Source organism: Rhinopithecus roxellana, chromosome 9 (genome assembly GCF_007565055.1).
Source record: "Rhinopithecus roxellana isolate Shanxi Qingling chromosome 9, ASM756505v1, whole genome shotgun sequence".
Classification (NCBI taxonomy): Eukaryota; Metazoa; Chordata; class Mammalia; order Primates; family Cercopithecidae; genus Rhinopithecus; species Rhinopithecus roxellana.
In genome coordinates this window covers 110,367,601-110,439,327 of record NC_044557.1, presented here as the reverse complement: position 1 = coordinate 110,439,327, position 71,727 = coordinate 110,367,601, and the positions used below count along the sequence as shown (strand labels likewise).

The window sequence follows — 71,727 nt, the reverse complement described above, 5'->3', positions numbered from 1 at the left end:
TTGGGCCGAACCGCCTTCACCTTTTGGGGAGGCTTTGTTTTCTATAATCTCTCTTTTAGAATGTAAAAACCATTTTGGCATTGATTGCCTATATCTCCTTACACTGCTTTTTTCCTGGTAAATTCAGTCACAGAAGAAATATAAAATGGCCTGCTTTGTCTTTTGCCCACAAATAAGGCAGCAAAAAGGTGTTGGAGAGGTGCTTTCTGTCTCTTTCTTTGGTTCATCCAGCTGGAAGGAAGGTCTCCTTTTGCAAAGTGTACAGTGGAGCACAAGACCAAGGTTATAAAAATAGATGGGTGAGGTGGGAAGGGTGTCAGCACCCTGCATCCTGCCTGGGACCCAGGCTCAGCTGGGTGGGCCTCAGCCCATGACTCTCCCATGAAAATATGTGACTAGGGAGAAGACATCTGCTCTGGGCATCTTACCTCTCCTTCCTCTATGAACTCCAGGAAGCCCTGGGCAGGGAGCAGAGTTGGGAACCAGTCACAGTCCAAGCTCCCTTCCCTTCCCAGCTTAGCCTCTTCTATGGTTTGAGAGCACTGCTGAGCAGTTACCTTACTGTTAGGTAACTTTTCACCTGTACCTGTCTCACCTCTCAAAACTCAGCTGCATCTCTCATGGCTCACCCTGTGGCTCAAGATGAAAAACAACCATTCTTGAATGAATGAATGAATGAATGCATCTATCCTGCTCACTCCACAAGTTCCTTAGGAGCAGCTGGGCCCTTAAGGGATGTTTCCCCAGTCTAATTGAAACTAGCAAAGCTTTTTCGAATGCTGCAGTAGAGTTGGATATGTCTTTCTACTCTACTCTGAATCTTTACACCCTGGATTGGAATATCCCTGCAAAAGGGATTCAGAAACTATCCAGTGGTACAATATGTCTCCCTTCCTTTTTTTTATATTTTAACATTTTAGCATGGAAAATTGCAGCCAAATACAGAAGAAAAGTGAGCCTCCATATATTCACCACTTGGTTCCAACAAACTCAACTCGTGGCTGATTAGGTATCCCTAGTACTTCATTCATTCATTACTGCTCCCCCCAAAAGAATTACTTTGAAGCAAACAAAACAGGTCATGTCATTTTATCCTTAAATCTACAGTGTGCATCTCCAAAAGATAGTAACTTTAGTTTTAAATCCTCCATGCCAGGATCTTTGAGACGAAGACTCGAAGCTGCTGAGCTCCTTTGAGATGACGGTCAGCCCTCTATACGACATCACTCCACAGGAACACCAAAATCTTGCTTCCCGCCTACCCATCCTACGGCTCCACTCCTTCCCTGATTTTCCAGTACCTTGCTCTCAGGGGCACTGGCTACTTAAGAGAGGTGTAAACTCTGAAGCCAGACTGATGTAGACAGAATCTGAGCTCCACCACTTCCTAGCTGTGTGACCTTGGGTAAGATGCTTCACCTCTCTGTGCTTCAGTGCCCTCATCTAAAAGCTAAGTTAATTAGTGCTTACTCATTGGGTTGCCATAGGATTAAAATACATTGAAATCATGTGAAGCAGTGGAACATCCAGACAATGGAAAATTATCTGGTGCCAAAACTAAATGAGCTATCGAGCCACGAAAAGGGATGTAAGAAACTGAAATGCATATAATTAGGTGAAAGAACCCAAACTAAAAAGGCTACATGCTGTATATCCCAACTGTATGACATTCCAAAAAAGGCAAAACTCTGAAGGCAAATGAAAAGATCAGTGGTTGTCAGGGGTTAGGAGGGAGGGAGGGATGAAGAGGTGAATCGGAGGATTTTTAAGGCCACTGAAACTACTCTGTGTGATACGACCATGGTGGGTACATGTTATGCGTTTGTCCAATCCCATTGAACATGCGCACCTCGGGTGAACTCTAATGTAAACCATGGATTCTGGGTAATAATGACGTGTTGATATAGGTTCACTGATTGTAACAAATGCACCATTCTGGAGGGGACTGTTGATAGTTTGGGAGGCTATGCCTGTGCAGGAGTTAGGGGTGAATAGGAACCCTGTGCTTTCTGCTCAATTTTGCTGTGAACCTAAAACTGCTCTAAAAAATCAAGTATATTTAAAATATAATAACATGAGACACGTGGAACAGCACCTGGCACATAGGAAGCACCATGTAAGTGGTTTTTAAAAGTATTATTCTTGCAGGCCGGGCGCGGTGGCTCATACCTGTAATCCCAGCACTTTGGGAGGCCGAGGCGGGTGGATCACGGGGTCAGGAGATCGACACCACCATCCTGGCTAACACGGTGAAACCCCATCTCTACCAAAAATACAAAAACTTAGCTGGGCATGGTGGCAGCCACCTGTAGTCCCAGCTGCTCGGGAGGCTGAAGCAGGAGAATAGCGTGAACCGGGGAGGCAGAGCTTGCAGTGAGCCGAGATCACACCACAGCACTCCAGCCTGGGCAACAGAGCGAGATTCCAACTCAAAAAAAAAAAAATATTATTTTTTGCTTAATATAAACACCATTTCTACCAATACCACTAAGTCTCTGAATTAAGTAACAAACAGTGATAACCCCTCACATGTGCAGAGTATGGTAGGTATTTCTCAAAGCACATTCATGCACAGTGTCAGGGACAGTCTGGTCATAATCTATGCATGCAGCAGCCCCAGGGGATTCAAAAGCAGGACAGGAGAAATGGAAAGATTTAGCTACAATGAGCCCTGTGTATGATGGGGGGAAATGAGAGCCAAACCAAAGGTCTAATGATAGGAGGTTGGTTGAATAAGACATGGCACATCTGTATGTTACTGTCATCATAATTAAGGCAAGAGAAAACTTAATGATATAAAAATTACTTTGGGAGGCCGAGGCAGGTGGATCGCCTGAGGTCAGGAGTTCGAGACCAGCCTGGCCAACATGGTGAAACCCCATCTCTACTGAAAATACAAAAATTAGCCAGGTGTGGTGACACATGCCTGTAATCCCAGCTACTCGGAGGGCTGAGGCAGGAGAATCTCTTTAACCCAGGAGACAGAGGTTGCAGTGAGCTGAGACTGTGCCAGTGCACTCCTGCCAGGGCAACAGAGTAAGACTCCATCTCAAAAAAAAAAAAAAAAAAAAAATTGTTCCTACTGAGTTACATGAAAAAGGAAAGTTACAAAAAAGTAAGTAAAGTATGAATCTACTGAGTTTTTTTCCTTTTGGTATATTATGCTTGTTAAAGAGACCAGAAAGATATGTATCAGAATAATATTCATATTTATTATTTCTCAATGAAGCAGTAAGGAGTCATTTTTCCTTTCTTCTTTGTGTCTGAATTTTCTATGTAATAACACATAATAAATATGTATTATTACTTTTAAAACAAAGAAAGGTTATTGTTTAAAAATGGAACACAATTGTATATGCAATGTGATTCAGTTACATAAAAGATATATAAAACAGGAAAATGTTCAATGGAGAAATGTGAGTGATGTTTTTCTTTATGTTTTTCAGGTTTTTACAAATGTGCTGCCCTGAGATCCATAAGTTGTTTTTATGAAGATGGATCAGATAGGGAAACTGAGGCATGGTAGGTGGACAGGAAGGCTTTTGGCTCCAAACACACACCTCTGCCTGTCCTGCCCTGCAAGAACCTGAGCAGGTGTGGTCGATCATCCCCAGAGATGCCCTGCCTCCAGGTTCATTGCTGACTGTGGCTTAAAGCTCAAGGCGGTGACCAGCACGTAACAACACAATCTGCTTCTGCAGACTGCCAGTCAGCTGCATCTCCTGACTCCAGAGGCCAGCTGTTAGGGAGGAGCCCCAGAGGTAGACGTGTTCTTAAGCGATAGCAGCCCACCCAGGCCAAACCTTTTGGGCCTCCCTGATCTACTTCCCTGACAAGGGTGTCTGGAACAAAATAAAACAGAAGCAAAAACAGAAGTGAGTGAGGAAAGCAAGGGAAACAAGAGAATGAGAGAAAAATATTTTCTAGATAAAGCAGTTGGATTTGATGGGTGAGTCAGGAGACCAGCAGTAGGGAGGGTGGGTGGTCCAATGGGCAGAACTATGGCTAGGAAGTCAAAAGTCAAGAGTCCCTGTTTCACCCACGGACCATGGCTGTAGGATCCAAGGCATGACCCTTTCCCAGAGCAGTGCCCCTTTAAGAGAGGAAAATGTGATCAAAAGGGCAAGAAGGGTCCCTTGCTCCTGAAGGGGGAACTGCTGGCCTGTCTGCCTGATAGCCACTGGAGGGAGGCCGTGGTTAAGCCTTCCCACTGACGCCCACTGGGACGCGATGGCAGGGCAGTTGGCGCTCTTGTCAACTTGCTGCTTCCAGATCTTCAGGTGAGGAAATAGCCCCCGTATCAGCGCCACAGATCAAGGCTTCAGGCTGGACCAGCAGCCCCCATCCTGTCTCTGTGTATGAGAACAGAGCCAGGCTTGGACTTGGGTACAGTTGACTGTGAATAGCTCGATGACCCATGACTGGCCCATCTACAGACCCACACAGCACAGGACAGGTACAGACCTGTGTCCACTGACCTCGGAGCAAAATGGACTTTGGAGATCTTTGTTTTTCCTAGGTGGAATAGAACCAAAAAAAGTATCAGTTGTTTATTGCCATGGAAATTTTACATACAACCCTGGCAGCTCTAAACATTTCCCAAGTTGGTTTGAAGGTCGTTTCTTACCCTTTGGACTCAGGAAATCTCTAGCAGTGATTTCGAGATGAGAATACGGAATGAGAGCAACACTGAAAATTTGGAGAGTAGGAAAGAATAATTCACTCCTATTGCCTATCTTCCTGATTTTGGTAGGTTGCCATTAAAATCCCACCAAACCCTGCCACTGGCATCCGTTGGGCTTTGTGGATTGATTCAGACTTAAGGTGTGCCCCTCTAGGCCTAGCACTGGAGGTGGAGACAGCAGAAGAATAAAAGTTGGTCTTGGAGTCCCCAAATTTAGAGGGAGTAACCAGAAGTGGTAAGGTGACAGATTCTAAACCAAATTATGTGATACAGATCATGAATAGTATGCTTATTCCAAATTAGCAGCAACCCCCCAAAAAACAGGTAAACTGAATCCTAAAATGCACCCCGTCTGTTCACACTGGCCTAGGCTAATAATAAATGTTCTGCAGGAGCGGTCTTCAGTCTAAGAACACAGGAACCATAGGGTGGCCACCCCGTACCATGCCTGGGCATTCTGGGAGTACACTAATGTCAACCTATAGGCAATAGTACCTGGGCCTTTTAAAAATGTATCTGGCAGTATTTACATATGTCTTACACAGAGGATAATACGGAGAAGATATTTACTAGGACCCAAAATTAACTCCAGTGGCATCCAAGCTGCTTCTAGCAGGGTACAACTGCAGGCTGCAGATTAACCCAAGGATCCACCCCTAATTTGCAGAGTGTATTCTCTTAATTGACTTAAGGTTTCTTTCTCACGTTTTCTACTCCCCCATTACTGGTGTCTGCAACTATTCTTCCAATTCCAAGTCAGTGTTACTCAACTAACACTCATTAATAATTTATATTCTACGTTTTATATTTACATTTGTATTTTGCATATGTTGTCGTTCCAGAGGTGTAGCAGCGGATACTTCTTTTTGTTTTTTGAGACAGGGTCTCACTCTGTCACCTACATTAGAGTGCAGTGGCGCAATCATGGCTCACTGCAACCTCCACCTCCCGAACTCAAGTGATTCTCCCACCTCAGCCTCCCAAGTAGCTGAGACTATATGTGCTTGCCACCATACCTAATTTTTTAAAAATCTGTTGTAGAGACAGAGTCTCACTCTGTTGCCCAGGCTGGTCTTGAACTCCTGGACTCAAGTGATCCTCCCGCCTCATCCTCCCAAAGTTCTGGGATTATAGGCATGAGCCACCTCGGCCGGCCAAGATACTTCTTTAAGTCTCAGCATGGTGCCTCAGCAAAGCTCAGTGGTCCTGTCATCAGCAAAAGAAGGGTAAACACCATTCTCAGGACCCACTGATTGTGCTCCACCTTTTAACCAACTGTTAAATGAAGTCTGGCGCAAACTTTCACAGGCATATTGGAAAGCAGATGGATCAATACCTAGTGATAGCCATGACTTGCCCCTGAGCCTGTGTCAATTAGATTTTTGGAATACATTGTTCAAACCCATGTTCATGGGCACAAAGTTTACAATCAAAACAGTCATTATTATGAAGAGTAATTTGTGTAGTCAGTGGTAATTTCAACAAAATAATATGTATAATAAACATTGTCTTCAAGAACAAAAATTACCCAAAAAGCACAAATACATTCGAGAAATATTTTGAGGCTGAAACCCACATGCTAACTCTTTTTGGGAGAAGAATAATGAGAAAAACTTTCTTTTCATCTACACACTAGGTCCCATAGCTAATAGTTGATATGTTTGCCTTGTTACAAAATTTAGAATGATAAGCGATATATATATAATGCATATGAAGTCGATATATTATGTGCCCAAAAGATATATATATTTCTACGTATACATCTCTACTCAAGACAGAAATATATGACTGAATAATTCTTCAACAGAATGGAACTGAACACAAAGGTGATACCAATTAATATATGAATTTTTTCCACTTTGTTAAGAATATTAGTGTTTGTTGCATGCATTAAAGTATATTTCCTTCACTGATACAGTGAATATTAGTAGATGTCTGGTATAGAGATTTTAAATTTCTTACTTTCAAATACTGTACATGAAAAAACTTTTACATCTCCAATAAAAATTAGGCTTGCAGACCAGGCAAGGTGGTTCATGCCTGTAATTCCAGAACTTTGGGAGGCCTGAGGTCACGAGTTCAAGACCAGCTTGGCCAACATGGTGAAACCCCATCTCTACTAAAAATACAAAAAATTGGCCGGGCGTTGGTGCGCACCTGTAGTCCCAGGCACTCGGAAGGCTGAGGCAGGAGAATTGCTTGAACCCAGGAGGCAGAGATTGCAGTGAGCCAAAATCACACCACTGCCCTCCAGCCTGGGTGGCAGAGGGAGATTCTGTCTCAACAAAACAAAACAAAACAAAACAAAACAAAAAAGAAAATTAGTCTTGCAAAGCCTGACCTAATATAGCTTTGGCTTTAATAAGTAAAAAGATACATTTTAATTCAAACACCCAAGTGCCAGCCTAAGAGCAATCATGGCTTCTGCTTACAGTGAATTACTGCAGTTATTTTCATATAAAAGGATACATTTAAGTGCTTTAAATAGTTTAAACCCCTGGGGAGGTAAATAGTACTTATATTGGTTTCTTATGGCTACCCTAACAAATGAGTACAAATTGGGGGTTTAAAATAACAAACTGATTCTCTTACTGGCGTTCTGGAGGCCGGAAGTCTGAAATCAGTTTCACTGAACTGAAATCAACCACCCACATGATTGCTTCCTGGGACTTCAGGGGAGACTGTTTCATTTTCCTCCTAGTTCCTGGAGCCGCCTGGACTCCAGCCCCACCTGCCATCACTGCAACCTCTTACTTTCATTCTCACACCTCTTACTTCCTCCTTCACCTTCTTGCCTCCCTCTTACAAAGACCCTTGTGATTACTTTTAGAACCTACCCAAATAATCCAGGATAGTCCCCCATCTCAAGATTTTTAATTTAGTCACACCTGCAAGTCCTTATTGCCATATAAACTAACAGCCACAGGTTCCAGGGATTAGCATGAGACCATCTTTGGAGGGAGGCATTATTCAGCCTGCCCCAGTGCTCATCTGATCTTATTTGCAGTGTGCACTGACAAAGGCCTTCTCTTAGAGATAGCACAAAGATAAACTTCAGAGTGGGGAGCCCTGGTCGTGAAGAAGGTGCTGGATGGACGGTGAGGAAGCCGGAGTTCGAGTCCTGCTTTTCCATGGCTGCAGGGTGTAGTGGTTAAGAATACATGGACCCGTTTTGAAATCCCCGATCTGACTTATTAACTGAGTGACCTTGGGCAAGTTGCTTTCTTCATCTGTGGAGTAATAAAACCTCCCAGGCGGGGCTGTCCCTGAGATTATAAATGCGTTACTCTATGCAAAATACCTGGCACAGTAAGTGTTTTAAGAAATGACTGCCCTTCCCACCCCACCTCTCAGGTATGAAGTCATGCTTGTCAGCTTTTTTTTTTTCCGAGACGGAGTCTCGCTCTGTCGCCCAGGCTGGAGTGCAGTGGCGGTGCCATCTCAGCTCGCTGTAAGCTCCGCCTCCCAGGTTCATGCCATTCTCCTGCCTCAGCCTCCCGAGTAGCTGGGACTACAGGTGTCCACCACCACACTTGGCTAATTTTTTGTATCTTTAGTAGAGACAGGGTTTCACCATGTTAGCCAGGATGGTCTCAATCTCCTGACCTTGTGATCCTCCCGCTTTGGCCTCCCAAAGTGCTGGGATTACAGGCGTGAGCCACTGTGCCTGGCTGTCAACTTTTTTCTAACTTTCTAAAAGCTGACAGCATTTCACCCATACAAATTTATGCCATTATAAGAGACAAGGTGCATGTAGCCTGCTCTCCTATTGTTTCTGTCCTAAGCTGGGAGGAGAACAGGGTTTTGAGTGTATAAAGCCCTAGGTCTACCAGATCGTTAGCTGGAGTGGAGAGTGAAAGTTCATGTAGAGAATGGCTTTGTGTATAAAGGGATCAAAGAGGGAAAAGAAGATGAAAGAAAAGAGATAATATGGGATCATGGGACTTAGGAAGACAGGAAGGATCATTTGAGTTCACCTCTATCACCTGGGTATCATACTGTGTTGGGAGTTGGTTCCTGCCAGTGGGTTCATGGTCTCACTGACTTCAAGAATGGAGCCACGGACCTTCATGGTGAGTGTTACAGCTTTTAAAGTTGGCACAGACCCAAGAGTGAGCAGTAGCAAGGTTTATTGTGAACAGCAAAAAGAACAAAGCTTCCACAGCGTGGAAGGGGACCTGAGCGAGTTGCCACTGCTGGCTGGGGAGGGGGGGGTAGCCAGCTTTTATTCTATTTGTCCCCTCCCATGTTCCATTTCTGTCCTATCAGAATGCTCTTTTCTCAATCTTCCCCACGAGTGGCTACTTTTAGAATCCCTCTGATTGGTGCATTTTACAATCCTCTTGCTAGCTACAGAGTGCTGATTGGTGCGTTTTACAATCCTCTTGTAAGACAAGTTCTCTAAGTCCCCACTCAACCCCAGAAATCCAGCTGGCTTCACCTCCCAATACCGGACTATATGGATGTCTGTTCCTCAAGTGATAGAGAATGTCTTCACCCATAGAATTTAGGTAAAGATTTTTATCATGAACAGACCTTTTTTAGGGAAAAAAAAATCTTGAATTTCAATGTCCCTATCTGTGAAATGGACATTATGAAGCATATCCCATCTTGCTCCAATTATATACGAGTCGAGGTACTGTTTGTGAAGTGTTGTGGAAGTGGTTTTATGCTCTGCACATTTCAGCTGGCACCATAACTAATCATTGTTATGAGACACGGCAAGGAGGGGCAGTGACATTCACCCAACTTCAAAACACACTCATCCTGGATCAGCAGGCCTGTGTCAGCCTGGAAGAAACAGGCAACACAGCTAAGAACAGGACTTTGCAACAAAGGAATGCAAAAAAACCACTCTAGATCTCCTCTCTGTGTAGCCAATACAAATGCTTCCTTCTTCAGGACACACTGCGAGCTGTGTGTGCATCTGCATCCAGCTGCCTCGAAGGAAAAACAGCCAGACAGATGAAGCCCATCCTCCAACCCCCAACCTCTCGGTGTCTTGTTTCAGTCACTCCTCCAAACCTGAACACAGTTTCCTGTTTCTAAGAAAAATGACTTAGAAATGGCTCATGGGAGCCTGCTCGCTCCCAGGGTACCCCGCAGCACCCTGGCAGTGAAAGGATCAGAATCAACCAATCTGCTTTTCCTTGAGTGCCCAAGAACCAAGGGAAATCCACACCAGGATGACCCCTTCAGGGCTTTGTCAGGCACAAAAGCGTTGAGAAGTCAGTGAGTCTCTTCTGCACTCACAGGGCTCCCAGGTCTTGCTCTTGGGTGTGGAGTCCTATTCTTAGCAACACAACGATTTTCTCCTATGGGTCAAATCTCGGTTTGGTTTTATTTTCTGGCTTTGCTCCAGTTACTTTCTGGGACAGTCTTAATCCAGGGGCCTGTTTCTCCACTTTCCCGTTAAGAGGGGTATGCTGACTTGATCACAGGGAAGTATGATTTGTATACGTAAAATCTTCTAGGACAACCCCCTCATTTTGCAGACAGGGAAACTGAAATCCAGAGAAGGGCAGTGGCATGGCAGCGCTGACACAGGGGATGTGTGCGAAACTAAGTCTCTCACTCCAGCTCCGTAGCCATTAAATGCAAATCAAATCATCTCAGCACCGTCTGGCTTCTTCCCTCACTATTCTATGAGTCTTCGTCTTGTCTCCTCACCCAGCTCCTCAGCTCCTCTTGGGCAGAGGCCATGGCTTGGCCTTCTTTTATGTCCCCCCAAGTGCCCAGGCCCATGGTGGGATTCTGTGGTCACCTGCTGATTGGGAGGGCTGAGTGATGGAATAAAGAACTGGTGGATTTGAGTTGGGAAGATGCCAGAGTGATCCAGACCTTGAAGCAGGCCCACATGGGCAGGTGTGGCTGGGGGCTCTGGCCAGCCGCTTACCAGCTGGGTGGCCTTGGAAAAGTTTCTCAATTTCTCCAAGGCTCAATTTTCCCCAACCATAAAATGGGCATGACAATACCCAATCCACGTGGTTTGACGATTTAATAAGATACTGCATACCTGACGTGCCTCATCAATATTAAATTATTTTTGTTGTAGTTATTTCTGTAATGGGGGGATAGGCTTACTGGGCACCAAGATGGGGCAGGAAAAGAAACAATGCAAACATAACGGAAAGACATAGTAAAGCACAGGGACACCACACCTGAGGCTGGGGAGCACCGTGGGACTGTTGTAGGTCCTGGTGGTTCTGGAGGAGAAGGTGAGGCCGACTGAGGAGGAAGAAAGCAATGCAGAAAGCTTTAAGCTCCTTCACCTGTAATTAGTCTGCGAACTCCACCCTGGCACCAAGGTGAAATGGGTGGGGCCACTACTCCCATTTCCTCACACACCCTTCTGCCGCAGATTACCCCTTCAGGCAACTCCAAGGCAATAGTCAGTGTTTGCCTTGACCTGGCTTTGCTGCATACCTCTAGATTTGACTTGCAGACCACAGACCCCCTCCCAGCAATTGATGATACCCTGGAATTTGGCTCCTCCAGAACGCCCAGACCATAACTCGCTACAGGCTCACCAAGATTCGGCTGGGCCAAGGAGATAAGAAGGCCCATGCGAGTCACTGGTGTGGGCAAGCCACTGTGTTGGGTGGAAACTCGGTGGGCCACCAAGTTGAAGGGATGTTGACAAGCTATGGGGGCAGAGGGATAAAATGGTAGAAAGGTACTTTTAAGAAATCCCCTCCCAGGGGGTCAAGAACCGAGGTGCTAATGCCTAGGTGAGCTCAGAAAACAGCTTCTGGCCACGTGGCTGTGGCTGACAGATGAGGTTTGGCAGGTGTTTCTTCCAACTCCTAAAGCAGGCCCTCTTCCAGGTGTCAATCCTGTGCCTTATACCTGCACTCAGTGAACCTCTGCTTATCCCTGATAATAAGCAGTGAGATAATGATCACACTGGAGGCATCTGACATTTTTAATAGAGACGGAATAAACAGGAAACCAGTAGGAGTGAGGAAATTGGCATTGGGATCCAGAAGGCTTGGTTTTGGGTTCCAGGGACCACTTTTCCGTGGACTTTGCACATGAGACTCTGCAGTAAAGGGGCAGATAATACAATTTATTTCAATAATTTAACACCAAAATGTTCTTCTCTAAAAAATGTGCAGGGCACCAGGCCCAGTGGCTCACATGTATAATCCCAGCAGCACTTTGGGAGGCTGAGGCAGGTGGATCACCTGAGGTCAGGAGTTCAAGACCATCCTGGCCAACATGGTGAAACGCCATCTCCACTAAAAATATATCTATATAAATTAGCCAGGGGTAGTGGCGGATGCCTATAATCCCAGCTACTCAGGAGCCTGAGGCAGGAGAATTGCTTGAACCCAGGTGGTGAAGGTTGCAGTGAACAGAGATTGCGCCAGTGCACTCCAGCCTGGGAAACAGAGCAAGATTCCGTCGAAAAAAGAGAGAAAGAGGGAGGGAGGCAAGGAGGGAGTGAGGGAGGGAAGAAGGTCGGTCCAGGGCATGTTCTAGGCCTTGCTTCTTCCATTCTCAGCCCTCTCCTGGGAGTTTCAGGGAACTCATTTTGGCCAGTTGACTTTGAGTACATCCTATGTGCCTAGCAGTGCCCCTGGTGTTAGGGACAGGACCCGGAATACAATCCATTCCCCACCCTTAAGAAGCTTTCAGTCTAGCAGAAAAGAAAATAATCATACCTATTTCACAGATGAAGAAATTGAAACTTTAAGATTCTGATATCATTGAAATATTCATGTTTTTTCTTTCATTAATTTAGAAAATTTTTATTGAGTCCACGTGATGTGCCAGGCACTCCTTGAGGTGCTGCAGGCTGATGCAGGGAAAAGTTGGGCATCTTCCACCCCCATGAGACACCTATACAGCCAACAGCAAATACATGGAACACATCCCATGTATTTTGTGCACAGAAGCTTTACGACTTTTGTCCATGTCGCTTCAATTTCATCCTTTAAATGCCATTCAGTGGATAATGGAAAGCTATGATTGGAGTGTGTATATGAAATACAGAGGTGTACACACACACTACGCCACTGAAACTGCTGCCCCAGATCTCAGGGAGGTACGGGAAAAGGGTACCTGGAGAATGACGGCTGGAGAATGATGTAAGAAAGTCATGTCCAAGCCAGGCTCAGTGCCTCATGCTGGTAATCCCAGCACTTTAAGAGGCCGAGGCAAGCAGATCACTTGAGGTCAGGGGTTTGAGACCAGCCTGGCCAACATGGCGAAACCCTGTCTCTACTAAAAATAAAAAATTAGGCCTGGCATGGTGCCTCAGGCCTGTAATGTTAAAACTTTGGGAGGCAGAGGCGGGTTGATCACGAGGTTAAGAGATCGGGACCATCCTGGCCAAAATGGTGAAACCCCGTCTCTACTAAAAATACAAAAATCAGCTTGGCGTGGTGGTGCTTGCCTGTAGTTCCAGCTACTTGGGAGGCTGAGGCAGGAGAATTGCTTGAGCCCAGGAGGCAGAGGTTGCAGTGAGCCAAGATCGCACCACTGCACTCCAGCCTGGTGACAGAGTGAGGCTCCACTTCAAAATAAAAACACACAGAAAACAGCCAGACGTGGTGGCACACACCTGTAATCCCAGCTACTCAGGAGACTGAGGCAGGAGAATTGCTTGAACCCGGGAGACAGAGGTTGCAATGACCCGATATCACCATCACACCACTGCATTCCAACCTGGGGGAAAAAAAAACAGTCATGTCCATTTTAAATAGTGGGCTGGTTCCTTCAAGAGGAGAAGACAGCATTACAGGCTAGAGTCCAAGTGGAGCATCCAGCCTACATCAAGACAGGGTTAAGAGCAAAGACTTTAGAGCTAGTCAGTTAGATCTGACAACTGCCAATGTGATCTAGAGGAAATCAATTTATCTCTAAATCTCAGCTTTCTCCTCTGTAAAATGAGGAGAACTGTGTATATCTCATAAGGTGTGTACATACTGAATGTTGTTAAGATTCAAGGGAATGCTCTGTGTAACATGATTGGCCTGTCATAACTGTGTCCGGAATTGGTGAGTTCTTGGTGTTGCTGACTTCAACAATGAAGCCACAGACTGTAGCAGTGAGTGTTAACAGCTCCTAAAGGCTGCGCGTCTGGAATTGTTCACTCCTCCAGGTGGGTTTGTGGTCTCGCTGGCTTCAGGAGTGAAACTGGAGACCTCAGCGGTGAGTGTCACAGCTCACGAGGGCTGCATGGACCCAAAAGGTGAGCAGCAACAAGATTTATTGTAAACAGCAAAAGAACAAATCTCACTACCAGGTGGAAGACAAGGGCACTGTTGTTGCGGAGGCTGGCTCAGGCAGCCTGTATTTATTCCCTTATCTGGCCCCACCCACATCCTGCTGATTGGTCCGTTTTACAGAGAGCTGATTGGTCTGTTTTTGACAACATGCTGATTGGTGTGTTTACAATCCCTGAGCTAGACACAGAGTGCTGATTGGTGCATTTACAATCCTCTAGCTAGACATAAAAGTTCTCCAAGTCCCCACCAGATTAGCTAGATACATAGTGCTGTTTGGTGCATCCACAAACCCGGAGCTAGACACAGATTGGTGCATTTACAATCCTCTAGCTAGATGTAAAAGTTCTCTAAGTCCCCACCAGATTAGCTAGATATAGAGTGCTGATTGGTGCATCCACAAACCCTGAACTAGACACAGAGTGCTGATTGTCACATATACAATCCTCCAGCTAGACACAAAAGTTCTCCAAGTCCCCACCCAACTCAGGAGCCCAGCTGGCTTCCCCTAGTGGAGGCTGCGGGCCCAGCTGCATGTCAGTCCTGGCACCGTGTGCAGGCACTCCCCAGCCCTTGGGCCGCGGGTGGAACCCGGCACGGTGGAGCAGGGGGCGGGGCCTGTCGGGGATGCTTGGGCTGTGGGAGCCCACCTGGGAGTGGGGGGCTTGGGCATAGTAGGCTGCAGGTCTTGAGCCCTGCCCTGTGAGGAGGCGGCTGAGGCCTGGCCATAATTCGAGTGTGGCACAGGCTGGCCAGCAGTGCTGGGGGACCCAGCACACCCTCCGCAGCTGCTGGCCCTGGTGCTAAGCCCCCCACTGCCTGGGGCCAGCAGCGCCAGCCAGTAGCTACCAGTGTGGGGCTGCCGAGCCCGTGCCCACCGGGAACTCGAGCTGGCCCATGAGCCCGTGCAGCCCTGGTTCCCGCCTGCACCTCTCCCTCCACACCTTCCCGAAAGCAGAGGGAGCCGGTTCTGGCCTCAGCCAGCCCAGAGAGGGGCTCCCACAGTGCAACAGCAGGCTGAAGAGCTCCTCAAGCGCTGCCAGAGTGGACCCCGAGGCGGAGGAGGTGCTGAGAGCAAGGGCTGCTAGCACGTTGTCACCTCTCATAAGAACTCGGGAAGCTATTATCACCCATCACCATCATCATTATCAAAAAAACTGCTGATAAAAGCACTCACCAGAAAGGAGTAGGAGAAGGTGGCAATGAACCTGACAGGGGACTTTTGTGGCCGGGGCAGCCTGGGGAAGAAAGTGCTGAGAGAAGGACATTCCCTATCTCCCTGAAGATCTCCAGCAACCCTAGGAGAGACCCACATCCTGAGCTGGGCTTTCAGGGGCCCAGGCTGCATCTGGCTGGAGGGAGTTTGTTTTATGTGACAACTCGGGGCAGGGAGCCCCTACTTTGGGGGTAGGGCCTTAAGGCCCTTGAATATGGACAGCAGTTTATCAGCCCTGTCTCCACCCACCCCCAGGAAGCTCTCAACTCATCAATCTCCCTTCCGTAGAGCAGGTATTTTTTTATTTTAAAATAATTGTGGCGTCTCTGTTGCTGCTGACAGTGCTGTACCCGCACCTTCTGCTGCCGCCCGGGGTCTCTAGGCTGAGGAGTGTGTCGGCCGCTGCCCAGCAGCACCACAAAGCGGGGAGCAAGAGCCATGGAGCCGGCGGGAGGGCTGGCGGACCGGCAGATTAGCCTAACATGGCAGACCAGAGATAGCACTCACTGTCTACCTCTGGGGAATCATTGTACCACGTTCTTGGGCTGGACAAGAACGCAACCTCAGATGACATTAAAAAGTCCTATCAGAAACTTACCTCGAAATACCACCTCGACAAGAACCCTGACAACCCAGAGGCCACAGACAAGTTTAACAAGGCCCATGCCATCCTGACGGACGCCAAAAAAAGGAACATCTACGACAACTACGGCTCGCTGGGGCTCTACCTGGCCAAACAGTTTGGGGAAGAGAACGTGAACACCTATCTCGTGCTGTCCAGGAGGTGGGCCAAGGCCCTGTTTGTCTTCTGCAGCCTCCTCAGGTGCTGCTGCTGCTGCTTCTGTGGTGCTGCTTCAACCGCTGCTGTGCTGTGGGAAGTGTAGGCTCAAGGCGCCTGAGGGCAAGGAGATAGAGTTCTACGTGTCTCCCGAGGCTGCAGTCTGATGAGAGGGAGGCCACAGACACACCGATCGTCCTACAGCTGATGATGCAGCTAGGGGCCGTGTCCTCCTGGCGTCACCGGCATCACCATCATTCCTTGGTGTCTGTGCTGGGCACAGCTGGCTTGGGGTCTGTGGTTTCCTGGGCCTTGTGGCAGGGTTTCTCCCATGGGGGAAGTTGGTATGGAAAGCATAGGAGGCCCCTTCCGACCTTCCGAGGTTGACATCGCGTCCTCCGCACAGTGTTTTGATCCTGGGTCTCCTTGTCACATGGGCTCTGCGACTCCTGTCCTTGGAGGTGTGTCTTTCGCCCGCGTTGGAGTCATTTGTCTGTCTTCCTGCACTTTTCCAGGCTGTGAGCTGGATTGATGGGGCCAGTCTCCTCCTCCTCTAACCTGGGGTCATTCTCCACATTCCTTCCAGCCCACCGGTCCTTTCCGTAGCCCTTTTTGGATATTTACAACCACAGATGGTAGCACCAGCCCAATGAGCACAGTCAGAGAGTAGATTGTCTGTGTGTGAGCACCCAGCTGCTGCAGACAGGGGCTCTTCCAAGACACCTCCTCCCGTGTTTGCCAGAGCTCCCATCTGCCCCACTTGCCTTTGCCCCATCATCGATTATTCAAGCAGAGCCGGATTCGTTAGGTCCCTGGAGGAAGGACTGACTGGACCAGAGGGACCCTCTAGCTCAGGAGGGTTGGGTCCCTGGGAGGCCAGCAACCAGACCGCAGAATCCATCTGTGGACTATTGGAAGTCAGTCTCTTGTCTGTCCTAGACCTTTTGGGTGGCACCCTGGATAGGGGAACAGGTGAAATGAGCCTGATGTGCTTGTGCTGGCTGAGGGCTCAGAGCTGCCCCCACTCTGTGGCTCTGAGCCCTCGATGTACTGGGCCTGCCTTTGGCCCCATGCTGCAGACTCCAGTGGGCCTGGTTTCTGCAGAACGTCCGTGGTGGCCACAGCAGAGCTGCAGAGTTCTCAGTGGAGATGAAGCTGAGGAAGAGGCTGTGTGTGGTGGCTGTGGCTTGGATCAACCAGATGAGCCTCCTGAGGTCCCTTTTCCCTGCCTGCCTGCTGACTCGTGGCCCCAGCTCAGTCATTACCCTCAGTGGCCCACCCAAGGCTGTGCAGAGGGGTAGGTTCAGGTTCACCAGGAAATTGCCAAAAAAGACATGGATGTGAGGACAAATCTGGACATGCTTAGGAGCGGGTTGCTGGTTGAGGGCCCCCAGCTGACCCCTACTGCAGATCCCCATGTGGGTGATGAGCTGGCTGCCAGCACCAGGTCCTGGGGCAGTTTTGTTTGTCCCACTTTTCTTTGGTTTTTCTCCCTAAAACGATCATGAAGACCTTTGATGAGAGGAGAGCTATGCACTGTGATATTAAATCAGAAAGAATTTGTCAAAATCAGACCTCTCCTAAAAGAGTAAGAAATTCATTGTTTGGCCTGTCCTGAAATGCTAGGCAGCGAGACGGTGGGGTGCCTTCATGCCGCTCAACACAGCAGCAAGTTCAGCCTGAGATGCCGGCTGTACTCAGTCTTTGTGATTTTTGTAGATGTAGCTTAGGAAGTGAGTTATTTTTCCCCAGACTGGCAAAGAGCCAGGTTCTAACCTTGGACCTAAACTAGAAAGCCGCCCGTCGGGAGTCCTGGCTCAGCCCCACCAGGCCGTCTGTTGGGCCTGCACACAGCTCTGTGGCTAGAACACTCCAAGGCCTTTTGGTACTCATCAGAGTGGGCCCCTTGGCAGGTGACTTTTCAGTTACAGAGTCCAATGAACCATTTTTTAGAACCATGCAGCTCCCTGCAAAGGGTGGGGTAGAGTGGGAAAGAGGAGCACGTCTGGAGGTTTGTGGAATCCGGTCCCTGCAGAATTTATAAAACCTAAATAAATCATGGCCATGACAATTCTCACATTGTGATTATAAGACCCCCAGGAAGCCCAGACACTCGGGGCCTGGAGTTCCTCCCACTGCCCGACCCAGAAGCAAAACCGTTTCTGGTGTTCTTCCCTATTGGTTTCAAGGCCTTGTCTTAATTCAAGGAAAGAGAACCTCCCAGGTTTTCTCTTTTTCTTGAGTGGACTGTTTCCCTATTAATTAAAAGAGGTGGTGAGTCCCCTGGGGGAGCTTACATGCCTCCCTGTCCACGTGCGAACAGATCAGGATGCCCCCAGCACCCTTGACTGCTGGTGGCAGTGACAGGACCCCAACTCCTCACTCTTGGGCTGCGGACGATGCTGTGAGCAACTGTGGCCATGGGCACAGAACGTCCCACTGGACGCTGCTGCTGGGTGCTGCCAGGGGCCTGCTGGGGTCATTGTGCTTTGAGGCCTGTCTGGTTCACAAGGGGGTCCAGGCAGCACTGACTGCTTCCGACCTGCAGGAGGCGTAGGAGCAGCCCTGGGAGCCCTTTCATGGCAGCTGCTGGTGTGTAGATTTGTCTCCACTCAGTGACGTGGGATTTGTCTTCCTTTTGGCTTTATTTTTAAAATGCTTTAGATACCACTGCTCAGTGTTTCGAACTTTCCCAGTTCTCTGATGTTCAGTTAATGCGGCCAGCACCCAGTGGGGACCTATCAGAAAAAGAAACTGGCATGCACACGTGCCCAGCAGGAAGCTTCAGCTCCGTGTCGGCTGCTGCCCTCCAGGAAAAGCCCTGAAGCCTCACACAGTCGAGGCTGCTCTCGGGTGCTACATGTTGCCCGTGGTGGCAGCCGTTGCCCTGCCGAGACCAGAGCGTCTGTTCCAGGCGAGCCTTGTGCCGCAGGGGCACCAGCATGCAGGCTGCCACTGGAGGGTCCGGGTGCTGCGGGCAGAGTTCGACGTGGGGCTTGTCTGCCCTCCCTTAGCTCTGGCTCAGTGCATCCTGCTGTGGGACATCTCGTGAGGGGACACGAAGTGACTAATCTCACCCTTTGCCAGTATTTGGAGCTGCGAACCCACGTGGCACAGGACTGGCCTGTGTCTGTTATTTAGGTTGTGAATCACACTGTGGAACTGGCAAAAGCTACATTTTTACTGTCCTTACCAGCAACGATTCGCGTCATCACATGCTGTCAGTATGGGCTGTGGTGGGTCTGTGTGTGCACATATGTGTACATATGACACAGCAAGCCTGTCATGTTGATGTCCAGCAGTGAAGCAAACAGTACAATAAAAGGTGGCTCTAAAACAGCCTCTGGTTTCTTGACGAGTCGGGCAGGGACCTTCAGGAGGCTTTCCTGGCAGGTGCACAAAAGGAACGGCTGAGCCTACTGTGTGCAGAGTGTGTGTGCCCAGGGCACTGCCATGGCCCCCAACGGCATTGGCCTCTGGTCTGCAGGGTCAGGTGCCCATCCTGGGGGCTCTGTGTCATGCTCACCTGACCCAGGTATGTGTCCCAGTGTGAAATCTAGGAGGTGACTGGAAACCCTTTCCTCCCCTAAAATATTAAAGATGATTTTCTAAGCAACAGATACAATCAATGGCAAAGCTGCATCTGAAGGGCAGCCCAGAAAGAGGCCCTGTCCTGGCCCTAGAGAAACTGGGCCCAGGGTCCTGCAGGTGGCACCTTTTGGTATATTTTGTTTCCCTGGAAAATGGGGAAAATGTTTCAAGCCAGGTGAGGGGAGGAAGTTAACACTGAAATATGTATTGTTTTTAAAAATTAAACGCAGGCCGGGCACGGTGGCTCAAGCCTGTAATCCCAGCACTTTGGGAGGCCGAGACGGGCGGATCACGAAGTCAGGAGTTTGAGACCATCCTGGCTAACACGGTGAAACCCCGTCTCTACTAAAAAATACAAAAAAAACTAGCCGGGCGAGGTGGCGGGTGCCTGTAGTCCCAGCTACTCGGGAGGCTGAGGCAGGAGAATGGCGTAAACCCGGGAGGCGGAGCTTGCAGTGAGCTGAGATCTGACCACTGCACTCCAGGCTGGGCGACAGAGCGAGACTCCATCTCAAAAAAAAAAAAATAAAATAAATGCAAATGCATGGAGGCTGGTTGTCCATTCTCTGGTTTTGTCACTGGCATCCTGGAATCCAACCGTGTTGGGGTGCAGGTGCTGTCAGACTCTGACTGATCCTGGCTCGAGCACATACATCTAAGGGCCAGACTGGTTTTGCATGGTGATCTCTGTCTTATATGTCTGAATGTTGACCTAAAATAAAGATTACTGTTGTAAAATAAATGTTTTCACTGCAGAAAAACAACAACAATAATAATAATTACACGTTTTTCATGTTTACATAAATAACAAGTAACTATTTATTAGGTTGGTGCAAACATAGAAAAGCCAAGTCATATTTTATAATTACCTGAAGTCTCACCACCCAAAATAATCACCTTTCTTTATTCCAGATTATTTCAATGGATTATTTTTGTTTGTTTTAAATGTCATAGACATCATCAGAATATAATTTTATTGTTTCTCACTTAACATTCCTTCATAAACTTTCTTTGTTATTACAGACTTCATATACACAATTTTAAAAGTCCACCTTTGATTTTAATTAGATGGTGTATCCTTCTCTGAGCATTCCTGCATTATTAGGCTGTTTCCAATTTTACAGTATTACACAGAATGTTACATTAACATCTGTGTATTATAGCATACTCTATAATTTTAATTACTGTCTGATAGTAAATCTCCAAAATGAAATTTTTATAGTTAAAGGGCATAAACATGTATAAGGCATATAATTTTGAATATATAGATCAGGTATCTCAAAATGTTTTTCAGTTTTTTTTTTCTTACAGTATATGTCACACATATTCATTGTAAAAATGTTAAAACACAGAGACAAGTATATGTAATGGAAAAAATGATTAACAACCCTGCCATCCCCAAATAATCACCTTAATATTTTCATATATTCCCTTCCTCCCACATTGTTCTGGGACCACTTTGTATATAAAAAATTGTATTTTTCTCTTATTTTAACTTATTTCTCCACATCAAGAATCCTTCTAAAACATGATTTTTAGCTACCACCAAATGGCCCATTATGTGTGTATATCCAAATTTATCCTTTATTGGTGGTTATTCGTGGTTTTCCCAAATTTTTCAGTATTATAAATGACACTAAAGCAGATGCTAAAATGTCACCACATTTATGATGAGGACCTTAGTGGAAGTCACAGAATTATAGATCTTGAGCACTCGTACACCTCGAGAAATTCACTTACCCAGGACCCTGCAACTAATCTCAAGTGTATCTATATACTTATTTTATAGAGGTAGTATCCTGCACTTAAGAGAATGGGAATGGAGGCCCGGCATGGTGGCTCACACCTGTAACGCGAGCACTTTGGGAGGCCTAGGCGGGTGAATCACCAGAGGTCAGGAGTTCGAGACTAGCCTGGCCAACATGGCAAAACCCTGTCTCTACTAAAAATACAAAAATTGGCAGGGCATGGTAGCACGCACCTGTAATCCCAGCTACTCAGGAAGCTGAGGCGGAAAAACCGCTTGAACCTGGGAGGCAAAGGTTGCAGTGAGCTGAGATTGCACCGCCACACTCCAGCCTGGGTGACAGAGTGAGACTCTGTCTCAAAAAAAAAAAAAAAGAAGAAGAAGAATGGGAGTGGCTTGTGCAAGTTCACAGATCTGGGACGTATCAAAGAAAACAACTGGAAAGCTAATGTGTTGGGTCCAAGGCTCTTTCCCACGTGATTCAATGAGATCTTGTTATTCTGAAACATTTCTGGATCTTGCGTATTGTGAAAGCTAGGAAAGCACGCCATGATGATATGGTAAGGAGAGCCTAGAGAAGATTGATCTTTTATTCAGTATCAGCCTGAGCAAAGGGAAGGTCTCTCGTGGTGTGTCAAAGGTCTCTAGCTTTAACTCTATTCTGTCCAGCACTGGGATGACAATGGATAAAGCTGGCAAGCCTTAGACTTGGACTCTGGCTAAGTTCAACAACAAATCTATTGGAAGAATGAAGAGTAGTTCACATGGTCAAGGAAAAAGCTGAAGGAGCGGAGTTCTCGGTAGCAGGAACTCATGGACGGCAGTCATGGATTGCAGCTGTTGGGATGAAAGAGTTCCATTGCTCTGCATCCTGATTCCAAGGAGAGAGCAACTGATTGGCCAGAGTGAGTCAAAGGACAATAGCCCCCAGACTGTGTTCAGTGGGGTCTGGAGACTTCCTCCAGCAACATCGTGCTGTTATTACTTGCAGAAGAAGGAAAGGGTCTACACAGACAAAATTGGATGACTACAATGCAGTTATTAATTAAAGTGTAATCAGTCACTAGGGTTGTGTGTTTTCTCCAGCAATATTCAGTCTCTCTGGGGCAAGCTCAAAGAAAAGCAAATCAGTGAGACTGAACAAGGTGAGTATTGTGTAATAAGGAACTTACTCTAGCAATTAGAACTTACACAATTGTAGGAGGAGCCAGGGAAGTAAGAATCCAAATATGGAACTGAAGGATCAGAAAAAAGCCACTAACCAGGCCTGCACCAGAGAACGGCTGGGCAGCTGCAGGCTATGTGGAAGCTAGCCACATTTGGTTGCTGAAAGTGGACTGCAAAGGGGGATGGTGTCAAAGTTCATAGAAGAGTGCTGCTGCTCTGTGAGTTCACATCAAAGTACCTGGAGATGGGCCTGAGGTCACTGTTGGTCAGTACAGCCAGCAGTTGGGAAGAGAGTCCCAGCAAGGGAAAAAGGGAGTGCACCCTGGAATCTCTGGCACCCCTGTGTCTACCCCTAACCAATGACAAACACCAGCCTGGGTGTCTACCTCTAATCAATGACAACCTTCAGAATAATGGCTGCTGTTTCACCTTGACTCCCAAATCTTGCACATTTTCACTGTTGGCCAAATCTAACACTCTGAACCTTTCAAAGAAAGGAATCTGAGAAACAGCTCCCAGTGTAAAGAAGTCATCAATAGAAAAATGGCACGGTGAGTATAATGGAAGAAAAGACAGACAAAGGGATTTAGGGTATTTTCAGAGGAGTGAAATTATGACACGGGATCATAAAATCTAGAATACAGGGACCCAGGCCAGGCACGATGGCTCACGCCTGTAATCCCAGCACTTTGAGAGGCCAAGGTGGGCGGAACATGAGGTCAGGAGATCGAGACCATCCTAGCTAACAAAGTGAAACCCCATCTCCACTAAAAAAAAATACAAAAAATTAGCTGGGCGCAGTGGCGGGTGCCTGTAGTCCAGGAGAATGGCGTGAACCTGGGAGGCAGAGCTTGCAGTGAGCCAAGATCGCACTCCAGCCTGGGTGACAGAGCAAGACTCCATCTCAAAAAAAAAAAAAAAAAAAAAAAAGAATACAGGGACCCCATAACATTGGCAGTCTCAAGGTCAAAGACACTGTGGGTGGTAGAGTCAGTGAACTGTAAGCGTAAAAGATAGTCAAAGTGGCATTGTTTGAACTTGAGATTTTGGATATTGTGACGTGGTGACCTGTGATAATGAGGTATAAGGTGGCTAAAGTGATGAAGACCAGGGCATTGGAAGAATCATCCATGTGGATGCTGAAATAGCTGGGTACAGTGGCTAGGATTGGGCAGAGAGAAAGTCAATGAGTCTTGAGCTGAGGTCTTCAGTAAGCATGGGGCAGCTGCCAGTAGACTGTTAGGCACAGTAGCGAGGATGGGTGGCGGCAGCTCAGCCCTCAGGTACATGAAGGTGAGGGGGAAAACTCCACCCTTCTGAGAGGGTTACAGGGGAACCAGTGTCCTGAAGGAAGGAGCCAGATTTAAGGTAACAAAAGCAGGTAGCAGGAAAGAGAGATTACAAGGCCAGGTACGTGACTCACGCCTGTCATCCCAGCACTTTGGGAGGCTGAGGTGGGAGGATCGCTTAGGGCCAGGAGTTCGAGACCAACTTAGGCAACATAGCGAAACCCTTGTCTCTACAAAATATTTAAAAATTAGCCAGGCATGGTGGGTGCACACTTGTTGTCTCAGCTCCTCAGAAGGCTAAAACAAAAGGATTGCTTGAGCCCAGGAGGTCGACACTGCAGTGAGCTGTGATCACACGGCCCCCTGGGCAACAGGGTGAGACCTTGTCTCTTTAAAGAAAAAAAAGAATACCAGAGAATGTGCTGATCACTCCGTAAGTGCTCCAAGGGAGGGTAACAAAATGTACAACCCTCCACCCCAGAGGAGGCGTGGGAGATCGAGTCAGGTTAGGGATTATATTAGGACTCTCCATTTCCAAATGTCAGAAATCCAACTCAAGCTAGATTCAGCAAAAGAGAAGAGAATGTGTTTATCCATATAACTGGAAGTGTAGTGGTGCTGCTTGCTGGCTTCAGTGCTGATCACAGGGACCCAAGCCACGTCCTCGAGGGGCTCTCCTTCGGTCTCCCTGCTGTGCCGTCCTCTGTGTTGGCCACGCTCCCAGGCAGCCTCTCCCCATGCAGCAGCAGATGGTGGCCCAACAACCCTGGGAAGTGTGGACCTCCCTTATGGCACCGGGGAAATTTCAGCCTGAGCCATCCATGGTGGTTAGTGAGGCTGCATCTCTAGTGGCCATTGAGAGGGCAGAACCCACCAGAATCACATGTTGGCAAGTGGGGAAGTGGTCCTTCAAAGGAAAACTGCTTTGCTGACATCAGGAGGAGGGCAGGGCCAGGCATGGTGGCTCACACCTGTAATCCCAACACTTTGGAAGTCCAAGGCAGAGGATCACTTGAGCCCGTGAGTTGAAGTCCAGCCAGGGCAACATAGGGAGACCCTGTCTCTACAAAAAAAAATTTTTTTAATTAGCCGGGCAGGGTGGCACATGCCTGTGGCAGAAGGCTCTCTTGAGCCCGGGAGATCGAGGCTGCAGTGACTGTGCCACTGCACTCCAACCTGGGTGACAGAGTGAGACCCTTTTTCAAAAAGAAAAGAGTGAAGTGTACTGGATAGGCATAACCTCAGATACCCTCCTCAGACAGACACAGAGGTCGGGAACGAGAGTGAAGGTGACACTGAGTCACTCCAGAGGCTGGATTTGGACTTCTAGTGGTCACTGAGGAAGACAGGGATATGAGGCAAGATGACGTAGGCACTGGCTTCTTAGGGGAGCCCTCAAGTCACTCCTGAGTACCTGGAGTGCCCGGGTGGGGCCGTGGTCACAGCGCCATCTAGTGCCATGTCATGATGTAGCCGGGAAGCCGAGGGGCAAGATGCCCCCTTGATGCTCCTTTCGCTCCAAACAGGGTGGTCTACGAGGGGCAAGGAGCTGCTTGACAAATATTTGAAGGCAGGGGGACGTTTGGAGAGAAAAAGTTAGGGAAGATGTAATGGCAGCTCTTGGCTATTTGAAGAACTGACCTCTGGGAGAGGGATGAAACTCACAGAACTAGTACCCTTAAGGGGAGCTACAGGAATTTGGGGTGAATGATGACAACTAGAACTGTCTAATGAAGAAGTGGGCTTTCTTCCGAGGGAATGGATTCCCATCCCTGAAAGTGTTTAAGCTGTGATTTGGATGTCTTTAGTCAATGATATGACATAAAATCTCCTATATTGGGTGCAAGATCAAGCCGCAACACATTTAAGGTAGCTTCCAGATTATAATTACATGAGTTATTCACAACCTGAATGAGGAAGGAATCATCCACCAAATGGTGCAGTAGCTAAATGTTGTCTTCAGTGTCCTTTCACTTCCCTTTTGGGGCTCCTTATTCCTGTCTCCAGGCACCTCTATTTCATACTTGGAAGCTTGAAGCTCTCATGAGGTCTACCTGCTCCCAGGGTTGCCTTCTAGACATAACAATATCCCCGTTGTAAAATTTGTCCTCTTCTTCCCATAAAAACTTCTAGGATCTGACAAACAGCCTGTAATCAACAAATAATCCAGATGTCAACTCACCTCTTGAATGTCAGAATTCAAGAAACTGAGCTCTGTTTGAGGAGCTATAAACTTAATTAGAAACAGCCAATATCATACTTTTTATTTAATTAATTTATTTTTTTGAGACAGAGACTCCCTCTGTTGCCCAGACTGGAGTGCAATGGTACAATCTCGGCTCACTACAACCTCCACCTCCAGGTTCAAGTGATTCTCCAGCCTCAGCCTCCTGAGTAGCTGGGATTACAGGCATGTACCACCACACTCAGCTAATTTTTGTATTTTTAGTAGAGACAGGGTTCCACCATGTTGGTCAGGCTGATCTTGAACTCCTGACCTCAAGTGATCTGCCCGCCTCAGCCTCCCAAAGTGCTGGGATTACAACCATGAGCCACCACACATGGCCGATCATACATTTTTAATTACTTTTCATTTAGTAGCTTCTGTGTTCACTGTTAAATGTGTTTTCATTAATCTTGTCTTCTCCGGTCATTTTGTTAGACCCCGTAGGCAACAGTTTCATAATATAATCTTCTGAATGCTCCACAAAATTTAGTGTTTCAGTAATAGAATACTTGATGAAGATCAATGTTTGCAAATTCCATTTGTGAGTTTGTTCCTCTGCATGGAGGATGTCAGGCGCTGTGATAGACAAGAACGTGTAAAGGTGAATAAATAGAGCTCCAATCCACCTGGAATAGAAGTAATATATAAAGCGCCTACTAAGTGCCAGAAACTGTGCCACACACATGACACAGCATTATTGCGTTTTACTCAGGCAGTTTCATGAGGCAGGAACTTCTAGTTTCATTTTATAAACTAGAAATTTAGGCCCGGAGAGGACTTTGCCTAGAAAATAAGAGCCAAAACTCAAGCCCAAATTAGTATGCCTCTCCTTTTCCTATAAACAAAAATAAATAAATAAATAAATAAATTACAAAACAAATTAGTTTTTACTGGAAAAGGTGCACGTTTCCTTTTGAGAGTCCCCAGAAGCAAAAGGACCACATTTTCCCTAGGATTGGATCCAGGGAATGGAGGAGCAAAAACTTCCTAGTTTAGTCTTGATGGATACTCCAAGGGAATCAGGCAAAACCAGGGGCGGGAGTGGCTGTGTCTGATGGGGTAGAACTCTTGTCACCTCCCTGTCCGTGGCCACTGAGGCACCTCTGGACCGCTTCCTGCCGCCTTCCTGCGCCGCGGTGGAGAGCGCGAGCTCGGACGCCATCTAGTGGTAAGTCCGAGGCTTCACTGGAGGGTTCAAAGAGGATCTGGTGCCAACGTGCGTTGAGGATTCGCGAAGAGCTGAGATTCAGAGTCAAAGGCAGTGGGTCCTGAATCCCAGGTCAGAACACATCATAGCATCCCAAAAGAAAGCCACTTGCTGCCCGTGTTGCGCTCAGTTCCATGTCCCGGAGCTCAGTGGCTTCTCTCCACCCATACCCTCAACTTCCAGGCTTCCGGGAGAGATGCTCTCCTATCCTTCTTTGTATTACACTTCCATTCATGTTAGTCACAAGTGAAAAACAAAAGCCTCAGCTAATCAAGTCTTGCAACTCCAAGACACACACACACACCCACACACACACGCACACACACTAAACTGTGGCAGAGTCATTCATCACGCAGCCTCTCTAGGGGAACTTTTGCTAAACACAAGATCCAGGCGAGAAAAATCCAACAGCCTGGGGAGGCAGATGGATGAGGCCCACCAAGGAGGAAGATGTCCTTGCAAAAGGAAGCTCTGCACACAGAAGCTAGAAACCGGAGACATCCTCAGCAGGTCCACCTTGAGGGCCTCGCTCCTGCTCTCACCCCCTCTCTCTACCTGATGCCATGCCAGGTCATGCCTCTGCCCTAGCCCCACTTTCCCACAATGGCAGGCAGTTGTGCCAAGCTTGAAGAAGGGAGGCAGGCCTGGCCCTGGGGTCACAGGCGATGGACAGCCAGGCTGCGTGGTATCCCAGAGAGCTTTCTCTGAATGCCTCCAGGGGATGAAGAGTTCTCTGAGCTCATTTTTATGCTTCACTCACCCAATTTAGTCACTTGTTATGTAAGTGGATAAATAGTTATATGTTCTATGGATGCATATATATATATATTTAATTTTTTTATTTCCATAGGTTTTGGGGGAACAGGTGGTATTTGGTAAAATGAGTAAGTTCTTTAGTGGTGATTTTTGAAATTTCGGTGCACCCATCTCCCAAGTAGTCTACACTCAGCCCAATTTGTAGTCTTTTATCCCTCACCCCCTTCCTACCCTTTCCCCCTGAGTCCCTGAAGTCTATTATGTCATTCTTAAGATGCATATATTTTTAATTAAAGAAATATATTCCCATTTTAGGTCTTGTAGTAGCCAAAATAATCCCTCTCTCCACCTCTCTCACTCCCACGCATGTCCCTGATCTAATCCTTGGAACCTATAATACATTACCTTACATAACAAAGGGGATTTTACAGATTGATTAAGGACCTTGAAATGGGAGAGTAGCTTGGATTAACCAGGTGAGCCCAATGTAATCACATGAGTCCTTTAACATCAGAGAGACTTTCCAGGCTTTGGGAAGAGAGAGTTGATCACTGCTGACTGTGAAGATGGAGGAAGAGGCCCAAGCAGCAACCAAGGAACGATCTCTGGAATTTGCAAGTGGCAAGGGTGGTCTCTGGAAGTTGGAAGTGGCAAGGAAGCAGATTCCCGCTAGAGCCTCCAGAAAAGTATGCAGCCTTGTGGCTGGTGAGACCCTTGTAGGCCCATGTCAACCTAACTGTAGGGTAATAAACTCGCATTGTTTTTAGCCACTAAGTTTGTGACAGTTCATTAGAGAAGCAATAAAAGCTATTAATAGAGTTCTCACATAGGCTTTATGATCACACAGTTTCATTTAATATCAAAGCAAGACCTGCCTGGAGCTATGCTGCCTCTCAGAGAGTTTGTATTACGGTAGGGCACATTTTTGGATTTTGTTTCAGGACCTAAGAGGAAAGGCATCATTTCTGTTAATAATCCATGCTAATACTCAGAAACCAGAAGATCTACTCTGTTCCACCTAACAGAGATGGCCCCTAGTGCTCCTGGCCTCCAATGAACGTCTTCAGACCCTTCAAAGAGATCTCAGTTAGGGGCTTTTGGAAATGGCCTCTGGGCCTTTCATGATTCACTAGGACATATTTAGAGAGAGATGCATGAATATGTTCTGTAGAAAGGGCAAACCCTTAAGAAATACACCTTGAACCATAAAATTGTCCACACCTCCGAAAGGCAGTAATTCCATTCTTGGGAATTGATTCTAAGGCATTTAATTCCAAAGGTGCTAAAAAATGTGCATGAACATTTTTATGATACTATTATGTACAACAGTAAAAACAACAAAGGAAACAGTCAAAATTCAAACTAAATGAAACCTTTAATAAATTATGATTCTCTGCTGGTATGGAAACATTAAAAATTACAATTGTTTATACTCCAGAAGCATAGGGAAATGTTCCTATTATACTCAATGAAAACAGTGTATTAAAAAAATATCATTCAGGCCACGTGCAGTGGCTCACGCCTACAATCCCAGCACTTTGGGAGGCCAAGGCGGGTAGATCATTTGAGGCCAGGAGTTCAAAACCAGTCCGGCCAACACGGTGAAACCCCATCTCTATTAAAAATACAAAAACTAGCCGGCCAAGGTGGCAAGTGCCTGTAAGCCCAGCTACTCCAGGAGGCCAAGGCATGAGAATTGCTTGAACCCTGGGCAGCAGAGGTTGCAGTGAGCCAAGATCGTGCCACAGCACTCCAGCCTGGGCGACAGAGCGAGACTCTCTCCCAAAAAAAAAACAAGTCTTTATTCAATAATCATTTGTTGGCCACATGCTATGTATCAAGTATTGCACCAAGCACCAAGTAATGAAAGGGTACCAAAATAAATATAGTCACTGCCCTTGTAAATTGAAGTTTGCCACGATGGCAAAAATGTAAAGTGATCCATTCAAGTGGCAGGTGACATACCAAAAAAAAAAAAAAACAAAATAAAAGCAAGTTGTTTTGTTAGAGTATAGTTAATATTCTGATTAACCTTCTTACATTACCTTTTCAGTTATGATAATTATATTAAAGTACAGGGCAGGAAGAAAACATAGACCTCTTGATCCAAGTCCCGATGCAGTGGACTCCTCACCGAGGAAGCCAGCCCTGAAAACATTGTTTAGAAACACAACAAACAACAGCCTCTTCCCCAGCGAGGGAGCAGGAAGCCAGCTGTACACACAGGTCACTCCCGAGGGGTGGTCAGCTTTGGGAGGCCACCTTTGAGCCTGAACTGACACCCTCTGTGCGTGCGTATCTGGGAAACTTTCACAGGACTGACTAAGCATGGCCCTGAAAGACAGTGACTCCTGTCTCTACCTGTCCCCCAGCTGCTGAGAGGAGAACTGTGAAAGCAGATGTGTTGCTTTGCTCATCACTGTTTTTATGCTGCCGTTGGTGTGGGGCAAGTCACATACACTGGCCTCCATCTCCCTTCGTGGACAAGGAGACTCTGAGCCTGTTCATTTCTTTTTTGTTTGTTTGTTTTGTTTTTGAGACAAGAGTCTCACTCTGTCGCCCAGGCTGCAGTGCAGTGGCGTGATCTTGGCTCACTGCAACCTCCGCCTCCCGGGTTCAAGCGATTCTCCCATCTCAGCCTCTCGGTAGCTGGGATTACAGGCAGCCACCATCACGCCTGGCTAACTTTTGTGTTTTTTAGTAGAGACGGAGTTTCACCACGTTGACCAGGCTGGTCTTAAACTCCTGACCTCAGGTGATCCACCAGCCTCAGCCTCTCAAAGTGCTGGGATTATAGGCTGAGCTTGTTCATTTCTAAAGTGCCTTCTGAAACTGCAGCTATGGGAGCTGTCCGGGTCTCTAGGACAAGTAAGAGGAAACCCAGGTAGGCAGAGCCCCTGACCACTGGATTGGAATCTGAAGACACCTTTAGGATGGTGCAGACATGAAGAACATTTGGATCACCAAACAACTACAGAGCAAATGACATGAGTGAAAGAGAGACTCATTAGTAATGTACATTAATTTTCCAACAAGTAGCATAGCTTGATTAGGAAGGGCATTTATAGGCCGGGCGCGGTGGCTGAAGCCTGTAATCCCAGCACTTTGGGAGGCCGAGACGGGCGGATCACGAGGTCAGGAGATCAAGACCATCCTGGCTAACACTGTGAAACCCCGTCTCTACTAAAAAAAAAATACAAAAAACTAGCCGGACGAGGTGGCGGACGCCTGTAGTCCCAGGTACTCGGGAGGCTGAGGCAGGAGAATGGTGTGAACCCGGGAGGCGGAGCTTGCAGTGAGCTGAGATCCGGCCACTGCACTCCAGCCCGGGCAACAGAGCGAGACTCCGTCTCAAAAAAAAAAAGGAAGGGCACTTATAGAGATGTATTCTTCTCCCTTGACTTACCGTCCACTATCAAATTAGGAGGTGCCATTTAATAATGATTCACAGTGGACTTTGTATCAATTATTATTATATGTCAAGCTTTGTACTTAGCACTTCACTTGGATTATTTCATTTAATTCTCACAGCAATCTAAACAGGTGAATAATGTTATCTCCATTTTACCATTGAGAAAATGGGAGCTTAAAAAAGTAATAACGTGGCCAGGCACAGTGGCTCACACCTGTAATCCCAGCACTTTGGGAGGCCAAGGTGGGTGGATCATTTCAGGTCAGGAGTTGGGGACCAGCCTGGCCAATGTGGTGAAACCCTATCTCTACCAAAAATACAAACATTAGCTGAGTGTGGTGGTGCACACCTGTAATCCCAGCTACTTGGGAGGCTGAGGCAGGAGAATTGCTTGAACACGGGAGATAGAGATTGCAGTGAGCCAAGATTGTGCCACTGCACTCCAGCTGGGTGACAGAATGAGACTCTGTCTCAAAAAAAAAAAGTAGTAACTTGCCCAAGGTCTCATAAGTGACTAATGGTTCAGTTCTTGGAAGTCCAGATTGAGGACTTCATGTATTGTCATTACAATTGGAACTTTGTGTGTGGTTATTTCTACTTGTTCTTCCAAATCCAGCACATGAAACTACCTACCCTGCCCTCCCACTGCCCCACCTCCAACCAGTCTCCAGCTTACTGTGATCTGTGTCTCTGTGATCTGTGATTGCTGCCCACGTGATGTCCCTGCTGCCAGCCCCTTGGTCTTGGACCTCCCAGTCTCTAGGACCATGAGATAACACATTCTTTTCTTTCCTTCTTTTTTTTTTTTTTTTTTGAGACAGAGTCTTGCTCTGTCACCCAGGCTGGAGTGCAGTGGTGCGATCTGGCTCACTGCAACTTCCACCTCCTGGGTTCCAGCGATTCTCCTGCCTCACCTCCTGAGTAGCTAGGACTATAGGTGTATGCTGCCACGCCCAGCTAATTTTTATATTTTTAGTAGAGACAGGGTTTCACCATGTTGGCCAGGCTGGTCTTGAACCTCTGACCTCAAGTGATCCACCCGCCTCAACCTCCCAAAGTGCTGACATTGCAGGTATGAGCCACCTCGTCTGGCCATAAATTTGTTTCTTTTAAAATCTAAATTTCATTGTAAATTACCCAGTTTGTGGTATTCTGTTAGAGCAACACAAAATGGACTAAGACATCCCCCATTTCTGGGTATACATCCAAAGGATTAAAAGCAGAGTCCCAAAGACACATTTGTATACCCATGTTCATAGCAGCAGTATTTACAATACCCAAAGGTGGAGGCTACCCACATGTCCATCAACAGATGAATGGATAAATAAAATGCAGTATATCCACACAGTGGAATATTATTTGGTCTTAAAGAGGAAAGACATTCCAACACATGCTGCAACACAGATGAACCTTGAAAACCTTATGCTAATTGAAATAAGCCAGTCACAAAAAGACCAATGCTGTATGGTTCCACATATATGAGGTGTCTACAGTAGTCAAATTTATAGGCAGAAAGCAGACTGGGGGTTGCCAGGGGATGGAAAAGAAAGGAATGGGGAGTTATTTAACAGGTATAGAGTTTCAGTTATGCAAGATGAAAAAGTTCTGGAGATTGGTGGCACAGTAATATGAATACGCTTAACATTACTGAAGTGTACACTTAAAAATGATCAAGATGGGCTGGGTGCAGTGGCTCACGCCTGTAATCCCAGCACTTTGGGAGGTTGAAGCAGGAGGATCTCTTGAGCCCAGGAGTTTGAGGTTACAGTGAGCTACTATTGTACCACTGCACTCCAGGCTGGGTGACAGAGACACTGTCTCTATAAATAAATAAATAAATAAATAAATAAATAAATAAATAAATAAATTTAAGATGGTAAATTTTATGTTATGTGCATTTTACCACAATTTTTTTTTAACAAAAAAGGAATCCTTCCTCCTCTTCACATTTATCGTTCTCCTTGTGTCTTCAATCCCATCTCATGCCACCTCTTCAAGGAGGCTTATTCATTCCTTCTGCATTCTCCACTCTGGGATTTCCACAGACAGTTGGAGCGGCAAGGCTAAGAGGACGCACACATGTTTTAAGATGTTTAAGATGATAAATTCAGATAAACTAGTAAATCAAATGTTACAGCCCCTTTAAGTTTTACTTTTTTGCATTTATTTTTACACACATATATATATATAAAATCTATATATCTTTGTAACAACAACATGGAAAAGTCTGTCATGCTGCGGTTTCTGTACGATTGAAAGTCAGGCAAGTATCAAGGCTCAAGCTCTGCCCTGAAGCCCCACACTCCCCACCCATCCTCCCAGCTGCTCAGGCCAGCCCACAGCCTTGGGCAACAGCAGAGGCTTCCACAGTCAAGGCCACAGGGCTCCACTTTCCTGGGGTAGATACAGAGCTGCTTCTAGGACATGGGATCTGTGCAGTCAGTCACAGATGGCTGGCACTTAGAAAAGCCCTGCTCACTGGGCGGAACATGAGGTCAGGAGTTCGAGACCAGCCTGACCAACATGGTGAAACCCCATCGCTACTAAAAATACAAAAATTAGCCAGGCATAGTAGCACGCGCCTGAAGTCCCAGCTACTCTGGAAGCTGAGTCAGAAGAATCACTTGAACCCGGGAGGCAGAGGTTGCAGTAAGCCAAGATCACGCCACTGCACTCCAAGGGAAGAGAAGGGAAGGGGAGGGGAGGGGAGGGGAGGGGAAGGGAGGGGAGGGGAGGGGAGGGGCACAATTGGAAAACAAGCAAATAGTCCACTAAATATGTTAGAACACAGGGAAAATATATACAGGGAAGTGTCTGGACATTAGGCTTAAAAGTTGACAGCGACTTAACCATGGCCTTGGGGTATCATGCTAAGGAGAATAGTCTGAAGCCATCCTGTCCATGACAGCTGATCACCCCATTGATTTGCGGCTGATTTGCTCAGGAATTTCAACCTTAACCTAAAGATGATGGTGCATTCGGGAAGGATGCTGAGAGGAAGAATGGTATGTTATCTGGTGTGAGGAAGGAACAGAGGTTTAGAGGTTTAAGGGGTCCAATAAAGTACCCACTGCTTCCTGCTTAAGTATGAATAATTTTAGAAATGAAACAAAAACTGTATGAGAACCTGTGAAAGGAAAATGTCTTGGGGCCCCAAAATCACTAAGCCAAAGGGAAAATTCAAGCTGGAAACTGCTCAGAACAAACCTGCCTCCCAGTCTACTCAAAGTCATCCCTCTGCTCACTGACATAGATGCATATTCGGATTGCCTCCTTTAGAAAGGTTTATCAGAAACTCAAAAGAAAGCAACCATTTTCCTCTCACCTACCAGTGATCTGGAAGCTCCCTCCTTGCTTTGAGTTGTCCCCGCCTTTCTGGACAGAACCAAAGTACTTCTTACATATATCGATTGATGTCTCATGACTCCCTAAAATGTATAAAACGAAGCAGCACCCCAGCCACCTTGGGCACATGTCATCAGGCCTTCCTGAGTGTGTGTCACAGGCACACATCCTCAACCTTGGCAAAATAAATTTTCTAAATTAACTGAGACCTGTCTCAGATTTTCTGGGTTTACAAACCAAAGTATCATCTTTATCACAGATGAAGCTGATACTGAAAAATGGGGCTTATATCTGATCAGAACAACATTGACTCATGTGCCAGTCATCATGCTAGGAGACAAAATTACCTTGATTAACCAGGCCAGGGTCATAATTTCTGACCCAAACGGACCAAGTATGACGTAAGTATATTCCTTCAGAAATTTGAGGTACTGTTCCCAAAACTAGAGAGATGGGTCCCGAGCAGTAAAAGCAACCATGTCTGCTGCCTACATGTGCGTGCGTGTGTGTGTGTGTGTTCAGTTACTCGTCTCCCATGTGACTCCTTTATGGTACAGTTTGATCACTCTGCTTTGATAAGAAAAGTTTGGAACCCTAGATTTTGATGTTGCTTTGAACAAGTCACTTTCTCTTTCTCTCCACAACAAAACACCATGAAATAAAAATCCCTTTGCCTTAGGAATGCTGGGCTCATAAATGAGACCATGCCTGTAAAGTGACATGATCTTCTGAAGACAAACGCTGTGTAAATATGTAGGATTATTAGCCAAGCCACTCAAGACTAACCTGTGCGTGAATGTATTGGAAAGCAAACAGGGCCAGGGAAGAGGATTCCTCATTTACAAGGGCCACAGGATTCCTTTGTTTCCTGACATCTAGCGTGGTTACCTCCCCACAACACCCACACACAGCCAGGAGGGACAGGTGAGCCAATTTAGTTTCATTGGAATGATGGATTAAAACATTTGGAGAGCAGAATTTCAAGCAATTGCCATGTTGGAGGGTTTTCTAGACAGATAATTAAAGAGAAATCATAATTGCATTTTAGATATTGATTGTTGTTCATCTGCCCTAATCCACTCATCAACATTCCCGTATACACTGTTACAAAGAAATCTCAAGTTCAACAAAAGAAGGAAAGAGATCTTCTATCTTATGTTTGATTTTTTTTTTTAAGTTTTCTTTGGAGACAGGACCTTGCTCTGTCACCCAGGATGGAGTGCAGTGGTGCAATCACAGCTCACTGCAGCTTCAAACTCCTGGGCTCAAGCAATCCTCCCACTTTCACCTCCCAAAGCCCTGGGATTATAGGCATGAGCCCCTATGCCTGGCCCTTATGTTTTATTTCTTAAGAAGAAAGAGGCCGGGTGCGGTGGCTCATGCATATAATCCTAGCACTTTGCGAGGCCGAGGCAGGTGGATCACGAGGTCAGGAGATCAAGACCATCCTGGTTAACACGGTGAAACCCTGTCTCCACTAAAAACACACACAAAGAAATAGCTGGGAGTGGTGGCAGGCACCTGTAGTCTCAGCTACTTGGGAGGTTGAGGCAGGAGAATGGCATGAACCTGGGAGGCAGAGCTTGCCATGAGCTGAGATGGCGCCACTGCACTTCAGCCTGGGTGACAGAGTGAGACTCCGTCTCAAAAAAAAAAAAAAGAAAGAAAGAAAGAAAGAAAGAAAAAAGGAAAAAAAAAAGAAGAAGAAGAAAGAGAAGGAAGGGAAAGAGGAGGGAGAAGAAAAGACTGTCTTAGTTCATTTGTGCCACTATAACAAAGTACCACAGACTGGATAATTTATAAAGGACAGAAATTTATTTTCTCACAGTTCTGGAGGCTGGGAAGTCCAAAGCACATTTTGTATCTGGTAAAAACCTGTTCCTCAAAGATTGAGCCATCTAGATGTCTTCATCTGACAGAAGGTACAGAAAGACAGAAAGGATTGAGTACTAGGTACTTACAGGGTAGAAGAGCAGAAGAGAGTAAACACATTTCCTCAAGCCCTTTTATAAGGCCTCTAATCCTACTCCTGAGGGCTCCACCCTCATGACTTAATTAATGCTGAGAGGCAGAACCCCCTAACACTAATCACATTGGCCATTACGTTTCAACACATGAAAACTGGGGGGCACATTCAGACCACAGCAGAGAGGGAAAGTAGAAGAGAGAAACGGAAAACCTTACTTCTAGTCTTCTCTTTTGCCTCTCAGAAATCATAGATTTTAGACCTGGAAAGAACCTTAAAGGTCAGCCTAGCCATCTCCAAGAACCCCTTTCCTTTTAAAAATTATACATGGTTGGTGAGGACCAGTGAGGCAAACTAAAGTTTCTAAGCTTACACAGCCTATTGGTAGCATAGCGGGATAAGGATTCAGGTTTCCTGCCTCCCAGTTGGGTACTTTTTACATTAAGTCATCCTGTCTCTCATTCAGTTTTACGACCTTGAGCAAGTTACCCAACCAGTCAACAAATATTTTTAAAGACCTAACAACAAGTAATGGAATATCCAACAAAAAGAAATTTAAACAAATAAAGAGCTTATTTTTCTCTCCTAATAAGAAGTCAGGGGGTAGACATAGTCACTGGTACTAGTTCAGCAGCTTCATGATACCTTCATGGTATCATTTCTATCTTTCAGTTCCATTGCATTTATTGTTGGCTCTTACCAGCATGACTGTTGTCCCATGGTTGCAAAATGGTCACGTATCTCCACATATTTTTTCAATATTTCATTTAACACTTTTTAAGTCCCATGCATGTAATGAGTTACTTTGATTTTACAAGCATGATAGCTGTATTCTTTTGTAGATGCTCCATCAAACTGAGGAAAATCATTCCCTTTATAGTTGATAAAGGCTTCTTTAAAAAATCATGAATGGATGTTGAATTTTGCCAAATTTTTTTTACATTGACTGAGATCATATAAATCATATGAATTTTCTTCTTTATTCTGTTTATGTAGTGAATGACATTGATTGACTTTCAAATGTTGAGCCAACTTTCCATTCCTCAAAAAAAATCCCACCTGGTAATGCTATCTTCCTCTTTTCAGATGTTGCTGGATTTGATTTGCCAATTCTGTTTTTGTTTTTGTTTTTGTTTTTGTTTTTCTGAGATGGAGTCTCGCTCTGTCACCCAGGCTGGGTGCAGTGGCACAATCTCAGCTCACTGCCACCTCCACCTCCCATTTTCAAGCAATTCTCCTGCCTCAGCCTCCTGAGTAGCTGGGATTAAAGGTGCCCACCACCTTGCCTAGCTAACTTTTTTTTTTTTTTTTTTTTTTGAGATGGAGTCTTGCTCTGTCACCCAGGCTGGAGTGCACTGGCACGATCTCCTGCAAGCTCCGCTTCCCGGGTTCACACCATTCTCCTGCCTCAGCCTCCCGTGTAGCTGGGACTACAGGCGCCCGCCACTGGGCCCGGCTAATTTTTTTAAATGTATTTTTAGTACAGACGGGGTTTCACCATGTTAGCCACGATGGTCTCGATCTCCTGACCTCGTGATCCACCTGTCTCGGCCTCCCAAAGTGCTGGGATTACAGGCGTGAGCCACCGCGCCCGGCCACTAATTTTTGTATTTTTAGTAGAGACGGGGTTTCACCATGTTGGCCAGGCTGGTCTCAAACTCCTGACCTCAGGTGACCCACCTGCCTCAGCCTCCCAAAGTGCTGAGATTACAGGCATGAGTCATTACACCCCACCTTGATTTACTGACATTTTGTAAAATGTTTGCACCTATGTAAGAAATATAGGTGTGTGATTTTCTTTCCTTTTTATTTCTTGGTATCAGGATTATTCTGAACTTACAAATTAAAAAGTGTTCTCTCTTCCTTTGTTCTTTCAAACGAGTTTATATAAAATCAATATTACCTTTCTTAAATGATTGATAAACATTTACTAGTGAAACCATCTTGCTCTGGAATTTTCTTTTTAGGACCTTAAAGATATGGGGTGAGTCAAATGTTCTATTTCTTCTTGTGCCAGTTTTGGGAAGTTGTATTTTTCAAAGACTTTTTCCATTGAATGTAAATTATTGAAATCATCAGCATAAAGTTATTCATAATGTTTTCTTATTATATTTTCAATTTCTGTGTATCTGTAGGGATGTTCCTCTTTTATTCTTGATATTTGTTATTAGTGTTTTTCTCTCCTGTTCAGTCTCACCAGGAGTTTAGCAATTTTGTTAATATTTTCAAAGAACCAACTTGTAAGTTGGTTAATGTCTCACATTATTTTTTATTATTTTTTTCCTCCTATTCACTTCGACTTTAATCTGCTTTCTTATTCTAACTTCATAAGGTGGAAACTTAAGACAATTGATTTCAAACCTTTTTTCTTTACTAAAATAAACTTTTAAAGCTATGAATCTCTTTAAGGACTGCTCTGACTGCATTCCACATATTTTAATGTAGTTTCACTATCATTCAGTATGCAGTGTTTTCTAATGTTCTTACAACCATGCCTGGCATCATAAAGTTCTTAATAAGTGTTCCCTCCTGTTAGCTCCAGTTTTGGTTTTTTTTGTTGTTGTTTTTTGTTGTTTTTTTGTTCTGTTTTGTTTTGTTTTTTTGAGACGGAATCTTGCTCTGTGGCCCAGGCTAGAGTGCAGTGGTGCGGTCTCAGCTCACTGCGAGCTCTGCCTCCTGGATTCTCGCCATTCTCCTGCCTCAGCCTCCCGAGTAGCTGAGACTACAGGCACCCACCACCATGCCCGGCTAATTTTTTGTGTTTTTAGTAGAGACGAGGTTTCACCGTGTTAGCCAGATGTTAGTCACGATCTCCTGACCTCGTGATCAGCCCACCTCAGTCTCCCAAAGTGTTGGAATTACAGGCGTGAGCCATTGCGCCTGGCCTAGCTCCAGTTTTTGTTTCTCTTATTAACAAGTGAGAAAGAGCCCCTTCAGAGCCTCTTTGCTGTTTCCACTGACTGAAATACCATTCCTTCATATAGGCCCAGAATTCTAATAAATTCCCATTCATTGTGACCTCAGACATCCTTGCCTCAAAGAAGCTTTCCCTGATGACCCAGACCAGGATGGTCCTCTTATCTACTAAGTTGTATAGTGACCACCCCCAGAAAATTCATGTCCACCCAGAACCCGTGAATGTGACCTTATTTGGAAACAGGGTCTTTGCAAATATAATCAAGTTAATATGAGATCATAAGATCACATTGGATTAGGGTGAGCCTTGAATCTAATATGGCTGGTGTCTTTATGAGAAGAGAGAAACTTGGAGACAGAGACACAGACACACAGAGATAATACCATGTGACAACAGAGGCAGAGACCAAAGTGATGCATCTTCAAGCTGAGGAAGGCCAAGGATGGCCAGTAGCCACCAGAAGCTAGGAAGAGGTAAAGAAGGATCCTCCCCTAGATCTTTAGAGAGAGCACAGCCCTGCTGACACCTTGATTTCAGGCTTCTACCATCTAGAACTGGAAGACAATAAATTCTCTTGCTTTAAGCCACCCAGTTTAGGGCAATTTGTCACTGCAGCTCTAGGATGTAATACCCCAAGTTATATGTTTCCATACTTTACTGTATTTTTCTTACCTAGCTCTTTTCAGACAATTATTACATATAAATTATCAGGAAATATGGATGGCGTGATAATACATACTAGTCTGGCTTTTTTCCCTCTCTCTCTGAGACAGAGTCTCACTCTGTCACCCAGGCTGGAGTGCATTGGCGTAATCTCAGCTCACTGCAACCTCCGCCTCCCGGGTTCAAGCAAGTGTGCTGTCTCAGCCTCCTGAGTAGCTGTGATTACAGGCACAAAAAAGTCACCATGCCCGGCTAGTGTTTCTATTTTTAATAGAAATTTCACCATGTTGGTCAGTTGAACTCCTAATCTCAGGCAGTCCACCTGCCTTGGCCTCCCAAAGTGCTGGGATTATAGGCGTGAGCCACCATGCCCAGCCTAGTCTGGCATTTTAGTAGAGTCCTCCTTAAGAAAGACTAACATAACCCCAACCAGTGTCTCCAATGGTAAGGATTTTGAAAGGCAGATAATTTCAAAGGAGCCTGTCCTTAAAATCACAGTATGTCAGTGGCCACGGTTAGCTTCTCAATGCTGTCCTTGGGTCACAGGGTTTTCTAGTGTATAAATTATCCAAACGAGTAATTTCTTATAGCAACAGGTTGTCAAAAAAAGACACTGATGCGCGAGTCATGTGAGAGTCAGAAACATTGGCTCTGCTCTCCTCTCTGCCTCCAGGGGGTCTTGGCCAAGTCACTCAACCTCTCCGGGTTCCAGGCTCTTAACTGTAAAAGAAGGTGATTGGGGCTAGACAGTAGAGTCCCTTTGGCTCTAATCTTCTGAGGCTTCATGGTTTGTTCCATTAACAGTAGCTGAATCCAGGTGGAGGAGGTGACCCAGGTGGGTGCTGGACCAAGAAGGATTCTGTGTTAAGATGTAGAACTGCGAGTTCTGTCTAAGCTTGTTTTACTTGATAAATGGAATTGAGTAGACGTTTCTAGGACCCTTGTTTTTAAAAATCTTTTAAAGTGGCTGGATTGGCTGGTCACTTCCTATCTCTGGGCCACAGTGCATTCACCTGTATACAAGGCGGAAGAAAGGATGGAACCCGGGATTCCCAAGGTCTCTTCCAGCTCTCAAGTGCAAAGTTGTGTGTCTTCAAAGCAGTTTATTGCTAAGCTAGAGAGCTAAGAGAGCTTAGCCTTGAGCTAAGTGTAGGCCATGGGGTCAATCTCAGGAACACTCTTCACTTGATTTCTTCTCATAACCATTGCGTGTGTTAGGGAGGGATGGGGCAGTCTGTCTCCCCTAACACAGGCTCTAACATATGCCATTGGCAGGCAAGAATGAAATCCTGGCTCTACCTCTCACGAATTAGGTGATCTCAAGAGAGACTGAATAAGTGTGAGCCTCCGTTTCCCCATGACGGGTGAAACAGGGAGAGTTACCGGCAAAGGTGTAAATGTCAAGAGTTGAGCAACAACGCCTAGTCCTTACTAGGTTTTCAACCGCTATTTTCCATAACCGTTAGGAGCGCTAAGGACAGATAAACTGCGGTGTCCTAAGTACGCTGCGGCTCGCTGACAACCAGACGAGCACCACGCCACAGTACTGGGTGCCTCCGTGCCGCCACTTCCATACTTCTCGCGCACTGCGCGGTGCCACGGCGACGCGGATCCACGAAACAACCTAGCTCTCGGACGCCAATCACCCCGGATCAGGCTCCGCCCCCCGGCGCTCAACGCGCCCGTCGGCGTGCGCGCTCCCGCCACCAGCGTGCGCGCTCCGGGCGCAAGCGGTGACGCGTCGCCGGCTGGTGCCGGGCGGGGGCGCGGCTCCAGGAAAGGAGCGCGGCCTCCAGGAAGCCGGCTGGCGGTGATGTTGCCAGTTGGTGGTCCCCCGCTCCCGGGGTCCCCGGCCGGCCAAGCAGGTGAGGCCGCCTTCCGGGCGCGAGTGAGGGAAGGGCGGGCGGCCGAAGGGGCCGGCATCGGCGGGTGGGTTGGAGTGCGGCTGTCGGCTGCTCGGCGAGCGGGCCGCGGACGAGTCTCTCTGCCTCAGGCCCCAGCAACCGCCCGCTCAGCTCCGCGGACCGATTCCCGCCGCCCCTGCTGCGCGGCCACATCCGGGCGCCCCGGGACCAGCGCCTGTGAGCCTTGGCGGCCGGCGCGCTCCTCCAGCCCCTCGCAGGGGACATCTGGCGGTCGCGCGCCTCGGGTGACCGCTCGGGATCACCCCCTCGAATGGGCGGAGCTTGGCGGGGCAGCAAAGATGCTGCACCGGGGACCCAGCCGGCTCCGCCTGCCGCTTTAAATGACATTCGCACGTCTTGTCGTTTTCGCTTTGCTTTGCTTTTGCTAGATTTCATGTTAGATTTCTTCTTGGAAAGATGGAGCTCATTGGGCAGTAAAGAGATGATGCACAGCATTGTTTCTGAACTTGAGTAATGCGCGGACGCCTTTTAAAGGGACAATTCTCTCATGGTCTAGAATATGTCCCAGAACCCTTAGGGTGCTCCAGACCCCAGTTAGATGAACCCTGGTGCAGAGCGTTTTCAGAGAACGTTTATCACGAAGGAAACCAAAGAGATTCTTTATGATTCAGGAACTTTCAGGCTAGAAGGTAAACTAGAGGTAATGGAAGAATTCCAAATTAGAGACGCAAAGCCCAGGTTAATTTCACATTGCGCTCTCTGTTGTCTTCTGCTTTTTGTGATGAAAATACCAAATTATCCAGCTTTAGAGAGGCCTAGAAGAGTTATATTATTTGTGTTACCATATATTTGATGTTTTTGTATTAGATTTGTTAATTCTGTTTGACGTATTAGAATTATAAAATGGAATGCTAATTTGTATAGTTTAATCGTTTATTTCGGTGTTTACCTTAACATTGATTTCTCTCTTGTAGTTGTTGCATATTGAATCTATGGCTTATATTCTTCTCCTCTAATAGGAAATGTGTGACCGAGGCCCTTGAGGATGTAGTCTAGGAAGGAGACAAAAATGAACATTTATGTAAGGATTTATATTCTCTACGTATTTACTCAGCATGTTTACTTAAAATAGACTACCCATAAATAAAGAGACGATTCCAATTGTGAGAAAACCTCAGGATGTGTAACAGGTTAAATCTTGACAAAGAAAAATGTTGACTTGTGCTTTGAAAGAAGTGTAATGTTGAGAGGAGGACAGGGTGCCTTGGAGGAAGTGCTGTTAGTAAGTGCCTGAGGCAGGCGTGGGGACAGCTTGTGTGGGAGAAAAGAGAGAGAACTGCCGCACTAGAGGGGAGAGATGGTATCTGGGACTGATGAGAGGATAGGTTGGTGAGATAAGATGGACCAGTTGATGGATAAAAGGTTTCAGGTGCCACACAGGAAACTTAGTGTTGATCCTTGGGCTTCCAGAAGGTTCTTAGCTGGTCATATTTTGAAGGCCGTGTTTTACAAAGAGTTGCTTGCAAAATGTGATGTGCACAGTGAAGGCAGAAGGTGGGTGAGTCGCCAAGAGATCTGTCTTGAGGTAGTGATGCCTGCTGTGGTCATCTTAGATATGAGGGATATCTGAGGAAGAATCGACGGGCTTGGAGAATGATAGAATATGTCAACACAGGAAGTGGGAATCAAAGCTGAGAACCAGGTAATCCAGGTCAATGGGGATTGGTGATACCCGTCTTAGACCTGGAGAATTTGGAGGGTGATATTAGTTTGCATCAAAAGATTTCAACCCCAGACTTGGACTAATTGAGTTTGCGGTAACAGGGCTTCAATGAGCTTGGAATGTGGAACTGGAACTTGAGGAAAGTCAGAGTTAATGCAGGAAAAGTGACCAGAAAAAGACTAAAATGGGATCTAGAATTTTGCAAATGAATAGAGAGGGAGGAAGAGGTTAAGACTTTATATTGAAAAATAAAATTAAAATGGTTAAGATAAATATTGGAGAACATACAGATCATAAATAGCAATTACGTACATTTCTTCTTAAAGAATAAATCAAGTTGTCTTCATGTATCCTTTTTCACAGCTGAGTAATGGTGCTACCCTACCACCTGGCAGCCTTCACATCAGCCTCTCACTCTCAGAAAGCAAAACGCCGCTGGAATGGTTGAGAGCAAATTTAATTTTTCCAGGTTCTCTTGAATGCTTTGATAGTCAAATCATTCTTTCTGAAGTACCCTTCCCTGTGGTACCTTTGCTTATTCAGAAGCCAAGCTCTCTCAGAGGCTGACTTCTCTGTGATTTTGTTTGCCTGTGATTTGAGTTCACTAACATCTGTTTCCTTGGATCTTGCGTTTTTTCACCAGTGGAACCATTTCCCTTTGTGATTGATTTGCGTTGTTTTTGTCGTTGTCTGTAGAACTGTCAGTGAGAGACTGACAAAGACATTGACACCTGACCATGGACTTTATTCCAATAAAGAATGATCAGCCAAGCAGGGTCCCCCAGCTGAGATCATGAGAGTTAATGCATCTCTCTGGTGATAGGTCTCACACAATTTAGGCCTTTTTAAAACATGTCAGTTTTGGCCAGGCGCGGTGACTCAAGCCTGTAATCCCAGCACTTTGGGAGGCCGAGACAGGCGGATCACGAGGTCAGGAGATCGAGACCATCCTGGGTAACACGGTGAAACCCCGTCTCTACTAAAAAATACAAAAAAAACTAGCCGGTTGAGGTGGTGGGCGCCTGTAGTCCCAGCTACTCGGGAGGCTGAGGCAGGAGAATGGCATAAACCCGGGAGGCGGAGCTTGCAGTGAGCTGAGATCCAGCCACTGCACTCCAGCCGACAGAGCGACACTCTGTCTCAAAAAAAAAAATCAGTTTTATGTGGTAGTACTGAATTTGCCTCCCAGAGCCCTGGTGCGAAGATTCTTAGCTAGAAGGACAATTGGAGTTTACATTTGAAGATCAGCTTACCATATTGTTAACTTTTAGGCAATAATCCGTCGTACTTTTGTCCTGAGTAAAAATGATAGTGCTTCAGCAGTTACAAGCTGTCCTATTTTCTCTGCTTTTAAACACAAGTTTTGTAACTTAAAATATCTGTTTATCCTTTTGATCAAAATCATCACATATCTCAAAAGAAAAAAAATAAAGAAGTCCTGAGACAAACCTCAGATGACGCAAAGTTTCCTAAGTGTGCTGTGATCATTCTCGCGGTCACCTTCCTCTTCGAAGTGTGTTCTTCTCACCCCATCCAGAATCGACCTCCCACCTCCAGAAATCTTTTCCTGCTAAAGCTAGCCTTCGCTGTGCTCTTCTCTGAGCTCTTATAACGAGAATCCGAGTAATTTAACATTGCCTTGAATTAGTAGCTTGGTTGTTTTCTGGGTATTAGTATTTTCTCTGTAGCAATCTGCAAACTCCTTGAAATTTGGAGTTGGGTTTGTTACTCCTCATATCACCTTTGTAGTCCTGATTTTCTTCCCCAAGGACCAGTTTGCCTTTAACTATGACTTTAAGCTGCTAACTAAAACTTTCTTTTCTTTGGTTCTCAGTTCAGCTATCACACAGCTCTCACTGATTTTTATTTTTAGTGTTGGGATTGGAATTCCTGTGTCCTGATAGGCTTTTAAGATAGACTTTTTCAGTATGTTCAGAAAAGTATTTGATCCTGGAAACAAGGTTTCATCAGTCAAAGGTAGCTTGTTAAAAATCGTTATTTCTTCTGATGATAAAATTAATATATGTCCTTTGAAAAATATAGGCAAGCCTAGGGAAGAAAATAAAGATGATACCTGATCTCATTGCCCAGAAATAACTAAGCACTGTTAACATTTTGGTTTTTTTCCTAACATTTTATCCCTCCCCAAGCATGGTGACATTTTTTCACTTAATATATCATGAACATCTTTTCATGTCAATAAATAGATCTGTATCATCACCTTTAATAGTCACATTGTATTCCACTGCATAAATGTACCCCACAGTGGACATTAGTAACAGTGTTTTGCTGTTACACACAATACTATGATGAACATCCTATAGATATTTTAGTGAGTTTACCCCATGACTTCCTAAAGATGAATTTCTGGAAGTGTGATTGGTAGAGCAGAGGGTCGGCACACGTAAATGTTTGTGTGTGTCACCCCAATACCCCCAGAATGTTAGTGATGTGCCTGTCCAGAGTCTCACAGCACTACTCACCGACCTTTTCCCCATCCCCTGTTAGCCAAGTATCACCAGGCCTTCATGACTGCCAATCTGATAGCTGTTTTTATTTCTATTTATCTGAATACTGATAGTTCTATTTTATCAGCCGTTTCAATGAGATCATTTCAATAATCTCAAATTGTCTTTGCTTATTTTTCTATTCAGTCTGTCTCTTATTTCTTTATGAGAACTTTGGATATGTAAAGGTTATTTACTCTTTGTCACGTACTTTGCGAGTACTTTTCCCAAGTTGTGTGTATTCGTAGCGGGGAAGGATTTTTTTTTTTTTTTTAAGCACATAGAAGTTTTAAACTTGTGTAGCTATTTTATAAAAACATTAAAATCCATTTAAACATCTAGATCACTGATTTTTTTTTTCTTTTTACTTTTTGTGTAAACTTTTAAATCACAGACATTGTTTGTCCTAAATTTGGGGTACAGAGTACAATATGGAAACCATATTAAAACTTGAACTAATTAAAGTGATTTTTTTTCCCTTTGTCAGGTAGGCAGTATTCATACTTTTTACTGTCTTATATCTTTGTGTGTATGTTTTATTTCCTCCACTGCATTATAGATTCTTTAAGGTCTGGGCCTGTATCTGATTCATCTTTGTGTCTCCCATTTCCAGCCATTTTTGAAACCTGCAAGAGTTACTCATGATTTGTGTGGCAGGCACTGGTCACTGGGGAAACCGAAGAATAAGAGGCTGTCCCTGCCCTAGTGGGACTTGTCATGTAATGAGGAAGCCAACCACAAGTGTAATACTTCATCCCACTGCTGTGATAAGCAAATACTCTGGGGATATGAGGATTAGGGAAACTCCAGCCAGGACTCATGCTTGATTTGTGTCAGGACTGATTCTTAGTCATGCAACTGACGACCCAAGGGAGAGGTTCATTCTGCAAATGCCAAGGAATGAGAGGCATTTCAGTGATGTGTAGTTTGTGTTTCGTGTGGCTGGAGCCTAGGGTACATAGGAGGGGTCTGTCCGGATGAGACAGAAGATGGGCCCCAGATCAGTACTTTGCAAAGAGCTTTCTGCGATGATGTCAGTGTTTTATGTCTGGACTGACTAATGCAGATGCTGTATGTGGCAGTTGAGCACTTCAAAGGTGGCTAGTACAACTGAGGAACTCAATTTTTAATTTTATTTAATTTTAATAACTTTTGATAACCACATGTGGCAAGTGGCTACTTTTATTTAATTTTAATTGGCTAATTTTATTTAATTTTAATTACTTTAACCTCATGTGGCAAGTGGCTACCTCAGTGGACAGCACCGGACTAGATCATGAAGGATCTCTTTTATACCCTAAGGAGTAAGAAAGAAAAGTTGGGGGATGGGGAGGTATGATTCCCTGTTTGTTTTGGAAAGGTCACTCTAGTGTAGAGGTTCTTAACCCTTTTGGGTCCTAGAACTCTAAAACTTGACTTCTTGCCAGGCCCTTTCCTGGGGTCTGCAGAGCTGCAACTAGCACTCAACTGAGCAGACCAAAACCTGGGCCTGGGGGAGCTCCCATTCTGGAGGAAGAGACAAAAAAGAGAAACGTAACATACGCATTATATTAGAGGACGAGGGTGAGTCGATTCTCACACTTGCATCCCACCTCTCCCTCCCAGGAGCTGTGTGACCTTAGACAAGTTACTTAGCCTCTCTGCCTCATCCATAGAGTGTTGTGATAATAGTGTTTGTCTTGTAAGTTGTTAGGAGGATGAAGTTAGTACTTGTGCAATGTGTGGAGCAAGGGCTGGCACATAATGAGCACTATATAAGCGTTTAATAAATAAATGCTGAGGAGAAAAGATCAATCAGGGAAAGGAGTTGGTGGGGAGGGGGTAGGCATTACAGTTATTGATCAGGTGACCAGGGAAGTCCTCCTTGAGAAGGTGACATTTGGGTAAAGACCTGACGGGAATGAAAAAGTGAGCCATATAGGTTACTCCCTAGCAGTAGGGGGGGCAACAAGTTGAGAGATCCTGAGACCAGAAAGTGCCTGGCATTTTTGAAGATCACTCGGCACATCAGTGTGACTGGAATGCAGTGTTAAAGGAGGAGAGAGTAGACGATGAGGTCAGAGCCTTAACAGGTGGTCAGATCCTCTACGACTTTGTAGGTTGCAGTCTTTGGTGGATTTTGAGTACAGAAGTAATCTGATCAGGGTTCTGAGCAAGGGGTGGGAGTGTGGAGCTATCAATTTCCAAGAAAGTATCTGTGTCTGAGGGTGTTGGAGGCAGCATTGTGGGGCCGCTGGTTGAGACTGCCCATAGAAGACTAGTTAGTCTGCTCTTTTGATAGAGCAGGCAAGAGATAAGAGCCTGATCTCAGGAGAAGGTGATAACGAAAGGGATTTTAGATAAGCTGAGGTTAAAGAAATTAAAGGAATTGGTAAGAAATTACATTTGGGGCCGGGCGCAGTGGTTCACGCCTGTAGTCCCAGCACTTTGGGAGGCTGAGGCGGTTGGATCACGGGGTCAGGGGTTCGAGACCAGCCTGGCCCACATGGCGAAACCTCATCTCTACTAAAAATACAAAAATTAGCTGGGCGTGGTGGCAGGCACCTGTAATCCCAGCTTCTCAGGATTACAGGAGAATCGCTTGAACCCAGGAGGTGGAGGCTGCAGTGAGCCATTGCACTCCACCAGCCTGGGTGACAAGAACAAGACTCCATCTCAAATAAAAAAAAAGAAAAGAAAAAAAGAAATTACATTTGGAAGATGAAGGAAGAGGGATCACACGTGAGTCTGGTTTCCGATTTGTGTAGCTCGGTGGGATCAAGATTGAGACTGCAGGGGCAGAGCAGATTAGGAGAAAAAGCAGTGAAGACTGCAGTTGTTAAGGGTGCAGTTTTAGAATTTTCTCATGGTTCTGTGCAACATTCAGATAGAGACGGCTCATAGGCTGTTTAAGATGCGTAGAAGAGAAGCCTGGGGTGGAGAAAGAAAAATTGGAGTTATCTGATCATTGAAGCCTCAGTAGTGATTGTGTTAGAAGAGAATGAGGCTAGACAGAGAGCCTGGAAACATAAGAGTAGTCAGGGTTGGCAGAGAACAACGCTTAAAGGATCCTGAGCAGCAGTTATTCCAGAGCTCAGAAGCAGACCAGACGAGACAGCTGTCTTGAGAGGTCAAGCAGCTTTGCGAGACCGAGGAAAGATAGAGAATGCTTGTCCTTTGGCTTCAGCAGATTGGAAGGAGGCCCTGGCTGAAAGCCCTTGTCTGCTCTGCAGTTTGAGGCCTGGAGGCTGGAGGAGTAGTGATAATGGTGTAGTCAGAGAACTAACTAGGGATACAGTGCCTTGCACAGTACTTTGTATATAAAAGGGAAGTATAATAGACATTTATCAAGTGAATGGACATTTCAGGTTCACATTCAACTAATTCTGCCTGTCTCCTACCTCCACGCCAAATCTCCCTTGTACCATAAGGTATTTATGGCGTATTTGATATCCTGATATTTTGGGATCACTTTTGGTTAGAGAGCACTAACTAGTACCAGACGATTATCATCTCTTTTGATTTAGGTCTATACTGGACAGTATGAAATTAACTTAGAAGTGTGTTGCTCAGAATAAACCCTTCCAACAGCTTCGATGCGAGGATCATGTATGTATAGATTATATGTGGCTGGATTTAAGCACACACTTAAAGAACGTAGACGTTTTCTTTGATGATACTATCTTTGTGATTTGTCTCACTTCCTGGAACAGGAGGGCTCTAACTCCATGAGGACCCCAGCATTATTTCTATAATTGTTTGTGAGAAGGACTGAATCCCAGAGCATTGCCTTGTTGCTGACCTTTCAGTATGGGGAGGTGAGTGATGGGCCTAATCACCATGAAACATGAAATCTTGGTGACACAAAAACAGGTCTCGAGAGGAAAAAAAATCTAAATCACAAGTGAAAAATGTGAAGTTGTGCTGTGCTTCTGTTTAATACCTTTTTTCTTCCAGGACCCAGTGAGGTATTTTAATGCATGAAGCACTCTTCAAGGTGAAGAATAAAGAAATTAAGTGTAAAATAATAAAATTTATCCCAAAGGCAGTGCAGCTTTTTTAAAGCCAAATCATATTTCTAGAATGAGCCTCTCATTCTTGACATAAACTGAGGGGAAAAGTTGCTAATTATTTGCAGAAATGTCTTGTAGGAATATTTCTAAAAGCACAGGACATAGAAAACTCATTTATTGACTTTGTTATGGAGGTGTTGTTAAAATGCTGTTTTCTCCCATTCCTCGAGTCATCTGGGAGGGATTTGCCTTGGACTTCAGTGTTAAGCAAATGTGCTCCTCCTGAGCTATTTGTGTATTTCTGGTGTAATGGGCAGTGAGCTCAGTTGCATTTGCAACAGGCCCACCTTACAACATGCGTTTGTGTCCATACTATGTTCCCGTTTGGTCTCATCAGCCTCATACCCGATTTCATGATCAATTTATATATTTATGTTACTGAACTTATTCTTGTAAGTTGTCTCTAATTCTGTATTTGTTTTGGAACAAAGCAGGGTAAAATAAAAAATCTACATGATACTGTCAAGAAAAGGGGAAAACACAGAAGTGTCATAACCATCAGGGCCTAATTCTCATTTAGATGGTTTTATGATAATGGGTTGTGTAGCTGTTGTATAGCACATGCAAGATGCCAGTATACAGATACCTACAGATAGGGAAATCCAGGTAGCTCAAGCCAAATATCTTATTTTAGGATCACTTTAGGTGAAGGAAGCCTCATTGGAGCAGATTCCTTTAAAATCTTTTTCTTTCTGCTTTCAGGATTGGCATCTCCTGTCTTTTTCCTGCTTCTTGGCATTTTAGCATATCTCCAGTAGGGTGTCCTCGAATTCTGAATACCAATTTACGCCAAATTATTGTCATTAGTGTCCTGGCTGCTGCTGTTTCACTTTTATATTTTTCTGTTGTCATAATCCGAAATAAGTATGGGCGACTAACCAGAGACAAGAAATTTCAAAGGTAAGGGATAAAAACATTTGCTTTCTAGACCAGAAGCCATACTTTCTGTCTTACCTGTTTTAGGCTGCTGGAACGGAATTCCATAGACTGGGTGGCTTATCAACAACAGCAATTTGTTTCTCCTCGATCAAGGTGTCATAGGTTTTGTGTGTGGTGAGGGCCTGTTTCCTTGTCCTGAGATGAGGAGTCTTCTTGTTGTGTCCTCACATGATGGAAAGGGGCGAGGGGGCTCCCTGAGGTTTCTGCCCTCATGAACTAATCACCCCCCTGAGGCCCCACCTCCTAATAGCATCACATTGGTGATTAGGTCTCCAACATACTAATTTTGGGGGTCCGCAAACATTCAGACCATAACACAATCATTTCGTGACTTCACGACGTTTGGCTTTAGGTTGGAATTTAAGGAACTGTAGGAACTAGATTCTGTACCATATACATCATGGCATGAACAGTTAAACCATTCGAAGCTAGTTAACTGCTAACTACCAAATCCATATCATAAGAGTCCCTGGAATAATTATTTATGCATAAGCGTCTCCTGTAACATACTTTAAGCTGATTTTTGAGTTGGTAGTTTAGAAGTAGAATTTTGCATTTTGGAATTTGAACTTCTGTAAAGGAGTGTGTGTCTGATTTAGATGATCTTTATCATTATCACTTGTTTTCTTTTGACTCTTCAATTATTCGACAGTTGTATTAACGTTATAGCGGGGCTGCTACATAGCTTAGAAATTATGACTTGGTGTTCGTTGCATTTTTTCTGTTAGACATAAGATGATATTCTCTGTCTAAATCAAAGCATACATGTGTTTCTATCTAAGGTACCTGGCACGAGTTACCGACATTGAAGCTACAGACACCAATAACCCCAGTGTGAACTATGGGATCGTGGTGGACTGTGGCAGCAGTGGCTCTCGAGTATTTGTCTATTGCTGGCCAAGGCATAATGGCAATCCACGTGATCTGTTGGATATCAGGCAAATGAGGGATAAAAACCGAAAGCCAGTGGTCATGAAGATAAAACCGGGTATGTAAATGAGAATATCTGCCTGGTAACCAGGGTGCATCCCGTCATTCTCCGCGGCGTCTTTCATATCGTTCCCTTTCTGCACCGTCATAGCCCTGAGTCAAATCTCACACCGGGACCTGATGGGTCTCCTTGTTTCACTTTCTTTTCCCTTTTCTGTCCATTTTGCATAGGGTGACTAACACCTTGATAAAACATCCAAACAGACATGTCTTTTTGTCTCCTATAGCATTTTAATAGTGCCTTACTCATAGTATCTACTCAGATGGTTGCTGGTTGGCATTAACTATGGAGAGTTTTTTCCTGTTTAGTAGTCATTGGTCTCTATCGATAATGACAAGGTAATTTCAGATAATTCATGAAAATCTATAATATATTGGCATATATTTTTCATTTTTAAAAATTGCTGGCCAAATATAGTTCTAGTCATCTAGATTGTTTGGTGAGTGTGACCACAGAACTTAGAGCTAATAATCATTATGTATAGTTTTTAAAGATACTATAATTTCTAAGCCAGTGTGACATGTAAAAGTTTAGATTTGGCGTCCTTATTAGGTAATTTATGTCAGTGGTGCTCTTTTTTCTGTGTCATCACCATTTCCATGGACAGCAGCTTCTGTCAGGAGCGTTTAGAATGGGAGATACAAGCTTTTTATGTCTTGATAGTTGATCACTGATTTCAAACCGTGGACCACTGATCTTAATAGAGATGCAGCACTTTTATTTCATCTTTCTAATGTATTAAAGTAGTAAAATATAAAATGCAAACAATCCAGGAAATTTATCTTGTAAATTATTAGAGAATATTGATAAATAATAATTTTGTAGTTTATTATCCCCATTTCAGAAATAAAATTTAAAAGGATGTTCAGGTTAATGTGAGAAAAATGCATATCCTCATAGAAGAGTCTCCAACCACGTAGAATGGTGACCCCTTGAGTCCTCATTCTTCGTGGAATAATTCAGACCCCACCTCCTCCTTCAGGCAGCCCTCAACAAGTTGATTATCCTTTGATGTGTGGGCAGCTAGGAACCAGCATATTACTCAGAAAATCTAAAGTCTGTACCTCACTTTTCAGGTTAAAGAGAGAACCTACTCTATGTCTATATACCAGCATTATTTTATCAGAGTACATTTCCGTGTAATTTTTTAGTGAGTGTCTGAAGTTTTAGTTGTATGTATTTCTACCCCTTAAATTTTTATGTATCCCTAATCTAGAAACATTTTTAGTTAAATTAATGTTGATCAAATAAAAAATTTATGAGAAAACTAAAAAAATAAAGCATTTTGCATTTCATCTAGCTTCACATACCAGGTCCCATCATTGACTAAACAGGTCTCATGGAATAAGATGAAAACTTCCATGCCTTGGAGTTGTTTAGAACAAACGGTCAACTACATTATCATCCTAGAGTATATACGAAAATCTCATTAAAATCAGGCTTAACATGGGTCTGTCTTGCACTATACAAAGTTATGAAATGGAAGTCAAAATACCTTTTTATTGCACTACTCTGTCCTCAAGCATGGATTTCCGTGTATAGCATTGCAGCAAAGCTCTAGAAATTTCCTTCATAGGGTCTGGCTAGTTTAGGACTTTGACTGCATTGAAATTGAATTGTATGTGGCGTCAAAAGACTTATAGTTTAGTTCATTTTTTGCTAATTCCTTTGATGAATCACTTAATCTTTGTGGGTTTATAATTTTCTAATGTGTGAAATAAGGAATTTTTAGACTTCTAAAGTGCCCCTCATTTTTAATATTGTAGGCTAAATGACACCTAGAAATATTCATTGATGTACTCATTCATCAGATACATGCTGGGCACCTGCCATTTGCTAGGCACTGTGTTAGGTGCTGGGAATATAAGTTTGAATAGACACATTTTGTGCCCTTGAGAAGCTTTCAGTTGTAATGAGACAGGCAAGTAAATAGGTAATTTTGATATGGTGTAATGAATGTACATCTAGCAAAAGGAAGTAAGCATGGAATTTAACAAGAGTCGTCTTCAGGATTCTGTTAGGGTGACTTCCATGGAGGCTGGAGCTGAGTGGGTATGCAGGAATTAACCAGGTGAAAAGGGATAGGGAGGTGGATGGAGAAGACTCTTCCTGGTGGTGGAGTTTGAGCAAGGCCCTAAGGCCACAGTAAGGTGCACTATGGAAATGTTAGTTCAGTGTAGCTGAAGGCAACGGAAGAAACATGGGAAGAGATAAGGGTGGGTAAGTTATGCAGGGCAGGATGTGCTGTTCTGGAGTTGAGCCTTATCTGGAGGGCACTGAACCACAAAAGAATTGGAAGCCTGAAGAGGCATCATTTGGGTAGGGAATGGTGGGGAGATGGTCAGGATCAGAGGGTGGGATGTGCTGTGGCAGGCTGGCAGAAGGTGTGTCCAAAGGGATGAGGAGTGAAGTCATGTGAGAGGCACCGAGGAGAGGGCATCTATGAAACCCAGGTTGTGTGTTGGGATGAGGGAGAGGGACTTCATTTAAGGCCCTGGCTTGGGCCTCTGGGTGCCCAGCGCTGATAACCTCGGAGGGAGGTAACCAGCAGTGAGACCAGGTTTGTAGCGAAAGTTGAATTCAGATTTTGCCATGGTGTGTTGGGGGTGGCTGTGAGGACAAGCACGGGCAGTGTCTGGTGGACAGTTACCCCACGCTCACTTGGAGGCTAATGAGCGCTGCATGGCCGGTGGCACAGTTAGGAGTTCGTGGCAAGCAGATGGTGATAGCGGCCTCAGGAGGTACTGAGCTCACCTGGCGAGATGGGGAGCACGTTTCTTGAGGGTGGGCAGGAGCCCATCCACATGGCAGTGACACACAGCAGATGCTCAGTCAGGTCTGTGTGCTTTGATGAAGAAGAAAAGGACATAGCACTGAATAGTGCCACCAACATTTAAGTAAGGTCTGCAGAAGAAGTTGCTAGAGGGATAGGAAAAACTAAGAAAGTGTAATGTGTAGCATGATTTCCCTAAAACTAGCCACTCTGAAGAAGCATCACATGTTATAACTAAAATATCTGCTTCTTAACTAAAGTATCCTGTTTCTCTAGGCATTTCAGAATTTGCTACCTCTCCAGAGAAAGTCAGTGATTACATTTCTCCACTTTTGAACTTTGCTGCAGAGCATGTGCCACGGGCAAAACACAAAGAGACACCTCTCTACATTCTCTGCACAGCTGGAATGAGAATCCTCCCTGAAAGGTGATCCTCCACAGAAGGGCAAGGGTGAGGGTGGGCTCCTGGAGGGGAGAGGGGGTGTTCTCCCCCTCCTCCTCCTCCTCCATCATCATCGTCACTGTCAAAAGGAAAACATTCAAAATTCTTTCTTCAAATCTGGAATAGTATCAGAACTCTTCCTTCAGCCAGAATCTACCAAATAGTCTTTAATTGACTTAGGACTATAGTCAACTGTAAAGTTGTCATTTTTAAAAATCTAATCTATTTTATGTAGTTGAGGAATGCTTGCAGTTGCAGTTTTACATCTAGATATCACATAATTCACACGACTTGTTCATTTTGAAAATTCATTCCTAATATCTTTCTAAGGAATTTCTTTGTTTTTAAAATGAACTGTTTCATACAAGATATACCAGAGCCCTGGTTTGTTTTTTGTTTTTGTTTTTTTGTTTTGTTTTGTTTTTTCTTTCCTAAACAGAAGATATCAAGCTGTAATCTTTTGATTTGTAAATGTGTTTGTTGCCTGACAGCCAGCAGAAAGCTATTCTGGAAGACCTTCTGACCGATATTCCCGTGCACTTTGACTTTCTGTTTTCTGACTCTCATGCAGAAGTAATTTCTGGGAAACAAGAAGGTTGGTATATTGGTCTTCAGTTTAAAATTTGGGACACTATTCCTTTAAATCCTCCCCATTTTCACCAGCGTACCCTTTGTTACACTCCTGTTATCTTAACATTTGGGAAATAATAGACTTGAAATATTATAATTTTTAAATAACTAAACCAGTTTCTTACATGACTAGTCTTTGTTGCCCAAACATTAAGCCACTGAAAAATAGCTATTTGTCTTCACCACATGTAGGGACATAGCTTGATGTAAACTCAACTTTGATAGAAAAGGCTTGTGTGCCTTGCCTCAGTTGTGTGGCTTCCTGGGACTTTGATCATTATTAAGCTGTTGGAGCTTCTTCTCAACTTTGGTACACTGAGAAATATCAAATCTTTGTTCTATTTTCAAAGAAATGATTCTCCTTGAGAATGAAATGCCAAGTCAATGAAATAATTTGGGGTATAGCTTGCTAGAAATGTATACCAAAAAGTATTTCAAAAGTCATCTGTCATTTCAGCATTAATACTTCCTATGTGAAAGACACTAGAAAATACAAAAATGGGGTGAAATTTACACATTGCCATTCAGCTGCTTACAGACAAATGAGCTACACAATTAGCTGTTCTATGAGGGTTTTAGGTACCAGAAAAAAGATAGGAAAAAATATCACAGGCGTTCTTAAGAGGGAGGCATTTTTTTTTTCCAGCTAGGGCCCTGTTGGAGAAAGTGACATCTGAATTGCACCTCAAGGGAGGGGATAGTTCTTAATAGAACATGCCAGAGCATGGGAAGGGTGAGGCTCTGAGGGAGGGGCAGGAAGCACATGCCAGGCGGAAGAAAGGACTTGACTCAGGTCAGATTGGAAAGAGGGTACTGTAGACAAAGAAACACAAATGTTTTAGTGTGGGTGGTGGGCCTTCTGGAAGGAGTGGCGGGAGTGTTAGCGATTGGCTGGCTCTTGAATTGTCAGTCCAGGAATTTGGACTTCTTTCTGTAGAGGAGTCCAATGCAGAGAGTAGAGCAGGTGGCAACAGAGGAATAGGGGCATGGATGGATTAGATGGGCTTCCCCCCATCTGTAATGGTTCGAATCAAGGTGGCAATGAAAACCAGGTGTAGGGAATGTGAAAATAGAATCAGACTTGTCAGCTGAGTGAATGGAGAGATAAAGGAAAAAGGAGAAGATACCTTGAAATTTTTTTTCATTTTTTGTTTTGTTTTGTTTTTTTTGAAATGGAATCTCGCTCTTTCGCCAGGCTGGAGTGCAGTGGCGCGCTCTTGGCTTACCGCAACCTCCGCCTCCCAGGTTCAAGCGATTGTCCTGCCTCAGCCTCCCGAGTAGCTGGGACTACAGGCGCCTGCCACCACGCCCAGCTAATTTTTGTATTTTCAGTAGAGATGGGGTTTCACCTTGTTGGCCAGGATAGTCTCAATCTCTTGACCTCATGATCCACCTGCCTCGGCCTCCCAAAGTGCTGGGATTACAGGCATGAGCCACCCTGCCCAGCCGATACCTTGATGTAAAACTTGGCAGGTTTAACATCATAAAAGTGAAAATTCCAGTATTTTGAAAGAACTCATAAATTTCTAAAGAAAACTAGCACCTAGCGTATTGTATTTTCAACCTATGTAGATGGTATAACTATAAGCATTGAAGTTGAGAGTTCTTGGAAAGCCATTTGGAGTAATAAAAACATCAGTAGCAAGGTGTTATTTCAGATGATTTTACAGGTTATCAGGGAGTGAAATAAATGAGATGTTTGTACAGACTGCGCTAATAAGAGTTACACAAAATGTTTTAAAATTTTTTCTTCTCTTCACCCTGTGAAATGTCTATAGGTGTGTATGCTTGGATTGGCATTAATTTTGTCCTTGGACGATTTGAGCATATTGAAGATGGTAAGTGTCATGTTTCCAGCAAATGTATCTAGTTGGAAATTGGTGCTTTTCTGTTTAATCCAAAGGCTGAAAAAAGCTAAGCTTTGTGACACTTCTAAGCGTGTAGGAGTAGAATGAGAGGAGCTGCAGTTGAACATAATTCAATTTGATTTTAATTGGAAGGAGTAGACTGGGTTTGCCTGAATATGCTTGAAATAGACCATGGAAAGAAGGTGACTCTTCAGAAGAGCCCAGTTCTCTGGATTAGTTCTGTTCCAATGAACACTTTCTGTTCTTTCCAGATGATGAGGCAGTTGTGGAAGTTAACATTCCTGGAAGTGAAAGCAGTGAAGCCATTGTCCGTAAAAGGACAGCGGGCATTCTCGACATGGGCGGCGTGTCGACTCAGATAGCGTACGAAGTCCCCAAAACTGTAAGCTTTGCGTCCTCACAGCAGGTCATTATCTGTACAAATTTCCTTCTGTTTGGTTTGGTTTTCATTTAACATGTGTCCATCGTTCTTGTTTTGTTTTCTGAGTCTGAACACATCTTTACTGTGCTTGCTGAGGTGCCGCCTCTCAACCCAGGAGAAAGGAGACAGGAGGAACAAGGCAGACCTCAGCTGAGCCGCTTGTGTGTGTTCATTGAAATCAGCTGGTTTGTTTTCTGACCGTAGTTTTTCTTTGGTATATACGCAGTCGCATGCTTGAGTTTCTGTTTATGTTTTCTCTTCAGTCATGTCTTTTCTCAACAGGTTTTATAAAATGTAACATAATAATATCTAAATTTTTTAAGTTAGAATTGGGGGAAATTCTTTTTTTTAATGGTTCAGACGTTGAGCTTCCTTGGGGAGGATTGAGGTTTGTATCCACTGCTTCCACATCTTTCGACTGGTGGTTTACCCGAACTGTTCTCCAGCCGGTTCTGTGCCCTCTCAGTTGCTGCCTGGGCAACCTTGTCTAGAGAACCCCGGCACAGTTTCCAGATGTATTTCTGAATTACTGCACGTCTTTTTTACTCCATTTGTGTTCAGCTGTAGATTAACGCCAAAGCCTAGCTTCCTGCATTTTCGCCTCAAAGGTGGGAGGCAGCATGGCGTGGCGCGGAGGGGGAGGGTTCAAAGTGAGACCGTGGAGCTAGACAGGCCTGGGTTTCTTCATCATCCTCCTCACTAGTTATGGGACCTTATGCGAGTCATGTACCTTCTTTTTTATTTTTATTTATTTATTGTTTTTGAGACAGAGTCTCGCTGTGTCACCCAGGCTAGAGTGCAGTGGCCGGATCTCAGCTCACTGCAAGCTCCGCCTCCCGGGTTCACGCCATTCTCCTGCCTCAGCCTCCAGAGTAGCTGGGACTACAGGCGCCCGCCACCTCGCCCAGCTAGTTTTTTGTATTTTTTAGTAGAGACGGGGTTTCACCATGTTAGCCAGGATGGTCTCGATCTCCTGACCTTGTGATCCGCCTGTCTCGGCCTCCCAAAGTGCTGGAATTACAGGCTTGAGCCACCGCGCCCGGCCAGCATGTACCTTCTTTAAGCTGGTTTCTTCATCTGTAAATGTGAATGAAAGTACCTACAACATAGGGTTGTAAGAAGGTTTAAATGAGATAATGCATCCAGTGTATCTGTGCACTGCCAGGCAGCTAGTATGTTCTCAATAAATGTTACTGACATCTTTATTAAGCTTCTTGGAAAAATACTTTGTAAATTCAAGTATTAGAATTTGTGTTTCCTACCTCCCATTCCAGACATGCCTCTAGAGACTGTTATGCTCTTTGTAAAAAATCATGTTTTCCCCTCTCGATATAAAGTAAAAAAATACATAGAAACAATGTTTGGAACAAATACTGAAAAATCAAGATTAAAAATTTCTCATGGATTCATCACCTAAAAAAGCCCTTGTTAGCCTTTTAGTGAATTTCCTTTCTTTTTTTTTTTCTACTCATAGTTTTAAAAAATATGGTTGTGATAATCTTAGTTTATGTGATTTTTGTCCTTTATTTAACACTGCATGAGCATGTTCCTCCGTAAGCTATTGATTGCTGTAATTAACCTTTCCTTGTTAGTGTATATTTAGATGACATCTAGTTTTTTCTGCCATAGAATGACAAAGGACATATTTGCACATAAAAACATTTCCATATTTAGGTTTATTTCCACAGCATAGGATTACATAAATAATGTCAGAGGGTATGAACTGTTTTGGTCACTTCCTCTTTCAAAAAGTCGTAACAGTATCACAAATTTGCAGCCCATCTGAAATTTCCTGAATCAGAATTGTCATATTGAATTATGAAGGATGCTTAGAAGGGTCTTTGGGAAGTGCAGAAGCAGATGTTTTTGTCCCTCTTAGATGTGACTGTTATTAGACCCTTCTTTTTAGTAGAAGGTTAAAGTAGCTTAAGCTATTAAAGTTTGTTATGCTTATGTTTGCAGGAAGAAGTAGCTAAAAACTTGTTAGCTGAATTTAACTTGGGATGTGATGTTCACCAAACTGAGCATGTGTATCGAGTCTATGTGGCCACGTTTCTTGGGTTTGGTGGCAATGCTGCTCGACAGAGATACGAAGACAGAATATTTGCCAACACCATTCAAAAGAACAGGTAAAGCACCTTTCACTCCTTGGCAGTCACTTGCAAACCTAGGTCTCTCCTCCTAAAAAACAGACCCAGGCAAAGCAGGAAGAACTCAATTAGCAAAAGTGTGTTGCACTGTTAGCTTTTTATTCCCGCACTAGCTGAGCAGGGAGAAGAGATGAAAGCACACCAGGGTCCTGCCTTCGGCCCTCTGTCCCACGTGCCCTGAAGGACGTGCGTGCGTGTTCTCTGTCTCTCACCCGCATCTCAACTGATGGATTAGAAATTTCACCATCAGACTATAGAATAGTTTGGAGCCCTGGGTGGTGCTACTCATGATTCAGAGTCCTTGGAAAACCCAGTATCTGGAGCACTCCTGGTGTCCTGGAGGCCTCAGGTAGTGTGTTGTCTTGTTGTTGCTGAGGAGATTGAAATATGTGATGTTCTGGAGACTATGGATGAACCAGCCTGTGCAGCTAGTTAGTGGATAAAAACCATCTTGAAGGGAATTATTCAAGAGAAATAAATTATCTAGAAGAGTCAGAGTTAGTGGCTTTTAAATTTAGCAGTGAAGCTTTAAAAAATGAGTGTATGTAGAATTGTGGTATAGAAAATATATAAAAAAAAAAACAGCACTCTATTGGTTTAAATTGACTTTATAAGTGTAAGTATATAGCAATTATTTATTTGAAATTTGTAAGAACAGAAAAGCTATTTGGATGAATACAAAAAAATCTGACTCTGGGGTTATGTAAGCTATCCTATTTATTACTGTGTTTTGTTTGTTTATTTTGATATAACAATTTTGAGGGGAAAAAATCCTAATTCATTGAGCTAAGAGATTGTATACTTCATTGATTAATCTTAGTAAACCTGTGAAGGCCTGAACTTGAAAAAAGACCAAGTTGGAACTGTTCAGTACATTTACCACAAAGTCATGTGTGTAAATAGGAAAAGCAATAAAAACCTTTTCCTATGTCTGAATAGTTTTAATTATAAAATTGGTAGTCCCATGGTTTTGTATTTTTAATTGGTATTTAGCATATCTTGGTATAATCATTTTTATAGTAGTCTTAAACTAGAAATATTTTATAAACATTTGAAATATATTTTTTCCGAAACATTAATTTTTACTCATTGGTTTTAATGTCAGAAAGCTTTATATAATGGATAGTTTAGTAGTACTTCTTAATTTAGATACAGGACAACTAAAAATAATAGCTTGAAATATGTATTTGACTACTCTTTGACTTTTATAATAATTACAAATGTTTCATTTATCATGAATTGAGCATTGAAGTACACATTTATCTGTTTGCCATTTGTAGTGGTGATTAATTTTTTTTAATTAAGTGAACATTTTTATGGCAAAGACCTTAATTTATTACATTCAACTGCATGATGAGTAACCCTGATCTGAGGAATGCACAACTTGTGAGTGAAGTGAAAAGTGAAAACTTGACTGTTGGTGATGAATATTGAATTCTGACCATGCTTAACTCTACCAGTTCAACACCTGTCAGCCCCCTGTGATTTCACAGTATCCAGCACCAACATCACTTGACATTTCGTGAGCTCCTCTCTGTTTCTCATTGCTTTAAGGCGTGCACACACAATGGGATGACAGATGTTCGCTCCCAGAAATTTCATTAGCAAGTAATAAGCCTAGTGCCTTTCAGTTAACAAAACTAATGTTTATTACAGGGCTTCTACAGGGCTTCTCAGAGCCCATCGTGCAATGGAAACTGCTGTCTACTGCAGTTGGGACCCATAGTTGATCAAGAAAAAAAATAAGTTGAAACAGAATCTAAAAATAGAGCCAGGCCTTAAACATTCTGTCTTAACTTCTATATTCATTTGCTAATCTTTTGCTCTGAACCAAGGTCTGTTTTTAGACTCCATCCTTTCTTCGGCATGCACTGCACCCCTCATTGAGATACCAGTTTGTCTTTGTTTAAAGAACACTGAGTTCTTAAAGAGATTTGCAAAGCAATCTGATACCAAATCCTTATAGACGTTTGCTAATTTTTCCCAGTTTTAAAAATCCTGCCCACACCTGGTTTGATAATTTTCTAGTAACTTGACCTTAGTTTTCTAAAGCATCTAACCTGCTTTGCCCAGGACCAGATCTTGTCACAGTCACGTTCCTTCCATCTGTATTAGGTAAAATCACCAGCACTAGTGGCGGAAATGGGGCTGGCAACAGCACAGTTGTCTTGTGCCCAGCAACTGGGAACGTCAGGCCCAATTGCCGGGATCATCAGGTAATCGGTTAGGTTGTCTAACTGGACTCTGGTAGCCTGTCTGCTGCAGACAAGTTTGTATCCTGACTCTCCAAGAAAGTCTTAAGTGCGTATTTTCCTAACTAATTATCTCAGAACCCTTTTCTGTTCCACAGACACCATCCTGCGGGTCTCATGTCCCACAGAGCGTATTTTGAGAAACTGGTTTGCAGCTACTTCTTGAAAACACAGTTTTCTGTAGGACTCACGATAAAGTTTCTTGTTTTGCCGTAGGCTCCTGGGTAAACAGACTGGTCTGACTCCTGATATGCCGTACCTGGACCCCTGCCTACCCCTAGACATTAAAGATGAAATCCAGCAAAATGGACAAACCATATACCTACGAGGGACTGGAGACTTTGACCTGTGTCGAGAGACTATCCAGCCTTTCATGAATAAAACAAACGAGACCCAGACTTCCCTCAATGGGGTCTACCAGCCCCCAATTCACTTCCAGAACAGTGAATTCTATGGCTTTTCCGAATTCTACTACTGCACCGAGGATGTGTTACGAATGGGGGGAGACTACAATGCTGCTAAATTTACTAAAGCTGCAAAGGTACCCTTGAGAGACGCCATCTGCTCCGCATGCTTTTGAGAGACCAGCGTGGACGGTGACGGGTTGTGTCCTCACTTCACACTGGCAGGGAAGGATGGAGTGTGGAAGGCTGCACTGCAGCATGTTGGAATCCTGTTCCCTTTGCTTGGAGGGAGGTTGAATAGTCACAGCAGAAGTAAAAAATGTACTGTAAGCTGACTTCTGCCCACCACTCCATTAGCTACCCTGGTCATCAGTTACCTCCAAAATACAGTGTTTTATGTCATTTTTGTGCTTTGCTGCCATCTGACAATTCTCCTACTAGCCTTCCCCCTCCCTGACCTGCCAGGACACTCCTGTTCTTGTGTTCTCTCTGCCTTCCTGACACACCTTAAACTTAGGTGATGCCAGACTTCCACACTTGGCCCCTGACCTTCAGGTTCTTGGATGGTCTCATCCATGCTCAGGGTTTGCTACTGCCTCTCAAGAGGAGGCTCCAATCCTGACCCCTGCCCGGTTGCCTGCAGATTCCACAGCTCCAGACAAACCCACCATTTTCTCTCCATTCTGTTCCTGTTGTTCTCTCTTGGTTAGTGGCATCACCAACCATCCAGTCCCCCTCCCTACAGCCTAGGAGTCATGGACTTCTCCCTCTAACCAATTCATCTCTCCCTGTACACCCCAGTGTAATCAGTCAAATGTAATATTTTATCTCCCAAGTGTTCCTCAAACCTGTCTCGAAGCACAGAGCACTGTATGCTGTAATCATGTCAAACAGCTAGCTTCCCTCACGCTCTCCACGACTTCTCCTCTGTGTCCATGTTCATGTTCCTGAAGTGCCTATGCCGAGCCCTTTCTCTAGGCCAAGTGCTTTTTCCTTGAGCTCCCTGTCACACACTCAGGCCCATCTCCCACATCTCTCAGCAGTGTCTTCATCCTTTAAATAGAGGTCAGGATAGTAGCCACCTCGAGGAGTTAAGTATTACATTGAGAAGATGCACTTACACAATGCTCAATAAAAGTTACTAATGTAACAAATAACTTCAGGAAATAGTGGGATCTCTTTCCCTTCTGTTAAAGACAAAAGCCTTTTGTAATGATTTTCCCAGTAGCTTGTACTGTGTCCTCAGCAGATAAAGGATTTAGTTTGAAGTAGCTAAAATACTGCTTCACTTTTCCAAAAATGTATGTCTGTACCATGCAATCATGGAGGGAGAAACTAAACAGTTTTGGAGAGGTTGGTTGTGTACAGCAAAGCCCTCTTTAACAATACCTGGACGGAATTTTAAGGCAAAGCGTTGTGTTTGCGAATCAGTAAGTATTCCCTGAGTGTTTGTGTATATCTTGCATTTATTGTATAAGTTAAGCTTGTGTGTTTCCTAATGGGAAGGATATGCTTGTTACAAATATAAATTAGGTAAACCATTTTTAAAGTGAGAATTTTAATAATTTAGTAGTGATTTATTTTGGTGAATTTATTTTCAGGATTATTGTGCAACAAAGTGGTCCATTTTGCGGGAACGCTTTGACCGAGGACTGTACGCCTCTCATGCTGACCTCCACAGGCTTAAGTAAGTACTAGAAGGTCAAGCCCAGGGCACTCTTAAGAACCATAATTCATTGTTGGCCCCACTGGCTGGCCACACCCTGGCCTCAGTCCAGCTTCTCCTCACTCACTGTTCTTCCCATCTACCCTGGACCCCTTTCAAACAGTACAAATACTTGTGCCCAGACATATTCCATATCTTTTTTGTTTTGGTCACTTTTACTATCTCTTCCCCCTGAAATTCCCCTGTTCATACCTTTGCTTGTTCAAGTCCTGCCCAGACATCAGAGTCCAGTCAGAGGCTATCCCTTTCCAGTCTTCCTCTGTCCCCTCAATCAGACTTCATCCCTTTCTCTGAGTCTCAAGAATTCATCCTACTTCGTTAATGCATTTATCATGTTCTGCTTTGTTTTTCTCTTCCTTTTTAAAAATCCCCTTTCAGGCCGGGCGCGGTGGCTCAAGCCTGTAATCCCAGCACTTTGGGAGGCCGAGACGGGTGGATCACGAGGTCAGGAGATCGAGACCATCCTGGCTAACACAGTGAAACCCCGTCTCTACTAAAAAAATACAAAAAACTAGCCGGGCGAGGTGGCAGGCACCTGTAGTCCCAGCTACTCGGGAGGCTGAGGTAGGAGAATGGCGTAAACCCGGGAGGCGGAGCTTGCAGTGAGCTGAGATCCGGCCACTGCACTCCAGCCTGGGCGACAGAGCGAGACTCTGTCTCAAAAAAAAAAAAAAAAATCCCCTTTCATCGTAAGTCATTTAAGTGTAGACACTGTATCTTACTAATTATTCTATCTTATTGCTTGCTTAGCACAGTGCTTGGCCAAAAGTAAACCTCTAATAAATATTTAGAGTCATAGAATATCAGAGCTAAAAAGAACCTTTCTACCATCTCATTTTATAATAAACTGAGGTACAAAGAGGTTGGAACCTGTTCAGTATTCATTCAGGGAATGAATGGTGAAATGCCAGAGGGAAAAGAAATCTGTCTCAGGGATATATGACATTACACCGAGACCGGGTTCATGCACGAATTATTTGACAGGTGAACTGCTCCATGTTGTGGGACTAGGGATGTGAACCAAGTACATCAACCTTGAAACGCACGCAGTTGGTTTGGGAGAGCCGGCCTGAGGAAGCCCGTGCCCCAGGGCTGCCTGGAGAGGGAAGGATTGTCTGTGTGCCTGCCGTCTTCACAGAGCGAGTCAGTCTGACTTGCCTTTGTGCTTGCCGTTTGTAGGTATCAGTGCTTCAAATCGGCCTGGATGTTTGAGGTGTTTCATAGGGGCTTCTCGTTTCCTGTCAACTATAAAAGCTTCAAGACTGCCTTGCAAGTTTATGACAAGGAGGTTCAGTGGACCCTTGGAGCCATCCTCTACAGGACCCGCTTTCTACCATTAAGGTAGGGCTGTGAATTTGGTAACAGGAATCTGCAGTTACAGTGCCTCATGGCAGCTGTGGCCTGTGCCTGTTTGGGGCATTGCTGTTAGAGCCAGCCACGGCAGAATTGTGGGGACAGTGATGCTTGCTTTTGGTCTTGCCCCCTCCCCACAAGTGCTTCCTCCCTTCCCACCCTACCATCCCATAATACACAGCCCTCCAATCCTACTGCCCTGTGTTTGGTTATTCTCAACTGTCTGTTCCCCAACCCTGGTAAAAGGTCAGTTCCGGGGTTCTTAACCTTTATGACTAAGGCCTCTTCTCCAAATACTGTTTTTAAATGCATGTATAAATACATAGGATTACAGAAGAAACCATCATATTGAAATTATATTCATCAAAATATTACAGAAAACAAGTTTGTGATACTATAATACGTGTTCTTCTTAACATATTAAATAACAGGATCTGGCAGCAGAATTAGCACTTTCTGTAATTTGTGTAGTCAATGAGCGTCAATGATATTTTGAGGCATTAGTGATAACATAATGTGATGTGAAAGATCTGTGATTTTCATTAGTAACAAAGTTGCAGGTGCTGCCAACGCTACTGATCGTTTGTTGTCTGCATTTCTGGTCAAAGAAATGCTACATTCAGTCAGCGCTTGGGTATAACAAAGATGTGCATTTTTCCCCATTCACGTTTGCAGATCTGCTGTCAGTTGACCTGTGGTATGAACCTGAGTTACCAGATAGATGAGATATTTGCCCTTCCCCCCACCCCCTCCATTTAATTGAGCATTTCTCAGCAACCTTTTAACTGGGTTAACTGTAAAAATAGTGAGTCGTGGGTGTTACTGATCACAAGCATGCAGTTTGTTTACACGTTGACTACTTTGTATCAGCAAATCCCTCTCGACTCTTCTAAATTCCTCTGATTTTGGTTACCCAAATTATAATGACAGACTTCAGAGTATACTTTCAGGTGTTATCTCATTGACACTTAGAAGTTCCCTGCATTGGGCTGTTCTGTTCTCCATTTCAGAGGTAGGGTTGCGGTTCCTGAAGTACAGCTCTGGGGCCTGGGCCCCGCCATCCCCCTGTGCACTGTGTCCACCCCTTTCCTTGCTTACTGGCCTGTTTGTTGTTTGGTGTTCACATGGACAGAGACATCCAGCAGGAGGCCTTCCGGGCCAGTCACACCCACTGGCGGGGCGTCTCCTTTGTCTACAACCACTACCTGTTCTCTGGCTGCTTCCTGGTGGTGCTGCTGGCCATCCTGCTGTACCTGCTGCGGCTGCGGCGCATCCACCGGCGCACTCTCCGGAGCAGCTCGGCCACCGCCCTCTGGATGGAGGAGGGTCTTCCTGCCCAGAACGCTGCGGGGACCTTGTGATCTTGTGATCTTGTGATCCGGCTCATAGCTCCACGAAGACTCAAAGACTCGAAAGGAAAAGCCATTTTTGCCTCAGGGTTTCTCCTCTTTATTTTCCTGTGGTTTTGTTTTTTATTTCCCTTTTTTGTTCCTCCAAACAAAAACAAAATCCATTGTTTGTAAGCCCTGCTGTCTAGAAGTATTGCATTTAGCCATTTTGAGTACAGCTTTAAATTGAGGAGTGGGGAAAAGGGAAATTCACTTGATTTTTGCTGCACAGGGTATCTGCCAAAAGTAAATGAGATTTCTGGGGTTTCTTTAAGGAATGTTAAATGTAAACAGATGCACTTTGATACCGGAGGGAGGTGGAAAGCCACATTCTGTCAGTGGAGAGGGGACTGAATAGTGATGCTTTTATAGAACCAAACAACTTCCTGCCTGAAATGATAATCCTCTGTTTTCTCTGTCTTGAAAGCTCTAACCTGAAGAGGGTGATGTTTAGTTTTTATTTATTGTTCAGGTCTGTTACTGTGTATGTTTTCTTTGCAAATTTAAATTTTTTAAACCATGTATATCTAAAACAGAGAAATATAGGCACCAGGAGATAACCATTTATGAAAGTGATAGTGAACTATCAACTAGAGCTTTGTGTGAGTGTGTGAAAAATCTCCAGGAACCAGAGTGAGGGGAGGCAATGCTGGTTCTTCAAAAACACACACTTCAGAATTTACTGGTTCTTTTTATTTGGAAAAATCCTTGTTACTATTATCTTTTCCTGACCGCAGGTAATTACTCTCCTTATTCCATATTTCAGTGGCATTAGAACACTTTGGTTTTGAAAGAATTGGAAAAATCCTAGTTTCACCAGTTTCGGTTTTATTGGAACTAGAGCACATGCCCACTCCTTGCTCTTCAGTATTTCTCAGTGTTTCTGCTTAATTGTGCCTCCGTTTCTTCCAGCTTCCAATTGGTGTTCCCCGCCCCACCCTCCTTAATTAAAAGTCATCTCAGCTTTTAATCGTGCTGGGAGACCCCACGCACAGCCTGCCAGGTGCTCTTCCTCACTGCTTTGGCTGAGGCTGTCGTTGTCAGTGCCACTGTAAATCCAGAAGGAAAGAGTCTGCATCCAATACAGAAAATAAATTCACATGTGAAGGAAAAAAAAATGACAATTTAAGCCAAAATCTAAAAGGGACAATTGGATTGGCATATATGACATTGCGTTTTTTCACCCATTTATTTAGTTGAGAAGTTTGGGGGATTCTCGTACAGTTTTTTAGGTGGCGTTTGTTTTGTGCGAGTGTCTGTATGCTGTTCCCTAACTCCAAGAACAGTTAAATTCATGTACTTGGTAGCAGATTAGTGGGGTTGTTGCTATAACAGATAGCTGAGGATATGGAAGTGGCTTTGGAACTAGGTACTGGGCAGAGGCTGGACGAGCTTGGAGAAACATGAGAGAAAAGGCCTGTATTGCCATGAACTGAGCATTAGAGGCAGTTCTGCTGAGGGGTCAGAAGAGAAGACTAAGGGAGTTCTGTCCCAATTGTGGCTCATACTGCCTCAGGTGTGGCTTAACCTGCCTCTCTGGAAGGTAAAATGCATCTAATCCTTGAGGCAAGAGCTGTGGGGGCATGGCTCCCTCCACCTAGATCTCAAAGCATGTTACTAGCAGCCTGGGGACCCAGGCAGAGGCTTGTCACAGGGCAGAGGCGAGAGCCAGTTCATCTCCAGCAGTGCCTTGTGCAGCCGCAGAGCCTCGGAAGAGGCTCTGCCTGTCTGGATTTGCCTGCATCATATTTGTGCTTCATGGTCAAAGTTGTTAAGAAAGGGGGTGAGCTTCTGGCTACCTAATAAGTTGGTCCTGGCCACCTAATAAATTGGTCTTGGCCACCTGCCTGTGACTCCTCATATAGGAGCCATGGATTATTGGTGGAGGCTGCAGGGAGCTGGCGATGGAGCCACTAGGGGTCAGCAGCAGAGACAGAAGAAAGGGCCACAAATGGGTGAAGTTGGCAGATGGGCACCCAGGGAGTTAGGAGACCCCCGCCTTCCAGCTCTGGACATAAAAGTTAGTCACATACCTGAGGGTCCTGAAACAAAGGCTGAGAAAACCTCGCTGCTCCAGCTGAGAGGCAGCAGTGGATTTGCCATTTTTAAAGAGTTACCTAAGAAAAAACGTTGAAGAATATGCAACAGACACTATGTGTGGCCTGTAAAGCCTAGAATATTTACTAAAATATTTGCAGAAAAATTTGTTTGTCCTTTTGAGAACAATGCAGTTCAAAAAAGGATACAGACAGCAGCATCCTCTTAAATCAGGAATGTAGTTTCCATTTGTGGGCACAAAAAGATGGACAAGAGAAGTAACCAAACTTCAATCTTAAAATATTTGTTTATGCACCAGAATTTCACTTAACATTTTTCTGTCTAGATTATTTTCAAGATGAGTTTTCAAACAAACCAAGAGACCTGCCCCTCACCCAAAATCGTTTAAAAAGAGACCACTCAAGGGAGTTCATTATGCTGTGTGGAGATGTCTGCAGTCGCAGCAAATCACATTCCAGAGAAGGTCTCGCGTAGGTGAAGACAGCCAGGTGCTTTCTCTAAGAGATACAGGGTGGGTGAGAGACAAGCCAGGGAGGAGCTTAATTCTAGAGAAGAATTCATATCAAGAGCTGACCAAGAAGGCTCTGTGTACTTGTAACAGAAGAAATTGGACTAGGAACTTGCCCAAAGCTTTATCAAAGAAAAGCATCGTCTTCAATCTTGGTAGAAACATGCCAGCAATAAGTGCTTATGTTCCACAGCCGTATCATAGGCTTCTCATTTTTAAACCTCCTCCAGGGGATATTCTCAGAGATTTCACAGTCCCTCTGGGGACATTACGGTAGAAGAGAAATACATGGAATTGTACCAGTGCTTTTTGCCCATGTTCATCCTAAGCTCCGGCTTTAGGCAGTGCTTTCTGACCTGGGCAGAGTGAAGGCACTGCTGGTGGCTGAGGCCAGTGACATGGGGCCCCTGCCCAGCTGCCCTGAAGGCTGGGTAGGTCCCTGTTTTCACCACCAGTTTTCCACACCTGTGTACTCTAGATTAACTCTGGATAAACAGATACTTACATTTTAAACTCAGGCCTATACAGAGTAGTTTTCCTTAAGAGGAGCATGTATCACTTAGCAAGAAACTAAAAATGGCAAATGAGTTTTCCATCCTTTAAGGAAAAAAATCAGCTTTAGAATTCTGTGCGGTCGGTCGTGTGCAATGCAGCAAAACTACCTTTCAGTAAATTACTTAGTTATTTATTTCAATGTTTTGTTTCTTTTGATACCAAGTTTCCCTTTCAATAATTAATGATGTGACCAACCAAGGAGAATTTTTTTGTTCTGTGCTAAAATTCTGTTTTACAGTTAGGAATTATAAAAAGCAAGGGAGCATCTTTAAAAGTTTTTTGTTTAAGTGATGTCTTCCATCCAAAGAAAGAATAATTCTCTCGGAAGGTCCTTGTGGTGTCATGTCACTTGCTGTATGTGGCAGCCTCACATTGCCACACTTAGGTATTGAAAAATCAATAAAATGAAAGTGCATCATCCCATGGCCTGTAGTCTGTGTGGGCTTGCTTCCTTGTCATCTTTGAATCTTCTTACTCATTAGAATGCTGAGTTGAACTTGAGTCCAGATTCAGGGAAATACGTTGTCTGAGTCTGACACACACTCTTTGCATGTGTAGTGTTGGGTGTGCATACAGTGAATCACAATTGTGTGGGGTTGTGGAGAGGGCATCCACACGCTCTGCAGCTCAGAAACCAGGTATTTCACAAGTAGTGACCAATCCACAATGTTAAGCCATTTACCAACAATCATTGCCACTCGGAGATGACTGTTTATAAGGTCATCATTTTAAGGACCTACTTGTGTGTAGACAAGGAAAAGAAATAAAATGAACCAACTCTTATATATTTAATAGTAACAGCAAATGCTGACTTTGTGTTACACCGTTTCGCAGTTCGAGCTAAGCTTAGAACCTTTGGCTTATTTCCAGAAAATTATGACTGTCTTTATTAATGTTACGCGTTACAGATATGGAAGATGAAAT

The 71,727-nt window shown here is 44.6% G+C and overlaps 1 protein-coding gene across 4 annotated transcripts; it reads left to right on the top strand.

Annotated features, from left to right (window-relative positions):
• Positions 1-41,888: 41,888 nt before the first annotated feature.
• ENTPD4 (ectonucleoside triphosphate diphosphohydrolase 4) lies at positions 41,889-71,228 on the top strand. 4 transcript variants are annotated; one of them, XM_030938184.1, is made up of 14 exons: positions 41,938-42,063; positions 49,800-49,881; positions 49,986-50,090; positions 51,048-51,245; positions 52,067-52,272; positions 55,325-55,475; positions 55,982-56,085; positions 57,899-57,958; positions 58,240-58,394; positions 60,372-60,538; positions 63,028-63,352; positions 64,817-64,902; positions 66,121-66,282; positions 67,427-71,228. In XM_030938184.1, exons 3-14 carry the CDS (start codon positions 50,083-50,085, stop codon positions 67,653-67,655), a joined length of 1,851 nt encoding a protein of 616 aa, XP_030794044.1. In that variant the 5' UTR covers positions 41,938-42,063; positions 49,800-49,881; positions 49,986-50,082; the 3' UTR covers positions 67,656-71,228. The 4 variants fall into 4 exon arrangements, with proteins under 4 accessions (XP_010355349.1, XP_010355348.1, XP_030794045.1 ...); XM_010357047.2 differs by lacking the exon at positions 49,800-49,881 and having other exon boundaries at positions 41,889-42,063; positions 58,240-58,370; XM_010357046.2 differs by lacking the exon at positions 49,800-49,881 and having other exon boundaries at positions 41,889-42,063.
• Positions 71,229-71,727: the final 499 nt, after the last annotated feature.

Bases quoted from the DNA above. Each gene is read 5' to 3' on its own strand.
- ENTPD4 (XM_010357046.2), top strand. The intron at 56,086-57,898 runs GTTGGTATATTG...AAATGTCTATAG, and splicing joins AATTTCTGGGAAACAAGAAG to GTGTGTATGCTTGGATTGGC. The intron at 63,353-64,816 runs GTACCCTTGAGA...ATTTATTTTCAG, and splicing joins AATTTACTAAAGCTGCAAAG to GATTATTGTGCAACAAAGTG.